The 65,904-nt window shown below is 32.2% G+C and overlaps 2 protein-coding genes and 1 long non-coding RNA gene across 3 annotated transcripts; 2 read left to right on the forward strand and 1 right to left on the reverse strand.

Moving 5' to 3' along the window:
- The first annotated feature begins 15,536 nt into the window (after positions 1-15,536).
- On the forward strand, positions 15,537-26,318 carry LOC143045550 (acidic mammalian chitinase-like). The gene is made up of 11 exons (XM_076218133.1): positions 15,537-15,709; positions 17,859-18,033; positions 18,433-18,685; positions 18,924-19,048; positions 20,338-20,461; positions 21,369-21,551; positions 21,947-22,069; positions 22,870-23,155; positions 24,009-24,500; positions 24,782-25,282; positions 25,843-26,318. Exons 1-11 carry the CDS (start codon positions 15,655-15,657, stop codon positions 26,010-26,012), a joined length of 2,487 nt encoding a protein of 828 aa, XP_076074248.1. The 5' UTR covers positions 15,537-15,654; the 3' UTR covers positions 26,013-26,318.
- Positions 26,319-29,417: 3,099 nt separating this feature from the next.
- Positions 29,418-37,254, forward strand: LOC143045549 (uncharacterized). The gene is made up of 2 exons (XR_012968975.1): positions 29,418-29,496; positions 35,247-37,254. It is a non-coding gene; the product is annotated as an uncharacterized LOC143045549 (long non-coding RNA).
- Positions 37,255-44,119: 6,865 nt separating this feature from the next.
- On the reverse strand, positions 44,120-60,649 carry LOC143045551 (methionine aminopeptidase 1-like). Its single transcript, XM_076218134.1, has 13 exons — positions 60,495-60,649; positions 52,160-52,211; positions 51,876-51,958; positions 50,286-50,346; positions 49,922-50,013; positions 49,073-49,156; positions 48,374-48,441; positions 47,780-47,850; positions 47,105-47,236; positions 46,499-46,604; positions 45,622-45,659; positions 45,259-45,324; positions 44,120-44,781 (listed from the first exon to the last, which is right to left on the reverse strand). The coding sequence occupies exons 1-13, from the start codon at positions 60,612-60,614 to the stop codon at positions 44,615-44,617; spliced, it is 1,140 nt and encodes a 379-aa protein (XP_076074249.1). The 5' UTR covers positions 60,615-60,649; the 3' UTR covers positions 44,120-44,614.
- Between the last annotated feature and the right edge of the window lie 5,255 nt (positions 60,650-65,904).

Raw genomic sequence — 65,904 nt, forward strand, 5'->3', positions numbered from 1 at the left:
AACAACAGTGCAACTTCAGGAAGACCCTGGTCCTTGCAAACACATGCTGCCTGGCATGCTTTTCCCCCCATGATACGAACAAATTAGATCTTGTAGAAAGTCTGACGCCATTGGTCCCTCAAAGACAACTGGCTCTAACTTGTCTTTTTTGTGCAGTTTTCCAACTAAACGCACATGGGGAGCCATTATTATTTTGGGTTGGCTAAATTTGTCAAAATGGAACAAGATGTTCGGTACAATTACTAGACAATTCATGTGTCAAGACAGATCCCTCTCTGCATATCATTCTAAGAATTACCCACAACATATCTGGAGTTTGGCCGATTAGATTTTTGCAAGTGTTTTAAAGTTCAAGTTTGACGTAGCGACGGTTCGCCTGTAAATTTGGTTTTGTAAAGGGTAAGCACTGCATCAGCGGGGATACTCAGTTTCCTTCATAGAGTTATTATTTGTCCTGTTTCCGTTCAAACTGTTATCTGATACTAAATCCGAGTGTTCCATGTAGAACTGAAATTTGGAATATAGAACGCGCCATCGAGTGAATTGTATTTTTATCGTCAATCGTTTTAGTATTAATGTTAATATTGTCCACATCTTCTTGGATTAAGGAACCACAGTTAGCTGTACCGAATGGGACATAACAACCAACTTGTATTTTTGTTATTTCAGCATTTGCTATACTAGTCAAAAACCTCCGAACCTCGTCATACCTGACACAGAAACCATGTGCATTTAAATTTTCAATCAAAGACTTCGATTCGAACTCATGATACAACTGTACTGCAAGATTAAGATTAAATGGAGTAGTTATGTTTTTTAAATTTACACCAGGCACTCTGCGAGAGCAGCTCATTTTCTCCATTGATACTGAAGAAGCCAAGTTACAAAACTTATCAAACAGGGTGGCACCAATGCTTTTGACATTTCAAACGATACTTTGTCATTGGCAGGATAATAACATCCAGATATATAAAAAATTTCCATGTTTTGTCTTAATATTGAGGCTTCGTAAAGTACATGCATATCGGTTTGTTCGTTGGTTTTTGGTGGAGCTTCATGTATTTAAGTTGGCTTTTATCTCAAGCATTTCTAATTCTGCCTAGACTGGTACATTGTCAAAAGTGATAACAATACAAGATATTTTTTGTCACGAATAAGTTATCTGACTTACCTTTCAGAAATGAAATTGTATGTTATGTTTTCACCCTTTTATGAGAGATTTTTTTCCAAATAATACACTTTGATGTATAGTGATCAATATTTTCAGGCACCAAAGAATTAGATGAATCGGAATTTATATCTGGTGTTTTCTTTTCAGCTGAAGAACATGATAGTGATTTTAAATTCTGCTTACTTGTGTAGCTCTTATAAAATGACCTGTTACCTAAATATGGGTAATTCACTTGCTGTTTCATTGCAGAATTCATTCAAATAACTGAATAAATCACTACGTCTCTTTGATGCAGCATTTATCAGACTCTTTCTTCCAGATTCTGTTGATTTTATTAAAATTTCTTCAACAACAGAATCGCAGATAATACATTTGTCAACGCCAACATCCACTCTCCTTTTTTTTCTGCATCTGGCGGGACCAGTTTTAACGAGTCTGTTAAATTGTTCATTTGATTGAATAAAAAAACAAATCAAACACACCTAAAAACTAAACAAACCCTTCAATGATATTCACTTTCCCAGTTAAATTCAACAAAAACGAATAAACAAAAATACCAAAAAAATTAAGTTAATCACAAGGCTTCGGAAATTATAAAATGAACAAGAAATATGCTTGAAAATGACTACAAATGACCTTCGCTGAATGTGGGACTATAATTAGAAACCACAACAATGTCGGTAAATCTGTGATAAATATTCGGACTTGAAATCTTGATAAAAAGCAGATATTTAGCCAAATGTCTATCTTATTAGGAATTAACTTCAAAAAGTAAATCAGGTTGATTGAAGTATTATTAGGCGGCTTTACTGTTGTGCCTTTAAAATACACCTATACTACACGTGCAAGAAATGCTAGGTGAAAAACGATGATTTTTCAGTGTTATTTTCAACTATTTTCAGATGCATTGTGCTTTACGTATAGGACTATTTGGAAATGGTCTTATATTGTGTGAAGTTCGAGAATAACTGTATTTACCAATTTCGTTCACAAATTATTTTTCAGAACGGGTTTGTTATGAAATTTGTCTACTGAATCAGCAATGGGGTATGTGATGCAAATTGGGTAACGTCAGTTTAGGCTATTTTTAACGTCATTTGTACCACATTTGATATTTACGACAAACATTTTTCTATAGCTGAATAATCGATAGACAATTAAAGACCTTAAAATTTCATGAGGTATTCGGGTAATTTAAAATCGTTAACTAAGCGACTTTTTCAACATTCGCCGCTCCACTATAGTACGTGTTCGCTTGAAACGCTTGAAGTACTAAACATAAGATATGAATTATGGTTTCTACATATAACCAAAGTAATGAAGTACTGAAAATCGGATGACTTCTAGTCATTGTGGGTGGTCACAAGCACTTGTATCTCTATACCTAAAAGTGAGGTTAAGGTACAACAATGTACATAGAAATATTTTTTTCTGAGACAAGTTTGATTGTGGACGATGAATTAATGAAAGGGAATTTAATCTCACCGTAGTAAATATTATAATGAAGTATATTCTGGTTTGTTGTTATATATTATATCAATATTTGTATATAACAGTAACGTGTTTATAATTTTCATTCATTTGTATATCATTATGTTATACTATTCTAACGATAGTGCAGTGCAAGTGCATGGTGGCAGCACACTCTTCTGTAATATCGATTTTTCTAATAGATTGGATTTATACGATAAGCGTTTTCTTCTTGTTACAAAAACAAAATTGCTGATTGGGTACGTTGTTAGGATGTAGTTTGCGTCTTGTTGGATATTTTAAAAAAGCTGTGTAGTATAAATGAGACAAGGAACAGGTAAATATAATCGTCGATGATGACGTTCATTTTGGCTAGCGTTGTCGCAAACAATGTTGGTGTAAATAATTAAACTACTGTATATGGATCCCTGTAGGGGTTTGTGCAGGCTGAATTTTGAATACCAACGTTATTAAAACTAGTGATTTCGGAATCCATTCTCGACTTTTTCAAGTGAGCATTCAAAAAAAAAAAGCACAACACTCCTTTACATCGTTATAAAGTATAACATAAACACTGATCAAAGCAGATTTATGATGCATAACGCAGTATTTGAAATGGAACATGCTTAATGTTTGTAATCTATTGATAAGAAATCATGCTGCCCAAATTAAGATTTCATTCACATACGTCAACAGCACTGAAACATATTAATCTCCTGCAAAACCTAGAGATCACCCCAAGTTTTTGGTGGTGTATACCTTGCAACCCTTATGCTGTTAAAATGTAATAGTTGTATTGAATAGACTTTTTACTTGGTTCTGAAATTTAATAGGTGTACAGAACAGTTATTGCATATGCTAGAATATTTTATGCCTCCATGTTGTTTTTTAAAATATTTGCTTTTTTTTACCACTTAACAATAACATTTCCAAATGTAATGTGTAATTCAATGCATTACTTTGCAAAAGTAATTGTAATATAATGCATTAATTTGATAAATGTATGTAATTGTAATTTAATGTATGCTTTTGCAAAAGTAATTGTAATATATTGCATTACATTGCAATGTAATTCGCCCCATGCCTGCTTTATTTATGGGTAAATAAGGGAGAGAGTCAATGTGAAACACATTTTGTGCAAGCCTGACTGTTAAGCCAAGTTGACGGTACTATTAACATGCATTTTGACGGCTTTTCTACATATTCACAATGGTGTAGATTTTGATATATTTCTTTTAATTATTGATTTATATTATTAATGTTTAGGTGATATTTTAAATTTATTTTTGTAAGTGCAAAATGTACAGGTTTACATTCTAATCGCCAATTTAAGCACTACCCACCGAAAAAAGAAATGTGACTTTTCATTCTTTTAGCGTCCTTTCGGCCGATGAAAAGTTTTTGTTTTCTAAAATATAAGATAATCTAGTTTGCAGTTGTGTTTCGTTTATTGCAAGACCTTTTTTTTTTAATTATAAGCAGAGCAAATATTTTGAAGAACAAACTTAATCTTATTTTCTCTTGCTTTATGGGAAACGAAAATGACATTTTATAAGTTACCTTCCCTGTCAACATTGTAGTAAGGTCTTTCTAAAAGAAGGCAGATTGTGAAACATAACAAAAGACATAAAATGACTATTTCATGAAATTTTATTTATAATTCTTAAATGTCATATATCAGGTCAATTTACTAAACTTTAGTGTTAAATTTAGTTTACACCAGAAAATTACGTCTTTCTTAAATAAATAGCCATAGTAAAAAACGCATGGAGGTAGCTCAAAAAGTATTATTTTAGATTTTAAATATTTTAAGCAATTGTTTTAAAAGGAGTAGGTTCAGTAAGACCCCTTTTTGGCCCCAAAATATAGCTATTTTACAAAAGTGTGCAAATGTAACCTTTTACTTATTTACTGGAAAGTAGAATGCTTCTGCTACATAAATATGGGCTGTTTTTTGACAATACAATGCACACATATCGGTTACTAGCATAATTAAGTCATGCTAAATTACTGAATTCTTCACAATTTGAGCCTTTTAGTTAAATTTTAGACGGTTTCCGTCTAAAACGAAAGTGGCCGCATTCGTGTTCATTCATAATATTGAAATGCAAGTTGTATTTGATGATAATACATAACATATATAAAGGTTGAGGATGAACGCGGATGCGTCCACTTTCATTTTTGACAAAGACTATCTTAAAAGTGACGTTTTTTGGCATATTTGATAGATTTTTCATATTTAAGCTTGAATTGGAGCGTTTTTAATGACTAAATCAGTTAAAATCTTTTACTTGAACTTATTGAATCAATTTAACTTGACACTTAAGTGATTAAAAAGTGTCCAAAATCTTTCGTTCGATGAACCTGAAATTTGAAGTCAAAATCGGCCCTTACCGGACCTACTCCTTTATAATAAATGGATAATCTTAATCAAAACCAAATATTGGTAGGAATTTCAGCTATGAATTACATTAGGGAACAAATTACTTCATTTGATTAGAGATTCCTTCGATCGATGTTTAATATATCTTACCATTGATTTTAAAGAGTATACTAATTTATTGGACTTAAATCATTCTTTGTGCATGCACTGTTTCGACGCGCATATGAAATTTTGTAAATATTTGTATTTAAGGATGTACTTTAATGGGTAATATAAGGTAAAATTAAATAAATCAAGAATTCAAAATTGATTCTTTAAGCTGGAAGAGTATTAGTTAAGGATCAAAATAAGCTAAAAATATTGATAGGTCATGGAGCTTCTTTTCGAGATATTAGATTTATAGTATACGGCGGGAAAAGGCTGAATCGGGACTTTTACCTTATATTTGCATTGGTAGTATTTTGGTCTCAAATCAAAAGAAAGAAAATCAAGAATCTGCTTAAATTTTGTCAAATGACCTTTTATGAGCTATTAAGTCTTATGTTAAAAGATAAATAGGTGTTATGGGGCAAAATATTTTACCTTGTATCGTATGGAAAAAGACCAAGGAGTCCGAACATTGACACTTATTCAAAAGTCTCAAATAAGTACATCCTTAAGTTCCCTTTTAAAATTACTTGTCATGACTATTCAATAGGGATTTTTACTTTTAGTTCAATATCTTTGTTCATAGTTAATTTAATATTGCATTTTTTGTGGAAAAACTGTTAATTCTTAAACTTCTAAATATTTCACAGAATATCCATTCAAACGTTGTTCAATGTTTACTTTAAATGATAGTAGCACAGGTCCACCTGTGTATAATTGAGGTATTACGGTTAAATGAATTACTTCTAAACAAAATGTATCAGTCAACCAATAAATACTTTTGACCCAATGCAGATTAATCAGAACTGCAATTTGAGTATTTTTGTCAAAAAGAATCTTTCCAAAGAGAACAGTCTTAACCAAAAGCAGATTTTGTTGAAATTTAAACTAAACATTTCCTTCGCCAGATCCAAATTACTAGTACTCGAACTCAAAAATTAAATAAAAAAAATTATTTGACGGTTTGAATAACTTTTCTTTTATCGAGATTACTATTGAAGAAAAGTTATCTGTAAAAACAAGAAATTTCAGTTTTTGTACCAAAACCTCCAGATGCATTTTAGTAGACGTTGTAGAGTCTGCTGCTTTGTAGATATTTAAATTTATTTCTATTAATTTCTTTATTGATTAAGTTTTTTCAAATTTTTTGTTGTTGTAAATATGCCTTGGCTATCACTTATTTTTGATCATTTAAATTCTGATGTAAATTATTATAGTAATGTGTTTTCTGACTTATACGATTTTGTATTTTACATGTATAACGTAAAATTCTATAGTTATCAAAGGTACCAGGATTATAATCAAGTACGCCAGACGCGCGTTTTGTCTACATAAGACTCATCAGTGACGCTCATATTAAAATAGTTATAAAGCTAAACAAGTACAAAGTTGTAGAGCATTGAGGATTCAAAATTCCAAAAAGTTGTGCCAAATACGGCTAAGGTAATCTATGCTTGGGATAAGAAATTCCTTAGTTTTTCGTATAATTCAAAGTTTTTTAAACAAGAAATTTATAAAAATGACCACATAATTGGCTGGTGAGACCCTCGGGGACGAAACGTCCACCATCAGTGGCATCGACACAGTGGTGTAAATAGTTATCAAAGGTACCAGGATTATAATTTATTACGCCAGACGCGCGTTTTATCTATATAAGACTCATCGGTGGTGTTCATATCAAAATATTTCAAAACATTGACGCGTTTGATATTGCAATTTAAGCGTAAACTTTTTAATATTAACCTAAAACTCCCAGATAAATTCAACAATAATGTGTCCAAAGTACACGGATGCCCCACTCGCACTATCATTTTCCATGTTCAATAGACCGTGAAATTGGGTACAAAATCTAATTTGGCATTAAATTTAGAAAGATCATACCATAGGGAACACGAGTTACTAAGTTTCAAGTTGAGTGGACTTCAATTTCATCGAAAACTACCTTGACCAAAAACTTTAACCTGAAACTCGCACTTTTATTTTATATGTTCAATGGACCATGAAATTTGGGGTTTAAAGTCTAATTTGGCTTTAAAATTAGAAAGATCATATCACAAGCAACATGTGTACTAAGTTTCAAGTTGATTGGACTTCAGCTTCATCAAAAACTACCTTGACCAAAAACTAACCTGAAGCGGGACAGACGGACGAACGCACGAACGGACGAACGGACGGACGGACGGACGGACAAACAGACCCACAGACCAGAAAACATAAAAAGGGGGAAGTTCGTAAAGCCGGACATATTCAAACACTCGACTATATCAACAAACGGAACGACTGCGAAACCACTGTCCTAACCTATGTTTTTAAAAGGTTAATATTGTGTAGAAGACAATCCGTGCAGAGAAAAAAAAATCAGAAAAATTTAACTCGTTTAAGTCAATCAATTGTTTTGGTACAGATTATTTTGAAAGAGGTGGGAAAAGTATGATAGTACGGGAAATCCTATGCATGTTTCCAAGCAACTGCTCTGTATTAGTTATGCTTCTTTTGTATTTTCAGACCATTTTTACCTCCATTATGAAAAAGTACCCACTATTCAAGATGGCCGAACTAACCATGGGGTGACCTATTCTTTTTTTGTTAAATTTGTATGCAATGATACATCAGTTGTTCACTAACCGTGAAGGGGCCTATTGTATTGCGTCACACAAAATGGCGGGGACTAAAATCAGAAGTAGACACATTGGTGAAATAAAAACAAATGTAATTTAGTCAACACATTAGCTTAGCTTGTCATCATTTTCCAGTTGAGATTGTTACTTGTTAAGTGAAATGTTTTTGTACATTGACAATTATGTAAGTTTCTTTAAATTTTTAATCATTTTTTGTAAAAAAATATGTTATACCAAATAAAAGTTAATTGGTTTCTTAGTGTTTGTCTTAATTTTTCATTTTCGTAACAACACTGTGTGGATGAATGAGTGTAGATTCTTCTGACATATTAAATATTTTATAGTACTCCATATAAGTTATAGAATTAGTTCTTTGATGTCATGTGGTATAATGCTTTTGAATTTGTTTAAACGATTGCATATTCATGCAAATAAAACATGTTTCAACTATAAAAACAAAACGTGTAACAATGGCACATGATGAATAAAATGACAATTTTAATGTTTTGGTGCTTTTTAGGGGGGATGGAATTAGGCAAAAAAAACTGACGGTGATAGAAAAGTATATTTAAACAGGCTTCGTCACCTTTTACAGGTCATTTCAAAAGTTTTTGAATTAAGATGGTGAATATTCAAAGAAGTCTCATTCCTATACAAAAGAAAGATAAGAAGACGGGGTTTACGAAGCAGCAATTAAAAATATTGTTGCACTGAATTATGAAACCTCTTTCTGATCAATTTAAGAGAACCCCACTCGATTTGAATACTTTGAAGACACTTTTCAGCTAATTTTAAACCATATAAACTGATGGTAACGAGAAGTTGTCGTTGAAAAATAAAACATTCAATAGTGAACAATTACTTAGATACAGAGTCAGTCGTGCATCCGAAGGATTCCTAGAGACAAATACAGAAAATAACCTGGCAACAAAAATGTATGTGACCACAGGGAAGGAATCAACACGATTCATACTCGTGGTGTAACAATATACGTATCAAAGAGACCACTGGATACTTTGGGGTGGGGTGGGGTGAATAGCCGAATCTATGAGTAGCTTGCAAAGGAGAAGGGGCATTAAGGCCTAGTGTTGGCCCAAGAAAATAAAATGTTTGATAACCATTTCAAATTGGCACATAATGTTAAGAAATGCATCGGGTCAAGAAAAAGAAATGAAAAACAGAGAGATTTGTATCTGATGACGTCACAATTACGTCATAATATGTACTGTTTTCACAAAAACGATGAAAAAATGCAGAATTTATGCAGTTTTCTATCTTTATTTCCGTTGTGGAAACATCCTGCGCAGCCAAGAAACAACAAAATAATTTTAACAGAAGCTTTATTATAGAATGAAATTCAAAACAGTGTTGCTGTGGCCATTGATTGACACATTAAATTCATCCATTGACTGGGACAATTTACGTGAACGTTTGTCTGTAACGACCACTGTTCACGACGTACCTACGATAGACATTTAAACTGTGGGGTCACCAAAGGTTTCTTAACGCCTTTAATTATAAAATAATTCGAAAAATTAATCAGGAATAACCTTTATGTTTTGATTTATATAATTGATATAAATCAAAACATCGCGTTATTTCTGATTAATTTTTCGAATTACTTTATTAAGGTGTTGAGAACCTTTGGTGACCCCATAGTTTAAGTGTCTTTAAAAAGTACATAGTGAGAAGTAATCGTTGCATACAAACGTTCACCTAAATTGTCCCAGTCAATGGATGAATTTAATGTGTCAATCAATGACCACAGCCACACTGTTTTGAATTTCATTTTAACTATTGGCATAATCTCACCAAATATAAAGTTGTTTCTTGGGTGCGCACATACTTTTTCAATCTAAAATATACTTAAGATTTGAAATCACGAAATTTAACATAATATGCAAACTAAGTCATGATTTGTTGCCATAGTAACTTTTTCGATGTCAAATTTGTTTTGTTTTTCTTAGTACCTTATACCTTAGTCAAGTTTTCAGTTATTTAAGAATATGTATGATAACTTTTAAATTTGCAGTAATTTTTGGGCCAAATAATGACTGTAACAACGTACATTTTGGTGGCACTTGCCCATTCCTACAATTGTGGTTTACAGTAACTGCATTTTAAACCGGGTAGGAAACGCTGCTAACATACTTGTTTTATTTTTTAACCCTGTATACCACCATTTCCCATGTGAAATTATATTTTTTTTGAAAGAACATTGAAATTATTTTATATTTTTCCTATGTGACCTTTACATTTTATGACGTCAAGCAATGCATGTGGTTTTTTGACTATTTTACCTAGTATGTCTGTTTTGTTCACGTATCGTTGTAAATATAATAGAACTTGATGCGACTGTCATATAAGTGAGAGGTTAAGCGCTATTTTGTTATTGAGATTGTGAAACAGTGATGACTGCTGTACCCATATTTTGACTATTTTACCTAGTATGTCTGTTTTGTTCACGCATCGTTGAAAATATAATAGAACTTGATGCGACCGCCATACAAGTGAGAGGTTTGACGCTTTAAAACTATGTTCAATCCGCCATTTTCTACATTTTAAAATGCCTGTACCAAGTTAGGAATATGACAGTTTTTGTCCATTTATTTGATGTGTTTTATCATTTGATTTTTTCATTTGATTAGGGACTTTCCGTTTTGAATTTTCCTCGGAGTTCAGTATTTTTGTGATTTTAGTTTTTACTACAACCAAGTCGATGTCAAGTTTCTTTATAGACTTTACTACTGGTGGATAATTCCCCGAGGGCATTATTAACTTGGTAGCTTTATGCATGATAAATACAAATAATACAACGAGCAAACCGGCTGGGACGTCGCCCGGGTTACCAAGGTCCTCTTTTGCTGCACGGAACACTGTATCATTTGTTTTGTGTGTTCCACTGAATATCCTGCGGGATACCTCTGATTTTACGTATGTTCAGCCAGAAGGTGATTACTATTTTAAAAATTTGGATACTTTTTTTAAATTAAAGCCATGTTGCGTCAATATTTTCGACTGTTTAAAGACACCTGCTACAAGTTAATCATCACCTATCATTTCTTCTTGTAAACATAAAAAAGGAAAAAGGAGCATGTGTAAGACATGTGCTTGTTAATCACGACTCCTACCTGTAATTTAGGGAGCTACTATTTGATTTTTATGGGGGGGCTAGGATGAAAAATGTTGTCCTGCATTTTTTTTTAGTTGTAATCTCTGTCCTGCCTTTTTATTTTTCACTCTGTTCGGTCCTGCCTTTTTTTTTTTTTTTTTTAGTTTATCCTGACTTTTTTACCTAAATTGTCGTCCTGACTTTTTTTTTGCAAGTGTCTCATCCTGCCTTTTTTTTTTACTCAAAACTCCTGTCCTGCCTATTTTTTCAATTTTCATCCTAGCCCCCTCCCCACCCCCCCCCCCCCCCACCCCTAAAATCAAATGGTAGCTCTCTTAACATCTAAAACATATTATACTAAATTTTTCGAGCCTCTGGACTGTTCCACGGACAATGTCGTATACGGAATCGAATGTACTTTGTGTGGACTACTTTATGTTGGTGAAACTCGACAAACTTTACGTAAAAGAATGAATCAACAACTGTCTGATAATAAAGATCCTCAATTTATCCTCTGTGACGTTTTTTATAACGTCAAACACGTGAAGCAATGCATGTGGTTTTTAAATTTGATAGATGGTTTTTGTGCTTTTTTGTTAAATATCTGTTTGTTTTGAGATTGTGACACGGTGATGACTGCTGTACACATATTTTGACTATACTGTTCCACGGAAAATGTCGTATACGGAATCGAATGTACTTTGTGTGGAAAAAGTAAAATCACAAATATACTGAACACCGAGGAAAATTCAATCGGAAAGTCTCTAATCACATGGCAAAATCAAATGACAAAACACATCAAAAACGAATGGACAACAACTGTCATATATCTGACTTGCTACAGGTTTTTTCAGATGTACACAGGCAAATTTCACTCACATCAATTTCACGTGAATTTAAATTCATGTGAATCTCACGTGAAATTCACATCAATTTCACCTCAAACGAGCTTAAACGTGAAACTCACGTGAAAACAATTTTTGTGAGTTTCACGTGATTCTCATGTGAAACTCATGTGAATTTCACATGAAAATCACGTAAAATTTTTCATGTGAAATTCACATGAATTTTTAAAATAGAGTAATTCAAATAACATATAAATTTTCAAATTTAATTAAAATCATGAAAAATATCAATTTTTTTTTTGGAAATTTCACGTGAAATTCATGTGAAAAATTTCACATCAGAATCATGTGAATCTCAATTCACGTGAAATTCACATGAAAATTTTCACGTGAGTTTCATGTATAAGCTCGATTGAGGTGAATCTCACGTGAAATTTTTCATGTGAATTTCACGTGAGATTGATGTGAAATTCATGTGAGCTAATTTTGCCTGTGTAGAAAATGGTGGATTAAACCTGGTTTTATGTTGGTAAAACTCGACAAACTTTGCGAAAAAGAATGAATCAATACCGGTCTGATAATAAAGATCCGTAATTAAGGATTCTTTATAACCATTTTAATCAACCGGACCATGATCCTTCTTTATCTATGAAAGTACGCATCATCAAGAAAATTTATCTAAGTACTCTTTTGCGTAAAGATAGAAAACATTTCTGGATAAGGAATTAGGGACTGCAATGCCATATAAAACTATTAATTTTCAAAATTAGTCTGTTCCTATAGTATCCTACAGTTACACCAAAACCATTGCACCCAAAGTATTTAACTGTAAACTAACATTGCAAGACCTTGACTTAGAACAATACCTAAATAAAAAAAAACTCTGACACGTGACTGTTCCAACTCGCCTGATAATTACAGCCCCTCTGGCCATGTTGTTACTGGGGATCTTAACATAATTCAACATGAAAATCTCCGAAAGTTTAGAGAACCCCAACACATCAATTGGAACCATAACTTCAAAATAATTATGGATTCCATTGAGGACTACGCGAGAGCATGTGCTAAACAAAAAGAAGTTGAACTGGTCACTTTGTCAGAATGGGTCAAAACTAGCAGGTCTCTGATAAAACGTCACATTCATAAGTTGAAAAACTGTGTGAATGATTGACTTAAGTCCGTTTCAAGAGACAAAGAGGCCGTGAAATGTTTATCATCTCTTCATGATAAGTATGTGGTTGTTCCTGTGAAATAATATTGTCTTTGTATGTAAATCGTATTACTACGAATGTCTTGTAAAAGATTTAGGAATAAATGAGCATTCAGGTAATCCCACATACAAAGACATATCATTTTACAAGGATGAGATGTTGGCAAACTATAAGTCCTTCATGGCTGCAATGAACATTACTTTGAACAACAAATCAGAGGACTTACCTTGTTTGTATTAGATACCTAAGCTTCACAATATTCCGTACAAACAACGGTACATTGCCGGCTCATCTGCATGTCCCTCCAAAGAATTGTACATTAGATTGACTAAAATTCTGTCCGCAGTGAAGGAGGGTCTTCAGAAATACTGCGAAGCTGTTTACTCTTGTAGTGGTATTAACCATATATGTGGATTCTTAAACATTTCTAATGAAGTCTTTTTCTGAAATTAGTTCTATCAGAACTTTTTTATTTTTCAACCCTATACACCACCATTCCCCAGGTGAAATTGAAATATCGCCTGAAAGAAATAATCCACAATGCCTTTCAACATAAAAATGGAAACATACGCTATAAATTTATTACTTTGGGATATCATAAGGCATATTTTGTTAAAAGTGAACGAAAGGGTAAAACATGCTACACTGAGGAACAAGTGATCAGTATGCTGGAGTTTCTTATCGACAACATATTTGTTGATTTTTTTATGTAGACTTATTCAACAAATTGTCGGCATTCCTATGGGAACAAACAGCACGCCTCTCCTTGTCGACCTTTTCTTATTTTCATATGAATCGGAGTTCCTTCAGACACTTGTCAAAAACAAGAAGATCAAAGAAGCCAGATTTTTTTATTTCACATTCAGATATATTGATGATGATCTGAACTTTTCTGATTGGGTTCCATTAATATATCCCCCAAAACTAGAAATTAAAGAAACAACAGACACGGCTTCCCCCGCCTCATTTTTAGACTTTAATATACCTCAAATTTGACATACACAGTCACCTCAATACCAGAATCTATGATCATTTCAATTTCCCTCACCTTAACAATTATCAACTTCACCTGCTTATGGGATATACATTTCCCAACTTATTCGATATTCAAGAGCTTGCAGCTCCTACTCAGACTTTGTAAAACATCACCAGTGTCTGAACAGAAAGTTAATGAACCAGGGGTATGTCAAAGAAATTCTCGTTCTTTTAGTAAAAAAAAAGCTCATCGGAAGGTACCAAGACCTTGTTGATAAAAATACCGTATTAACGTCACAAATAATACATTATGGTCTTGATGTATAGTTATACGAACTGATGTTGTTTATCATCTTAACAACGTGTTATATTCTACTTTCATTTGCCTTTCTTCCATTATTAATATTACTTTTACTGTTAGGTCTTTTTTCTGTACATTTCAAAATGTCTGTACCAAGTCTGGAATATGACAGTTGTTGTCCATTCGTTTGATGTGTTTTATCATTTGATTTTGCCATTTGATTAGGGACTTTCCGTTTTAAATTTTCCTAGGAGTTCAGTATTTTTGTGATTTTACTGTCGTCTGTTTATATCAGAAAGTGACCATGACTATATAAAATGACTTTGGAAGAAATTTAAGAACTTTTCGATTCTATAGAAAAAGTCAAAAATTTAAAAACAAAAAACATGACAAAATTGTTTTTTATACTAAATATAAGAATTTAATATGCTTAAAAAGACATAAGACTTGAATGGTAACTTTAGAATAAAGTATCAAAAAGGTCATAATATGGATCATAAATAGTTGTATATTATAGACATTACGCTATGTAAAAAAATCTCTCCGTAAGAGTATAGTGTAGGCTCCGAAGGCAAATTTGTCAAATTTTTTAAATTGTTTAAGCTGATTAAAACTCTTTAATATCTTAAGACCCATTCAAACATTACTCCTTTCTTTCTTTCTCTCAAAGAAATGAAATTATGTTATTTCCAAAGAAAAGGTATGTTTCGGTTAATTTTGATAGTTTGAAAGATGATAGAAATTTGCACAGTCAACAAATGGGTGAACGGACCACAGATGAAAAGCAAGGTCATTAGCTTATAAAGGCCTTTGGACACAGGAACTAAAAACGTACTAACATAACTTCTAATTCTGTTTTTTCGTCTGTTTTCATTGTGTATAATATTTATCGTTCTTTACAAATGTGTCCTTTAAAAAGTACAGAACTAACGTATTTTCATTCATAAATGTAAGTTCACTTCAACAAAGGAGATAAGGTCGTATTGACGTATTTTAAACACTAGAAATAAATAAATCAGTCATGCCCATACTATTATATTTCATTTAAAGTCTTTCAACTGTTAAAAATCCTGCAAAGTATTACGTCTTAGTACTTAAAATGGAAGCACAAAGACACTGCATATCATAATGACCAGTGCACTATGTAAACAAGTTGATGACGCATTGTTTGACCAGTCATGTTTACTAACAATAAACTACGACTTTAAATATTTCAAATACCGGAAAAATAAATAATAATTGAAACACGGTCGTAGTGATATAAAAAATAAAACGAACAATTAAAATGATAAATATATAGATGTAGTCATGGGTGAGCTTTAGGGAATGTGTAACAGTCCAACCGGAAACTTGATACAAATTGGGGATATAAAAACTGCCGAAGCTCAGTTATCCACAGTAAGATTAACAAAATACTGACAATGAGCATTCCGAGGCTAGTATTCGTTCTGGTATCTTTATCATATTACATAGCAGGTATGTATTAAAGCACTTGTATTATATTTTTCTCGATTTAATATCACAATCTTACTTTCCTGAGGTTCATTTTATCTTTAATTCATTTATTTATTCATACGCACAATTATACCCCAATGGATTTGATGGAATACATAAAATTATCAAGAATAAAATAATTCATTAAACATCACAGGAATAGTAACAGACTCGGTAGCAGATATAATATTATATGCATATCATGCAGTTGTTGAATCCACTCTCCTCATTGACCATTGATTTAAAAAGGAAATTTATATAAATAGAAAAAACATTGTTCAACATACATTTTGTACTAGTATATCATAAACATTAGTCTTTGATCGGATATGTTAAGAAATTGTTTGAAAACGTGGATATGAAGAAGACGATTTTTTCTACTGTCTACTTTATCTCATAATGCAAACTAAGAAATAAGAGGAGATATGTAGTTATTTGTGATAACATCGACCCTCGGGGATTGTGTTAATATATACAGAGACAGGTCGTCTTTACACCTTACAGGTCATATATATAATTTGTCTTTTAACATTAAATGCAGCGTTGACAGTAAAAATATCAATATCTTAACCAAACCAGGAAGGCTAATACATTGTTAAGAGAATAAAAGGTTTTAATATTACATAATCAAAGTATATAATATAACTTTTAACATTTTGTGAACCGTTAGATGTGTATTATGGTTACCATACTAAAATATAACATGTACATGTATAAAGAGAACGTCTGAATATTTCAAAAGTATTGAGGTTCATATTGGAGGATGGTAATAGGCTTGATTTTGGAATAAAAGTGGGTCACTGGATTGTAAATATTGTACCAAAGAATATATGTATCCAATAACATTGAATTCAGATACATTTTAGCTTTATTCTACTTAATAAATACCCCAAAAGACAATGAACGAATTGTAAAAGATCATGTTTTAAATGTCCAAAATTCTAACCCTTTTTCATATAAGAAAAGTTAATAAATACATCACATTTCGTGCTGTTCTGGATTTACCTTTATTAGGGACGCCCGGACCTGAATATTTTAAAACAAGGTATGTTTAAATACGCCGCAGTAATACATCCATATATAGATGTAGGAAGATGAAGTATGAGTGCCAATAAGACAACTCTCCATCAAAGTCACAATTTTTAAAAAGTAAACCATTATAGGTCAAAGTACGACCTTCAACACTGCGCTTTGGCACACACTGAACAGCAAGCTATAAAGGGCCCCAAAATGACAAGTGTAAAATGTTTTAATCTGAAATAAAATTCAGTGCATCCATATGTATATACTCTCGATTAGAACGGCAATTATTTATTTTGAAACAATTTGAATTTATACTACATGTATTTACAATTATATAACAGTATAATTTATATTTGGGTTGATAACAAAATAGACCCACAAGCATCCGTTAAGTTAATTTGAAGAAAATAAACAGTGAACTGATACTTTGATCTAACCAGGATGTTCTAAGACCTAAAAAGCTATATAACATACACGTGACAGTTTAATGACTTGAATATGCATGAGCGTGAACATATTATACGTCCGGTGACACATTTGATAAAAAAAAAATTATAAAAACTTGCGATAAAAGATATCTTAATTCATGTACATTTTAAAATTACCTTCATGTGAATTCGAGATTTGCGATACATTTTTTGATGCATACTAAAGATAAGTCAAATTACATATTTGCAGTTTTTGTCATCTCTATGTATTATTTGAAAAATAAACGTTCATGTGAAGAAAAAAAATAGTGATGTTAGAACCTCAAGTACAAACATAAAGCTGTGGTATTGTGACTATTGGTAAACACTTAAAAAGAAAATGTTGGTGAAGCGAACATGTCTCAAAATATGCATGCATTTAAAAACATTGTTCTAAATTTGAGTTTAAGGCACATATAAGATATTGGCCGTACAACTTTAATGAAAGTCCTCTCCATTTTAATTTGATTTTCTAATCTTATTGTTTTCGCTCTTGTAGCCTCCTTGAATTATAAAAAAGTAATTATTGAAACTATAAATCTGCAATATCGTCTTTTTATCATTCCTTTACCTTCCTTTTTTTTTATCTCAAAAAAGATGTTTATCCTCTGTATGAACAATATATTTATTTCCTTTTTTAGAATCCACAGAATACAAGAGAGTATGTTACTACACTAATTGGTCGCAGTACAGACTTGGCAATGGGAAGTTCCTCCCCAGCGATATAGATCCTTTCTTGTGTACACATATTATCTATGCATTTGGCAAACTCAATGGCAACTTGATACAGAAACTAGAGTACAATGATTATGAACTGTAAGATTTAGTTAACATCATTTAACTAATGAGTTTGATTGATCTTTTTTCAAGGGAAAAAGTATAGACTGGTATTAATTTGTTGGTGAATATCAAATACAGATTGAATATGTCGCTGAAACATACAAGACGGTGTTAAAAGTACAGGAATTGTCATCGAAATCATCCATACTTTAAAACTCAAATATTCGGATTTATAGATAAATTCAAAATTGAAACAATCCGTTTAATTTGGTAAACTACTGTGTTTATAAATTTATTTTGTTCAATATAAGATTCAAATGTGTTTTTCAAAGAAATGAATAAAGTTCCCTTAAGTAACCTCGAAATAGGATATTAAGATTATGAAATAAAGCGGAAGAAATCATTTGTATTTTAAAATTTCTATATCTATGACAGGTATTCTCAGCTAAATGATTTGAAACGACAAAATCCATCATTAAAAACATTACTAGCCCTAGGTGGATGGACCGCTGGCAGTGTAGTGTATTCTCAGATGGTCAGCACCCAAGATTCAAGGGCAGAATTTATAAGTTCAGCCATACAGTACCTGAGAAAATATAATTTCGATGGATTAGATATAGACTGGGAGTATCCGGCAAACAGAGGTGGTCAACCGCAAGACAAAGTCAACTTTGGATTACTAGTTAAGGTATATCTATTTTCATGTACGTAGTGGATTGTATAAAGTTTCAATACAAAAATGAAAATTAAATGCACAGAATATACTTCTTGATACACGTTGAGCCACCTTATTTGTGTACTTGTGCACTAACCGTTATTTTTGTAATATTGAGTCTCATTAACGCTTCCTCACTTTCTGAGTCGTGTTCATATTTGTTCGTAATTATTATTTTAGATTATATATGTTATTAATCATTACTTGACAGGAAATTAAAGAAGCTTTCGATGCAGAGTCACAGACCTCTGGATTAGTGTGTCTCCTTCTGACTGCTGCAGTGGCTGCGGGAAAATACACTGTCGATACCGCCTATGATATCCCCACAATGGCACAGTAAGCTTTATATACATACATGTATATCATTTTAGTATCACGATTACCAAGATTAAGTATAAACACTAGACCACAGATATTGTGTGTTGAGATCCCAATACGTTTCGCTTGATTTTGTGTGGACTTCTTTCTGTTATTTTGTTTTCTTTATATGCGTTTTGCCAAATTGTTTCCTTGCATTCAGTACAATGTATTCATTAAAAAAGGAGGAAAGATACCAGAGGGACATTCAAACTCATAGATCGAAAATAAACTGACAACGCCATGGATAAAAAAGCAAAAGAAAAGACACAACATAGAAAGCTAAAGACTAAGCAACACGAACTCCACTAATAACGTGGTGTGATCAGGTGCTCAGTAAGGGTATGCGGATCAAATTGTGTTCAGAACATTAGTTTTCTATGTTGTGGTATATCTTATTATGTTGAGGACTAATTCAATTCTACATTCTATTCAATACTATCAGATTATTACATGGCATTTTTCATATCGCATGTATTATCAGCCCTAGATTCAATATCAGCCCATGAGCCGCATGTCTCGAGGGCTGATATTGACCGAGGGCTGATAATACAAGCGATATGAAAATTGACATGTCATGATCTTTTTATCATATGCTTCAACAATGGAGAAAAATTCAGAATAACAGATTCATATATTGATCCTTTTACGTGGTTCCCAAAAAGAAGTTCAAAGAGGGAAAGTTCACGCACGTTGGACCACTTTAGTACATTCGATATGAAATCTTTCTATCCTATATATAATGAATCAACAGAGAAGAAAACATTTTAATATGGAAGTATCGACAAAAATTCAACAATGAAGATAATGAACAGTTTGGAAAAGTAAACTTTTTTTAAAGTAATTTTCTAAATTGTTTGAAGCTTTACAAAAAATGCATATATATGATAATTTGTTTGGGTTTTTTTTCCCCTGTTTTTTTTTATTATTATTATTTTACAGAATATACTTTCCAGTATCCAAATAATTGTTTTGTACACTACTTTGTAATGTTTTTCATTGAAAACGTAACATTTAGGTGTATTTTCCGGAATTTGCCGAGTATCACCGGAATGCCATGCGATAACGTTACGGAAAGGCATGTGATAACAACAGAAGAATGAGATAAACTTTTCATATCAGCCCGCTAAGCACCAATTCGAAAAATATGGGATTTACGTTAATTTAATGCTATTATCATACAGTAAAAATCATATGTTATTTAGTCTAAGTATATGATAATTATCAATATCATGTTGCATGTTTACTATGTTTATTTATTTTTATAGGTACATGGATTTTATCAACATTATGTCTTATGACCTTCATGGATCCTGGCAATCTACTACGGGACATAACAGCCCTTTATTTCCTAAGTCTGATGAGTACGGCGATCAGAGATATTTAAACATTGTAAGCTAAATTATATCCGGAAAGATTGGATTCATTAAGATGTCAATATATTCAATACATTTTTTTATTTTATTTTTACAGATCTTCTTATATTTTACATCAAGTTTAACTTCACGATAACCATTTATATCCTGATTTGTACATGTGTCACTTTTCTGCATGCTAATTTTCAACTACTGCATAAAGTCTTGAAATGACACATGATCTGGAAGCCAGCTTATAAATACCAAAAAAATAGCAATCTGGTTTTGAGAAAATATTTTATAAGCGTACTACCAAAACAAAATATACGTAGCACATCTACCCTAAACCTGTAATGCAAACTCGTGCATAAGTAAATTTGGGCTCAATATTGTTAACCATATTTCTCATTCAGAAAAGTTTACAAGCTACTACATAAATTAAATTAGATACCCATGCAGCAGCAGTAAGAAGAACATATGTTTCAGAAAAGTAAACATTTGCCGTTTAAACAGCCGGTTCTAATTCCGAATAAATGAGGAGAGAAGTAATTTTTCTTCTAATTGGCGCAAACGTATGTTTTATTTTTGGCGCAAATGATACCATGTAATTTTAAAACATGTGGCACAAACGTAGCATTGGAGAAAAAAAGTTGTGGCGCAAAAGGACGCATTTTTGGCGCAAACGGATCTCTCCCAAATTGGTCGGGTAACACTAAACAGTTGGATTATAAATAAGAGTTACAGATTATGTAAAACTTTGTCACCACGTATTGTAACAACTCGAATGGTTTTCCATGGTATAAACTAGTGATTTTTGTCAAAGACTTGAATATGATCCAACACATTCCAGATCAAAAACTTGGTTGAGTAAGAATCTGCTTATCTGGTACAGAGAGGACTATAACAATTGAACAAATAATTCAGTTTAATTTTTATGGTTTCAGGATTACGTGGCAAAGTACTGGAATTCATCAGGAGTACCGAAAGAAAAATTAATTATTGGTTTAGCTACGTATGGACGAACATTTACATTATCTGGTAGTCAGACAGGTATCGGAGCGGCGGCTAGCGGGCCTGGTAGAAAAGGGCAATATACCAGAGAAGCTGGTGTCATGTCGTATTATGAGGTATTTCATTTTATACTTTTTTCATTATCTTTATTTCTTGCAAAAACATTCGTAAATTTTGTTAGAACAGGTTTAATTGTTCCAATTAGAACGTGAAGTTTGTTTTTTTTTCTTCTGAAAAGAGCACGCACCATTGTGTTAACCACTAACAAAAACATCAATAAATCAATAAGTCCAGAAACAAATCTGATTTTCAGCACCGCCATATTTTAAGCACATGTTACAAAGACAAATCTACACCAAAATTCTCCTTGCAGCTTTTGCCAGTCTTTATTCTATTTTATTTTAATTTAGAGAATTCTTTCGTCTAGAGTTAAAAATCTTCCAATTCCAATCAACAATAATAACAAAAATTACAATGTAACTATAACTCATAGAACTTATTATTGTAACAGATATGTGCTCTTCAAGAAAGTGGTAAAGGCCAGACAGTGTACGACAGTGAACAGATGGTTCCATATTATACTGACGGTTCATTGTGGGTTGGTTTCGACGACGAAGTTAGTCTTGCAATTAAAGTAAGCATTCAGTTTGACTAATTATTCTTTTATGAAAACTTTATGAAAGTATGAAATCAGTAGTAGCAAAATATTTAAAAACAAACGCAGGGTAACGCCTATATTGTCATTTCCTTGTCAAATTCAGCTGTTAAAACATTTTTTTATTCAACTGAATGTATGGTGCACAACTTTTTAAACAGCAAATAGACGACGTGATATTGCTTGGCTAGAATATGTTCATTTTTCAGTGTAGAGAAATTGGTTGTAGACATTTCATTATACACAAAAAAAATTATCATAAAATGGAACGTGTTTTGTTAAGTCCGCAATAAAGTCAACTACGACATGAAAGTTAAATATACATGTACCAATACCAATATACATAATAGAGAGAAAAAAAAATAGCATGCCTTTTGTTAGAAGCCTCTAATAAGAACGTGCTATGCATCTGCCAAGCTCTATGATAGATTCTAGACAAGTTTGGAGAACATTTATCAAAAGGCTTTAGCTGACATTCATATTCTAATGAAATGCAAAACAAAAAGAAACTTTGATTTAAAATTTAGTACAGTGAATAATCAAGTCTGATATGTTTGCCGTTTATTTGTAAATTTATAGTTCATACAGTTTGAATCTTGATATAATAAATCTATGGAGAGACGAACATACTGAATAACAGATATCGACCAATGCTACTAGTTCCTGTTATGGTAAATAAGCATAGAAATTAATTGTAGCAAGCGCACTGTTTTGTGTTTTATTTCATGGTGAACATCAAATCTGCAGATTTATTCAAAATATTTCTATTGTTTATACAGATTGAATGGTTGGTGTCAGAGGGATATGGTGGTGCCATGGTGTGGGCTCTACCTCTTGATGATTTCAGGCAAACATGTTCTAAAAGTAATCGTAAATTCCCTCTTCTAAATACAATTAAGGATGGACTTATTATTGCGGAGAATGGTGGGACGCTTACAACTCCTGCACTCCCAACTGGAATGTTTACTGCAGTGCCGACAACATCAGGTCCAACGAAACAGGGAGGGTCTAGTTCAACAACGCAGGGAGGATCTGGTTCAACGACACAGGGAGGAACAAGTTCAGGTACGTCGTACAACAAAATGAACAAAAAAGGATAACAATTAATAGTTGTACAGAGCGCAAAATAATGACAATTGTTAAAATGAATCTTTTGACACCATCATTCTGAAATGATCTAAAAATGCTTATCAATATCCTATACATATTTCATAAAAAGACTTCTACACAATTATTATATTGAGAATCCTACTTAATAATAAAAAATGACTCTTTTTCATTCATTCTTTCATTATTTTTTTTAAATAGAATGAGCAACATTAAATCGAAAAAAATAAAGCACTCGAAATTTTTTCCAACATTTCTTAGTAAAGAAATTTAGTTGAAATATGGCAAAAAATTGACTTATATTTGTATCTTTTTATATTGCCATCTTAAAATACGAACATTCTAAGAGATGGATATAATTATTATAAAAGAATCATGGATACCCCATGTCTCCGACACACTCATAAAAATTTCAAAGAATCCAGATATATAACTTCAATCCACTTAATACAACCTCCTATTTATGGTAGAAATATTTTACATTCGTGGCAATTGGCTGCTGTCTGCTCTTTCTTCGGGTTAATGTCTCAGGCTTTGACAAATTTTCTGTTCCTAGTCTTTTTTCTACATGCGACATATGCATAGAAGTTACAAATGTTAGCATCTTCAAGCGACTCTTGTTACAGTATGATAAATATTATCAGGTTAACTATTTAAAGGTACGAGCTTGTAAGTTGTCAGGCAAATGGTTTTTTATCATATTGAACCAGATCGAACTTTTAATTGACACAAGCCTATTAACTCTTTCAAATCATTTCTGCTACAGCCTTATGGAAAAATAGACTTATCTTAATTTTAAAACATTTTACAGGCTTCCAATGTTCAGACAAAATCAGTGGACTCTATGCTGATCCAGAAGATTGTTCCAAATTTTATAATTGTGAAGGAGGAGTAGCTTTCCACATGAACTGTCCAACAAATTTACTGTATAACTCAAATAGAAAATACTGTGATTATCCCAGTAACGTAGTCTGTATCATACAAACCGATACATCAACTGAGGCAATATCGACATTTCCTCCAACTTCATCGTCTGTTTCACCAATAGTTACGTCCAGCTTTTATACATCGACGATTTCGTCTGATTCAACAACTTCGTCGTCATTTCCATCGACGTCTAGTATTCAAAAATCGCCTTCGACTAGTTCGACTAGTTCATTAGCTCCATCTCCATCCATTTCATCAACCCAAAGTTCAACCGTCACTTCCACATCCATATCTCAAACCTCAAGTCAAGATACAATGTCTTCATCAAGGACGCCTGGTACTTCAACAACCCCAACAGTCGATCTATCTCCTACAGGTAATTCAGATAATAACTTTTTTGTATTTTTACACCAGTTCCTCTATAAGGTAAAACAAAAAATATGCTTAACGTTTCTCTAATATCAACAAATGTTAAGTACATCATATCAGATTTTTAATCGATAGCCAATTTTATACTCTAGAAACCCTCGTACGATGTTAAAGGTTTCAACTTTAAATAAGGCTACGTTTCATTCCATGATAAAATAATGACTTTTACTTTTGTTAGGAAATATAGATGTTTATATTCAATTTGTGATCTCTAATTTCTTCTTGCAGCATTCTGTGCGTCTAAATCTATCGGTTATTATCCAGTTCCTGCTGATTGTAGCAAGTATTATCGCTGTTACCCCGGAGGCGCAGTACAAGGATCATGCCAACAAGGACTTTATTGGAATACTAACATCAACATATGTGATTGGCCAAGAAATGTTGATTGTGGTAGACAGACAACTTCTGCAAAAAGTACAATGTCAACAACACAGGAGCCTTTACCCACAAGTACCCTCAAGTTTTCAACAATAACAACAACAACCAAACCTCCAACAAGTATCATCATGTCTTCAATAACATCATCAGATTTAACTTCTACTACACAATATATATCAGTATCACGTACAAGTGTGAGTACGCCTGTCACAAAATCCAGTATCAGTACTATAACAACTCCGAAATCAACTACTGAATCTCCATCAATATTTCCAACGCAGACGACAATACATTCTTCGACAACGTCACAACCATTAGTTACAACGACGTCACATCAAACAGTACCTTTAGGTATGTACAACCAAGTCTTAAGATTGTGAAAAGTTAAATTATTAATACACTTTGAATACAACGTTAAAAGAATATTATACAAAAAAAATCAAACAAAATTTTGCGTGGATTATTTTTTTCTTCAATACAAAAAGATAGATGATATGGTCTGATATCCAATGAGACAATTGCTCACCAGAGACCACATGACGTAGGTATAAGAAAACATAGGTCACCGTATGACCTTCAAGAATGAGCAAAACCAAAACCACAATAAATGTAAATTAATTTTAAAATTACAAATGTATATCTATTGAAGAATATTTTGTACGAGCTTATATATTATGCAATCTTTACACTAAAAAATATACTAATATGTTTTTTTTATACAAAAAAATGATTTTAACAAAACAAAACAGACACCACTATAACATAAAAAAATAAATTGACAGAAACAACATGTATATCATTTTATTATAATTTGCATTTTGTATCAGTCAGTATCATATCAGATTGTATTTATGAATATTGTTGATAATGACATAAAGCACTTGTAGTTTTTATTTTTTTATTATTTTTAGATTTCTGTGTTGGGAAGGCTCTTGGGAATTATCCACATCCACAAGATTGTTTAAAATATATAACATGTGTAGGGATTACAAAATATATACGTAGCTGTCCTCCGCCATTGTGGTGGAATACTGAAACAGGGAATTGTGATTGGAAAAAAAATGTTGATTGTGACGAATAGTGCTGTTTTAATTGTGCGAACCAATATTGATTTGTGGTAGAAACTCAAGTCCTCAATTGGTAAACATGGGCCTAGTCAAACTGAAATCCTTATTATGGTGTTACTGCCATTCAATTTGATGAACACACTACATTATAAGATATAGATCATTTGTTTGCTGGTGTTTGAAAATTAATTTTAAGGATTTTACTTCATTTTTACATATTGCTTTGTAACTTATTAATGTTGCTGTATTGTTATTTATTTATATAAATGTTGGTTGATCTCTTGTTTAATAGTGCAATAAAAATTTACGGGTATTTTAAATCTAGTCTTATTTTTTTATCTGATAATAACAAATTCAAAGAGTAGGCGGCCAGTTTGAGGTTTTTACGCTATAAGTATTTAATGTTGTTGGTTTTTTCCTGAATGAACTGGTATCGAGCATCCATGATGGATCTTTCCCCAGAGTCATATGGCGTTTGCTCTTCAAATGGTGTGTCTTTAATTTTTACGGGTGACACATGTGGTGCAGGATCTGCTTATCCTTCCGAAGCACCTGCGATCACCCCCAGTTTTTGGTGGGGTTCGTGTTGCTTAGTCTTCAGTTTCCTATGTTGTGTCTTGTTTACTATAATTTTTAAGCTATGGCGTTGTCAGTTTATTTTCAATCTATGAGTTTGACTGTCCCTCTGGTATCTTTCGCCCCTCTTTTATATAGATATCCATTTATTTATCATTTTATTAGTAGTACATCGTTAATGCTATTATTAGTCACAGCTATATTAATCATTTTCATAGTAAAATATTAGTTTTCTTGTAAGTAGTCAATTTTTTTAAAAAATCCAAATATTGATATAAATCAGCTTTGACGTTTGTTTGTCTTGTCATTTTAAATCTTGATTGACAGTCGATCTGTCAAATTAAGAAACTGATTTATTATTTGATCAATTGCACATATATTTTTCTTTGCAAACGTGTATTCTTAGAATAAGGTCTGATTTCTAATTAGAAATCATTAAGCATGTATCTAAAAAAATAATTAATCGCTCATATCTGATTTGATTGATTTGATTTATCAAAATGACAAGAATAAATGCATATCATAATAAACTTCCCAGTATACCGTGGCAATATTTTAAATTCCATTTCTAGAGAATTTGTGTAATCTTTTCGCGTCATTGTAGGCAAGTTCCAACGCTCCTTAACATCTCTTTTGGTCTTTCTTCTCCGTCTTTTCGATGAATGATAACATTCGAAACGTTATCCTGATTAAAAATCCAGTGCTAACATTACGTTTTAACGTCCCTTTGGTATCTTTCGCCTCTCTTATATTATCGGATGATCCTAAGTCTTCATTCGTTATAAATGTTGTGGACTTCTTTTCAAAAATAATCAGTGGAATATTTCACTTAAGTCCCTCATCGTTAAAAAACGGTCAGTGAAAATTAGTACAATATGTCAAAATTTGTTTAACAATAAACTGATCAACGAAATATAAAATATCTATAAAGTTAATACTGAAAACTGAAGAAACCTTTTGATCCTCACAAAATTTAATCCTGGTATCTATGATGAGTTTATTTACAATAACTAGGTCGATGCAACTGCTGGTGGAGTTTTAATTCCCCGAGGGTATCACCAGCCCAGTAGTTAGCACTTCTGTGCTGACATGAATTGTCATTGATATGGTCATATTTATAAATTAACTGTTTACAAAACTTTTGAATTTTTGAAATAATAAGGCTTTTCTATCTCAGGAATAGATTACATAAGCTGTATTTGGCAAAACTTTTAGGAGTTTTGGTCCTAGATGCTCTTCAAATTCGTACTTTGTGTGGACTTTTTAACTTTTTAAGAATTCGAGCGTCAGTGATGAGTCTTATGAAGACGAAACTCGCGCCTGGCTTAAATACAAAATTTAATCCTGGTATCTATGATGAGTTTATTAACAATCGACATCCGACAATTAGAAGAAGAAAAAACACAGGACAGTAACCAAAAAAAAAAAACTATGTCACTCATTTTTCACTTAATCATACATATAGTTTTTGTGTATTTATGTATTATCACCTGTTTACCACACAAAAAAAGTTATAAAAATAAAAAGTACATTAACAAATGGCAAAATCACAAGCTCAAGCCGATCAAACTTTGGCTTTATAACTGTTTTCATCTGAACTCACTGATAAACCTTAATATGTAGACGAAACGCGAGTCTAGCGTATTAAATTATAAGCCTGGTAATTATGATAACTATTTTAGAACTGAAAAATGTTCAAATTAGGAAATCGGAGATCGCTTAAACAAGTTACTCATCTTCCGAGACTGAGTTTTTACCATTGCATTCCTATTGGATTAGAAATGCATAAAAAAGAATGTGTTCGTGACATTTTTAATCCAGACAGTCTATCAGGGCAAATGTAAAATCTGTTTAAATTAAAACACACACACGATAAAACCTAAACATATGCAAACGAGTCGGTTTAGGATATAAAAGATGAAGAAAATATCAAAACCGCAACAAAAGTTGAAACAATTCAAAAACCCAACTGGTGAAAAGATAGACTCCGATGATCCAGAATTGTAAACAAATCGTGTTTTATTAGTGCACCTATCATAATGATTATTGTGAGTAACATTCTAGTGATAATTCTTACTTGGTGATGTAAAAACAAAGAAAGGTGAGGAAAATCCGCGAGTTGAACTTCGGTGCAGCCGAATTTGTAAGCAGTTCCTGTTTTGATAGTCGGACCCGTCATAAGGTTCATTGTTAGGAACATTCCAGTGATAAATCTCACTTGCTGATGTTAATACAAAGAAAGGATAGGAAAACGGGGGATGAATTTCGTTGATTCAAAAGTGTAAACAGTTCCTGTTTCATTGGTCAGGCCCGTCGTAAGGTTCGTTGCAATTAACATTCTAGTAATAAATCTCACTTGATTATGTAAATCGACAAAAAGGAGAGCGGTGTTATTTCTCCGAAAACGGAAGTATAGGAAATTATAAAAAAAATAAAATGTTATCGTAGTTTATTTGGTGGTCGTTGAGCCATACATATCTCGTCAAAGTTTACATGTATTACTATGATGTTATAGACTGACATATACACACCGAGATACACACATAACATGCAGACGGTGTGGTTAATTTGTACGCAAAAAATATTAATCAGTTGCATAATTACGTCAAAAGACAATGTCGGGATAACCATTCATAAAAATTAATTTTATTTAAAAAAAAAATAAAGAAGTTTGTCCTTCGTCATACATTATTCATCTAGTTCTTCTTCGAAAACAAGTATTTTTGTTACCACATTATAAATTCATATGGCTAAACACTGTTCGATATATCTGTCAGGTAGTACATAGAGGTTAATGACATAACTTTGTTCATATATAAACTTGGTAAGTAATCATATCTTTCATTTATGGTGATAACAATAAAAGAATTCAAAATTAAAACCGTAGAATACCATTCAAAATTAGAGGAAACTTAAGACAAGGTAAGATGGAAATTAATATTAAAACTACAGGTAGAGTTAAATAAACAGAAAGTAATACATGTACAAGATTACCAAACGGTTATTATGGTTATGGTCTGAATTATTTTGATTTTTAGGAATGAAGCGCTGGAATAAGTCACTTTTTTCAAAAGTTAGAGCCAGAAATTAAAATGAGATATACATGTATATGAAAATGCTTGAATCACAAGTACCTGAAATGAAAGATTTTTTTCCTATATAACGGAACTATGCAAAGTACTGGCCTACAAGTTTGAAGTTTGTCTAGCTATAAAACCAGGTTAAACCAAAAATGTCTTCGGAAAATGGAAGTTGTTTTTCACATGTTCTGTTGATTGGTAGCGTTTGGTTTTATTAGTTTTATATGGACTTCCCCTTTTTGAATTAGCCTTAGAGTTCAGTAACTTTCAATGCTCTAATACAGATTCACTTAGATAAAATCACCTTGGAGAAATATGTATTCTGTATAAACAAACTGTGCAAATTTGAGAACAGTGGTGTTTCTATGGTAACATACAAGATTCATGATTTAAGGCTAAACTTACTGTCGGGCTTATAGTGTTAAGTTAGTTTTTATGACATTGCTTTCCTTTATAGTAAAGAAGTGCATTTTTAGTATTGAGTATTATGGATTAGTATTTACTAGGAAATGAAAAAAAGCACTCATTATTTTTTTGCTCATGAAGCTCTTTAATGTCGTACGAGTTGAGAAATGTATTGATACACCACACGAGAGTGAAGTTGGTATGTTGCTGTCAAGGTGATGAAAATTCATAATTCAAAAATTGAAATAGTTTGGTTCATCATATACTCTGGTCCTGAGATAACCAGCGGAGTCAGATTTGAGGTATATGTCTAGAAATGCGGTAGACGATGTTGTGCCTGTGGCTTCAATATATAATCTTTAGAATAGTTTCACATTTTGAATTGTTGTGGTCTTTTATAGCTTATATAAAGAATGGGTGTCCGCTCATTGCTGAAGATTGCACGATAAATAAAGGCAACAGTAGTATACCGCTGACCTGTTCAAAATTCATAAATCGATAGAGAAAAAAACAAATCCGGGTTACAAACTAAAACTGAGGGAAACGTATCAAATATAAGAGAACTACGACACAACACCGAAATGTAACACACACAGAAAAGAACTATAATGTAACATTCATAACTTGGTACTGGGCATTTTACAAAACAAACTTGCATACAACCACGTTGTTTTGACAGTTTTTCCACCGACAATTATTCCTCATCACCTTATTTGTATAGGGTATGTTTGTCATGTATAGATCCATTATCAACTTATAGTCTTTTAACACTGAACAATTCCTTTGAAGTTATTTCTATAATCTGATAGGTTCCCTATTAATGTCAATTGAATTAAGTAATGAAGTTGTAAATAAAATTATGTGCCTTCCTTGTAACACCAAAAAAAAAACATAAATATAGTCCATTACAAATACGATGATAAAAAATAAGAAATGTTATTGACATTATAAAAATATCTATCTTTACTAACACCCACCAAAATAAGGTAGTAAAATTGTCACTGACCTTGCTTATTATGCATTGAATCATAATACAATAATATCATCTAAATATGTTTCCAATAAAATCCACTATTTTTGACATCCGATGGGAAAAATAAATGATGTATTGAAGGTATATTTGCATTTTTATTATTATATAAGTATGATGCACGATCACAGCAATATATACGGATATATTATTTGAAACAACTGGTCAGGTAAGACTCAAGGTTTTTGTAATCAGGAAATATCTTTTATAAATATGTAATTATTTAAGCAATCATTAGAGACAATTGATTAATGCTGTACATATCTCTCTGGTATTCTCTGGAATTTTTGTATTTTAGAGTATTCCTCCATAATCATTTCAAACGAATTGTTAGCTGTAGCTTTTCCAAGTGATCTAGACTATGAATAATTAATTATTTTAAACTTAAATAAGTCTTTAATTGACAAGTTATATAAAGATATATATATATAAAGATAAAAAGATGAGAAAAATTATTCACAAAAGATCAAATGACGTAGCTTTAACCATTAGCAAAACATATACCGTACGGTAAGCTATTAAAGGCTCAAAATGAGAAAATGTAGAAAAAAATAAATAGGAAAACCAACTTCCCTCTGTAGACTGTTTCAATAAATTGTCAGCATTCCTAAAGAAGGGACTACTTGCCGACCTCTTCTTCTTTCTAAACTTTTATGATTGGTTTCCTTTAGTATATTTTCTAACACCACTAGAATTAAAAAGAACAACAGACACGGCTTCCCTGCATCATTTTTAGACATGTACTTCGATTTTACTATAAGCGGTCATCTCGGTACCAAAATATATGACAAAAGAGACCATCCTAATTTTGAAATTATAAATTTACCAATCTGAGAAGCATTATACAAACTTCACCTGCATCTGGGATATACACTTCACAACACGTTCGGTATTCAAAAGCTTGCAGCTGCTACTCAGAACCTTTAAAACGACACCCGGCAGTGTCTGAGCAAAGTTTATGAACCAGGGTTATGACAAAGAACGTCTCGTCCTTTTTCTAAAAAAAATCATCGGATGATACCAAACCCAAGTTGATAAATATTTTGTATCAACTTCTGAAATCATACAACATGGTCTTGAAGTGTCGATTCTATGTCCTGACAGTCTAAATCATCTCAATAATTAGGAAATATAGTGTTCTTTTAATTTGTCTTTGTATATTTTTTAATTAACTGTTTAGCCTATTTTTTGTTTTATACTTTTTGGCTCGGTATTTATTCATCTCGTCATTATTCATTATACTATGGACTTTTTGTACTCTGTTCTTTCATTCTAGTATATGTACTTTCAGTTTGACTATATAGTGTCTAAATGTCATTTTGTTTTTCTTTGTTGAAATAGTTATTTGTTTTAAAGTGATTCAGATTATAACACAATTTTGGCTGCATTATCCCTATTCTTGACATGTCTACCTAGTATGTCTGTTTGTTTTGTTCACACGTTTTTGTCAACATAATGCAATTCAATGAGACTGACATACAAGTGAGAGGTTTAGCTAGCTATAATCAAGGTTTAATCCAAAAGTTTCTAAATAAGGAAATGTAGCAAGACAGGAATATGACACTTGTTTTTCCTTCGTTTTATGTGATTGAGCTTTAGATTTTGTCATTTGATAAAGGACTTCCCTTTTGAATTTTCCTTGAACCGGTAAATTTGATATTTTATTATTTCCCATGTAGTCAGCATCGTTGTTCTAGATTTGTGTACGAATCAATATACGAAAATTCATTTTGTCATGTTTTTTAACTGCAAGTCATCTTAGATCGGATTTGTTTCGTATTTATCTTATCCTTGGATGTTTTCTATGCTTTGTGGCAATCAGTTGGAGTCATTTTGAACTGATGTGTTCCTTTTATTCTGAAGTCTGCTGTTACACCATAGTCCCAGGATGAGCGCGAACCCAGCAAATACTATATGTGTCTATCTCAAGTCAACATTCGATAATTCAGGGCTTATTGTTGGTTGCATGTTTATTTTTATGTAATTGGTTCTTTTTTATGTATAAGAAGAAAAAAGTAAAATCACAAAAATACTGAACTCCGAGGAAAATTCCAAGCGGAAAGTCCCTAATCAAATGGCAAAATCAAAAGCTCAAACACATTAAACGAATGGATAACAACTGTCATATTCTTGACTGGTAACGGATTTGGGTATGTAGAAAATGGTGGATTGAACCTGGTTTTATAGCCAGCTAAACCTCTCATTGTATGACAGTAGCTTCAAATTCAGACGGTTTTTTTTTTGTTTTCGTTTGAACTGTTTCTCGTCATTTTGGGCTCTTTTGAACAATCTCATCGCAATCATATTAAATCTCCTAATTTCATATAAGTTCTATTTATTACACATTAATTTTAACTAACATGAACATATTTTGTGTTTTCTATAAATGTTTTTGAACTGCAAGTAGTCTTAAATCGGCATCGTTTGTATTTTATCGTACTGCAAAAAGTTAAATCACAAAAATACTTAACTCCGAGGAAAAGTCAAAACGGAAAGTCCCTAATAGAAATGGCAAAATCAAAAGCTCAAACACATCAAACGAATGGACAACAACTGTCATACTCCTGACACGGTACATGCGTTTGTTTGAAACTTATTTGAAAAGTTTTAAATCGCCATGACGAAAGAGAATGTTATATACAGGTCTTCGGTTAACGAATTATTTCTTCTACAATTATACTTGACCACCAAAACTCGGAAAAGATAAGCCTCAAAGTTTTTAACATCAAGGATAATATATACATATGCTGGTTTTAGTTGGTCAGATATTTGGGGGAAAAACAAAATTGCAGAACGATACAACATTACATCTTTCTGAAATTCAGATTGGAAATGTCATAATACTGCTATGACTGTTAAAGTTTATCTAAAGGAAGATAGTGTTATAAAAAATTTGAACGACAGAGCCATCAGTTTACTTTGATTTTGAATTCTTAAAAGTGCGAGGGAAACTCTGTCTTATTGGCATGCATACCAAAGATATTGAGTTATTTGTATCCTTGATCGATTCATTGTTATTCAATAACTAAACTGTTCTGTCAATTTTCGGGCGGGACATTGCAATTACTACATTAAGTGATTTATTTATTATTTATGATCATTTAATGGCAGTTGACTCATATATATCAACAGTTTTTATTTTGCAAAATTGTAAAAAATTCCAACACAAACACACACACACACACATACATATGAGCTGCGTCGGATAGAAATCGACCTTATGCAAGTGCAGGTACACAGATACATGTATAAGACTTTGATTGATTTTGGAATAACTAAGATATAAAAGCTGCATTTTGGTCCGTTTAAAAGGGTTATCTTCTTATGAAAACCTACTTTTGGAACAATAACAGACTTTCCGAAGAAATTATTTTAACCCAAAATAGGTTAACAGAGGTATTGATTTTCGTTTGCATAAGGTCGATTTCTATCCGACGCAGCTCATATATTGATATTCAAAACCCGATTGTATTTTAATCATCGCAAGTTATCGTATCCGTAGTTAATGTACAACATCTTGTTTGTATATGTATTTTATTATGTCCATACCTTACTCATATTTTAAAAATGACTGAAGTTGATTAACCGATCTTATTTCTGCAATCAATGTAACCGTTACATATAAAACTGTACTACTATTTAAGGTGAAAATAGGTTGGCAGTTTTTCCTATAGAATACCAATGAAACAAATATATATATATATATATATATATATATATATATCAAAAGTTTGAAAATTTAAGACACTTATTGTGGAGTTTAGTAAGACGATTGTGTAATCCGTCATTAAATTATATTGCCTTCGTTCACTCGAAGATTTCTATTAATGACAGGGAGATAGATTGCGTTATAAGGAATAAGGAGATGTGATGTGATTGCCAATGAAACAACTATCCAACAGAATCAAACCAGCATCGATTTACTTAAATATAGGTCCTCGTACGTATACGGTCTTCATCAATGAGCAAAACTCATTCTATATAGTACTAGTAGTCAGCTATAAAATGTCCTTGCATGACAAATTGTGAAACAACTTAAATGAAAATACCAACAGCCTGGATATTGAAAAAATCAGTTATCAGTTATCAATCAGTGCACAAGATGTTCATACTTTTGCTACTAAAGTAAATATATATGTTTTTTTCTTTTTTTTCAGGAAAAAAAGAATTATTCGCTTCAACATGCGAGATCTATTGGTTTTGTTACTTTTCATATCTTCATGTCATGCCAGATTGCTTGAACTAGAATTGGAAGACTTCCAAGGTGTTGGTCGATCTATCGTGACAAGACAAAATGCTTCAGATGGTAAAGTCGTCCATCTTTTATACGATAATATAATCCGGTATGAAATGTGCGTTCATTCTCCTCTTGAAATGAATATATCTAATATTTTTTTTTCCAACGATGTCGATAATAAAGGTGACGAAATAAGCGTTTACATGGATGAAAGACTTGTTGGTTCGTTTAGAACAAACCAACTACAGTATTTAAGTCTTTCGAAATGGAATAATTTCTACCCTAGCGGAGCAATTGGCGAATCTTTTCGTTTAGACTATGGTCGTCATATGCTAACAATCCGAGTCACGCAAGCAGATGACTTTGGTGTTGAGTTGGACAATATCAAGTTCGAAATTGGAGATGCTATCATTACAAATAAAAATCTGGCATGTGATGTATACTGTTTTGATGATATCAAGTTTGAAACTCCCGGTGCTGCTGCCGATATTGACGGGTTTAAAATAAAGAAATTTAATAAAGCAAGTGTATGTGCAGAGGAAGAGAATGTAAAAGTAGCTTTCTACCATGACACAGCATCCAATTTCCAAATAAAGGCAACAAGACCAAAATATGCAACGTGTTCAAATAGCAGAGAGGCCGATTTTAGGGACTGTAAACTTGCAAGTCCTGCATGGAAATTTAATGACGTGCAACTTAATTCCGGTACGCCAGTAGTACATAAAACACATCGTGCGTCCCTGGCTGTTGATAAATCTGAAACAAGTGCAACAGTTGCAGTAACATTTGACATGTCTGGATTTTCCATAACCCGCGGACAGGGGGAAAGACAAACTGCCGGAAAGTTGTTTGTTATGCTTGGGAAATTGGACACTACAGAGGCAGCATTTGCCAAAGTTTCATACATGGGGAAAACAGGACGATTAGAACACGGCCCTGAATTCACGTTTGACCAAGAATTTCCTTCAAACGTTTGGGAAATTGAAGACAACTTCTGGGGCGATAATAATGGTAATAAAATAATCATAGAAATTACTACTGTTGATAATACTTTCAACGGAGTATATGTTAAGGAAATAAGATTAGAAAAACGAGACATGCAAGTTCGTCCATTCATGCTCTATAATGACGGAATATTTTTGTTCGAAGGTTTACACAGAGATCCATGGTGGTTAAAGCAAACGGCAATGAAAGTCAATATGGTAGAAGGAGGAGTTACCGGTAAAGTTTTCGATGACGTAGCTAATCTCCGATTGTACATGAAAAAACCTTATGATGATGGTTATTCCCAAATTTTCGTCCTTCATGATGATGGTCATAGTCGTGTACAGCCAGTAACCCCACACGGCATGGATTGGACACCGTTTGGTTCTTCACTTGTAATTGGCCCAACTAGTCCAAACGTACAGCGTCCATTTGTATCCATAAAATCTATTGATTTAGTACCAAGCAAATTAAAGATGACGATTAGATACCATGACGAATCGTCACTGGTACTAAAAGTGGTAGCATCGCCAAAAGAAACAATCGTTAAAATCCACAAGTATAAAACAACAAAAGATCGTAAACAAAATGCCCTCCTCACATTTTTGTCGACTTGGGTCGAAAACGGATACTCTTATGTTGATCACATGTCTGTAGACGGTGCCGTTGGAAATGGTATAATGAAAGATTTTGTTGGTGGAGACACAAAGCATGGAACTAGAGCCAATTTCTACAGAAAATGTCTGTCACGGTTGAATACACAGAGTCCTGATATTGAAATCACTGTCCAAGGCGTCTCTGGTGATGAAGATTAACTTTCTGTACTTCAATTTACATACTTAGCTGTGTAGGAACATGACAATTTAGGTTTCTACTATAAACCTTTTTATTTTTATAGGAATAATTTATACGTATAGTAATCATATTAAAATATTAGAAGTCCAGAGGTTGTTGTTAGTTTGTGTCCGTCATTATTGTTTTCGTAAATTGCTTTGTTATAAATTAGTTCGTTGATTTTCTCTTTTGAATGGAGTCACATTTTTCATGTCAGTGCCTTCTATATACGGCATGGGTTTTACTCGTTGTTGAAGGTCGTGTGGTTTTCTGTAATCGCTTACATCCACTTCATTTGGAAATCTATTGTTACATTGGCACTTATATCTCATGTCCTTTTTTATGCGGAAGAAGCTGTTCAGAATATAACTACTAAAATTGGTGTTGGTCAGGCAAGATCCTTAAATCAAAAGTATGATGGCTTTACATTGATACAGATAAAACATCAGTTAAAAGAAAGACTGACAACACATCGGTCAAAAGAAACACAGCAAACTCATTGGGCCAATGAAAGACAAACAAAACATAGGTCAAAAGAAAGACAACAATTTGATCAAAAAGAAAGACAGACAACACATTGTTAAAAAAAAGGACAGATAACCGGGACATTGGTTAAAAGAAAAACAGACACACAGTGGTAAAAACAAAGACAGAATACACAACACCTTGTTAAAAGAATCAGACAATACATTGGTTAAAAGAAAAAAGTCAGAAAGACAACATATCAAAAGACACACAACGCATTGGTAAAAAGAAAGACAGAAAACACATTGGTAACATTGGTCAAAAGAAAGACAACACATTGGTCAAAAGAAAGACAACACATTGGTAAAAAGAACGACAGAAAACACATTAGTAATATTGGTCAAAAGAATGACAACTCATTGGTCAAAAGAAAGACAACACATTGGTCAAAAGAAATACAACACAATGGTCAAAAGAAAGACAACACATTGGTCAAAAGAGAGACAACACATTGGTCAAAAGAAAGTCAACACATTGGCCAAAAGAAAGACAACACATTGGTCAAAAGAAAGACAATACATTGGCCAAAAAAAAAGACAACACATTGGTCAAAAGAAAGACAACACATTGGCCAAAAGAAAGACAACACATTAGTAAAAAGAAAGACAACACATTGGTCAAAAGAAAGACAACACATTGGTCAAAAGAAAGACAACACATTAGCCAAAAGGAAGACAACACTTTGTCAAAAGAAAGACAACACATTGGTCAAAAGAAAGACAACACATTGGCCAAAAGAAAGACAACACATTGGCCAAAAGAAAGACAACACATTGGTCAAAAGAAAGACAACACATTGGCCAAAAGAAAGACAACACATTGGTCAAAAGAAAGACAACACATTGGCCTAAAGGAAGACAACACTTTGGTCAAAAGAAAGACAACACATTGATCAAAAGAAAGACAACACATTGGTCAAAATAAAGACAACACATTGGCCAAAAGGAAGACAACACATTGGTCAAAAGAAAGACAACACATTGGTCAAAAGAAAGACAACACATTGGCCAAAAGAAAGACAACACATTGGTCAAAAGAAAGACAACACATTCAAAAGGAAACAAGACAAGCAGCAAAAGTCATGAAAAAATTCATGGAATTAATTTGACTTAAAGTCAATAAGAAGATTTGTGAACAGCCAAAACTATTTTCAGTTACTAAAAGTGATGGTTTTACAGAAACAACGTATGAAAAATAGAGAAAAAACCTAGTACAAACTAGTTACATTGCATGTGATTTGTTTTTGTTTTAAACGAACAATGATTTAATTCAACGAGAAACCTAGTTTTCTATTATAGTTTCTGCAAAATTTGAGTTAAATGAATCTTTCAATTGACAATGTGTCTTTGTTCACATATTTGTAGATATTTTGTTGAACATTTTTCCTGTCAAAATATTTTCTCTTTCAACTTTTCAGGGGAAATAACAACAAAATGGGTCATACGACTTTTTTTAAATTTGGAAAGAGACCTACCACTACTTAATATTATTAAAGCGCGATTTGCTGTAGTAACTTTATTTTTTGAGATATAATCCCAAAACTTTGAAATTTGCATTCAAGGGGTAATAACTCAATAATAGAAAATTCTAGATAAGATAGACTTTGCCTTATGATAATTATAAACTTTTCAGATTTGCTCTATCTACTTTTTTTTTATAAACAAGTCAAAACACTTGTTGTTTTAAGCAACAGTAGTCATGTTTGTTGTTGGAACGAATTCCTGGATACAACTTTATCCAAACGAAATAGTCTAAACAACATTAAGATTAAGTTTGTGACATTTGACCCTGTAGTTTCATTGAAAATACAAAAAAATATTACGACAATAGTCAGACGATGATGAAAGCTGAGTGATATGTTTTTGTTGGGCCAAGTAAGCTAAAATATTCAGTTATAGCTGATACTACAATTAGAGAATGAAAAAGAAAGCATGCGATGAAATGCTTTGATTGCTGTACATATCATGATTAAATTTATATCTTTTATGAAGGTTTTACCACATTAAGTATCATATAAACTTTGCATAATTAAATTTACTCGAAATGAGATCAAGGTCAAATGAAATCTGACAGACGGAAATGTACACCTTACAATGATACCCTATACCAAATATAGTTACTGCATTGCTAATAGTATCAGAGAAAAACAATTACCAAAATTGAACCATTCAACTGGGGTCCAGGTCAAATATACCATTCCAGACAACATATACACCAAGTAATCAATCCATACTTATTATTGACGAATGCCCCATGAAAATAATGATTACATGTGTTGTATGTGTTATGTGAAATGTGAATTCAATCTACCATATTGTTTATTGGTAAAGATAGCTGGTAAAAAAGTATAACCTACAAATAAAGCACAACTTTATGTAACAAAGAAATTTCAGTCCCTGGAGAATACTTCTTAATTGATCTTTAAAATGAACTAGAGGCTCTAAAGAGCCGATGTGGCTCAACTTGGTTTATGTGCATATTAAACAAAGGACACAGATGGATTCATGACAAAATGGTGTTTTGGTGTTGGTGATGTGTTTGTAGATCTTACTTTACTGAACAATCTTGCTGCTTACAATTATCTCTATCTATAAAGAAAGTGGCCCAGAATGTGACAGAGGAAAATATTATGTAAAAATTTACAAAAATTACAAAATTTATGAAAATTGTAAAAAAAAATTAATATAAAGGGCAATAACTCCTTATGGGGTCAATTGACTACTTTGGTCACACTGACTTATTTGTAGCTCTTACTGTGATGTACATTATTGCTAATTACAGTTTATCTCTATCTATAATAATATTCAAGATAATAACCAAACGCTTCAAAATTTTCTTAAAATTACCATTTTTGGGGCAGCAACCCAACAACAAGTTGCCCAATTGGTCTGAAATGTCAGGGCAGATAGATCTTAACCTAATGAACAATTTTATCCACAGCAGCTTTAAATGCTTTGGTTTCAGAGATATGAGCCAAACACTGCATTTTACCCTATGTACTATCTTTAGCCATGTCGGCCATCTTGGTTGGCGGGCAGGGTCATGGGACACATTTTTTAAACTACATACCCTAATGATGATTGTGGAAAAGTTTGGATAAGATGGTCGTAGCAGTTTCAGGAGAAGAATTTTTTAGAAGATATCAAAAATTTACAAAAAATTATTAATAATTGACTATAAAGGTAATTACTCCTTAAGGGGTCAACTGACCATTTTGGTCATGCTGACTTATTTGTAGATCTAACTTTGCTGATTATTATAGCTGTTTAAAGTTTATCTCTATCTATAATAATATTCAAGATAATAAACAAAAACGGCAAAATTTCCTTAAATTTACCAATTTAGGGGCAGCAACCCAACAACTGGTTCTCCAATTCATCTGAAAATTTCAGGGCAGATAGATCTTGACCTGATAAACAATCTTACTCCCATGTCAAATTTGCTCTAAATGCTTTTGCTTCCGAGATATAAGCCAAAATCTAGATTTCACCCCTATGTTCTATTTTTAGCCATGGCAGCCATCTTGGTTGGTTGGCCGGGTCACCGGACACATTTTTAAAACTAGATACCCCAATGATGATTGTGGCCAAGTTTGGTTTAATTTGGCCCAGTAGTTTCAGAGGAGAAGATTTTTGTAAAAGTTAACGACGACGGACAGCGGACAATGACGGCCTCCAAGTGATGAGAAAAGCTCACTTGACCCTTTGGGCCAGATGAGCTGAAAATGAAAAACAAATCATGCTAAAATTATAATCTAGAAATGATTTTTTTTATATATTTCACCCTGATTCATTGTTTTAGGACATCAAAAGATTTCAGATCACATCTCGGATCACATATTTACAGATTAAGGCTTCACCTATTTTAAATATCTTTACATTAAAGATGTAATTAAAAACTCAGAATTAAATTTGTCTATAAAGATTGATAAACAACACATGAGATTTTAAATTTTATTTCATTAAAAATCACAAATAATAAATGTAAATAGCCAAGTAACAATGACTGTCAGCAAACAATAATCAGAAATGTAGATTACAATGTAGATGATAAGTATTCCAGGTTACTCACATTGCTATTACCTTGAGGCTCATTTAGGGTTCTTTTACAACGTGTACTTGAGAGTAAGTCCGACTACATTATCTCTTAAATGCAGTTAAAAATATTTTGTGGTTCTGTCACAAGATCTTTTGTAATGAGGTCAATTATTTCTGCTTTAGGTTTACAGTTTTTAATATTATTGAATTTCTTTTGCCTCCTTACATACCTTATTGTGACCCACACAGTGAACACATACAAACCCACAATGATATCTACATACATTTTTGTATATTCAATAACAGAATGAATTGATCAGTCACTATTTGGCTGAGTAGTAAGAAAGCTAGTTTCAATTATATAGAATTGGGACGATTTAAAGCAGGGCATATTGTATAGACACTTGCCTACTGCTGCATACTATATTTTGTCCTCTCGACAAGATATTTTTGGTTATTTTAGTTGTCACTTTGCTGTATGATTGACCTTTAACCATATTTTTTATACATCTTTGTACATCAATAATTCACTTTCATTTGAGGTGGATAAACATTTATATACTATGGATTTTCTTAAATCTTCCTCAAGGGAGAAAAATTCAATTTGATTCTTAAAGGTCACACTGCTTATTCTCATGAAATATGGGTTCAATTTTTCTCCATTTCATAGATTGTATACATTGCAGGCATGATAGCTTAAATCATTCTTTTATAAAATAACACAAAAACTGATGAACAAAAACCCAAAAAATATGGAGAGGATATTTTTTTATATCAATTGTTTTCATTAAATATAAGCTTCTCTTTTGCTTTATAAAAATAATATCAATCTAATTGATTTGTAATCGTAATCAGTTGAATTATCTCCCATGATATAAACACATTTGAGCTGCAGTTATCTCCCCTCAAAGATGCAACTTTAAAAACAAGATAAAATGATTATTACAAGTGCATATCCTAGCTTTAAACAAATTTGCAGTATCGTGTAAGTTTATCTATTTACAAAACAATCAGCAATCTCCATAAATGATCATTCTAACAGTCAGTCTTCTTTTAAGTACATATGTTTTAATGCTGTCAAAATAGTGAAAATACTATATTCAATAATAATTTAATTCAGCAAAAATACTTTATTTGTCTTTGGACAATTTATTTGTAACATTTATTCCATTATACATACCAAATGTTATATGACTTATGCATTTCACATGAATATTTAATTTAAAAGCAACTACTGTAGAAACATTACTCTTCTTGGGGTTAAAACTTAGTGCCTTTGAGTCTATGTAAGATTTCATGGGTATTTAATTTCGTGGTTTTCAGTAAATGGTAGTGATAATATATGTAGATTAAATTTTTCGTGGGGGTTTCCATTTCGTGGATATAATGTTTCCACGAAATAAATGAAATTAAATCCTCCAAGAAAATTTCTGCTTTTACAGTAGTCTTAATTTTAAGCCTCATGCCTTTCTGTTACAATATTAACAGAAAAAAACCCAGACTTTTTGGTATTTATCATATTTGGCTCTTATGTAAACCAGGTAGATTGACTCTTAACTTTTTTTCATGTTTAGTAGTAAATATTAAAACATATTTTATACTGCAAGACAAAAACAACATCGTAAACAAATTCATCCCACAATAAGTACTGTTTAAAATCTTAAACAAAAAAAATAACATACTACAAGACAATTTCAAACATTGTAATGTATAAGTTTTTCACAGTTTTGATTCAGTTAACATGGTAAAAAATACATTGGCGGCAATTAAATGACATGCATTTATTTGACAATGCTATCTTCATAATCCCCTCATAAGAAGCAGTTCACACTACAAATTTTGATTTCTGTCTCCTCTTTCAAAAATAAGATTTCTGCTAAAGCACTTAATTTTATAAAATAAATATGCCTAACTGTGTACTGAAGAAATATAGCCTATAATTATTCTTTCTTATTTTATTTGTTCTTATGGTATCATTAATCTTGCTGTTTCACTGGTAACAGAGGAGAACTAGTATAATCCTGTTTAGTCAACAATGAAACATATTTATTTTATCATGTATGTATGTGATGTCCTAAATGAAAAAGGTGCATTTTCATTGTTTGACCATGTTATGATAATTTGATGCTTAAAAAAAGTATGTCATTGGCAGAACATTTTTCTTTTTATACTCTCATTATTACTAAAAGTAGTGATATACCTCAAGATTCAAATCCTTCCTACTATTAAAGCTATTTATATCTTTACATGAATATCCTTTTAATGTTGAGAGCAACCTTATCCTCTAGGAACAAACTGAAATATCATCAAACTCAAAATCCATTTTAAATTTCTAACTTATTATTAGAAAGCACTTTTACTATATATATCAAACATTTTGGTTATTGGGAACAAAATAAAAAGCTTACACAACTATTTTTAATGGCTATTATAATAAACAAAGACATTTTAAGATTGTTTTCAATATTAAACAGCTCCTGTGAGATTTCTTGGGTATGTAAGTGCTTGAGTACTTTCCCATTTTAAAGAATAATATTTTTCTTTATAAAATGATCTTAAATTGAGTCTGATTTGCATGTTATAACCAGCTTCATTTAATAACGAACATTTATTGACCATTTATATTCATTTCAAAATCATGTAACAATGATACAAATGAATAAAACACAAAAATGTCATAATTGTTTTTAAATGTTCTTATTTTACACATGTATATTGGTTACATGTTATATCTCACAAATATTAGGTCTTCTGTTTAGCTGTTAAAATAGTTAGACAAAATCAGGCTATCTGCCATTCAAAGTGATCTGCCCTTACTAAGGAAACGAAATCATATTAAATATCATCTGAATGCCCATGTCTTGCACAGAATGGAAGCTTTTGAGTTAAATCTAAGCTATTAAACCATTCATATTTTATCCATGAAATGAGGCTGACCATTATTTTCTCGTCTTTGTGTTAACACATCTACACCTGTATCGGTCACTAACAATGTATGTTCAAACTGTGCTGAGAGACGTCCATCTTGTGTCACAGCAGTCCAGTTATCTGGCCACATTTCATCTCTCCAGGTTCCTGGTAAAAAATACAAGCATGTATAAGCAAGGTGAATACATGTACTATAATTACCGCCATTAAAACTGTTTTACTGCATTTCATCTTATTACTTTGTGATTTACTGAACTAACTGAATAGTATATACATTGTTTTTGATCATTTCTATTCTATTCGTGTCTTGGACCAATAAAAGAGAATTTTATGCTGTACATCCACTTGTCTATTGTTGAAGATTGTATGTAAAAGTTTAGATGTCTTATGTCCTAATTGTCTTTGCTCTTACTTGGAGAAAAGATAAATACCAATTTTAAAGTATTTAGAATACCCATCCTAAGGTTGAACCCATATTTTTTGCACTTTTGGCAAGCACCTTAACAAAAAGCATTGAGGACAATCAATAGACAAGAACATGAGGTGAAAAAAATATGATACAAACTAATAAGTATCCAATATATTTGAGATTAAACCTGACTCAAACAATATACAACTTCTTACCTTCAGATATCATAGGTTCTATTGTGAATGAATGGCCAGGTTTCATAACACCTATAGCTTTGTTCTCTGCAACAAAAATCATATCAAATAGTTATCAATGTTATAAATTTAATTAGTGGACAGAATTCCATTATGAAACAAACAAAAAGCTCTAAAATCACCTGTAGTACCTCATCATAAATCATATCATCTTAAGTAGTTTTTAAACAAAACAACATCTTAATGACAATTGTGACTAATTTGAAGAGAATACTGATGAAAAAGTTTACATGGAGAAACAAATTCTAAAAGATGTGAAAAACTCAAACTAATCATTATCATGAATGCTAATTTGTTGATAAATACATTATATGTCCTACTTACTTGAGTAATGAGGTACACTTGGTGCTGTGTGAAACAACCTAGTCAAAATATAAACAAATTAGTAAAATAAAACTTATTTATAGTATCTTAACAAAATAAAGTAAACTATTTTCAGTCATATGTCTTGCCTGTTTCGAATTTCATAAAATCTTTAAAATGGCAGTACTGTTACATGTAAACTTTTTATAACATCCATAACTAAAGGTTCAGGGCCAAATAATCTCTGTGGAAATGAGATATGCCAATGCCTATGCATACCAAAGATCATTGACTTATTCCCTTATCATATACATTTTCCTTAAACTGACATAATTATAAACCTTAATCTCCTAATTAGGCAAAATATCCAAAATATGTTGGTCATAATTATAGATTATCATTGATCATCTCAACGAGATTGATTTTCTCGCTTGAGCCCGTACAGCGAAAGCGAGAAAGGCAATCGAGTTGAGATGACCAATGATAATCTGTTTATCGCTATTTTACCTATGACGACGTTGTCAATTTCATGTCAATTTCGTTAGCAACATGCTTGATTATTTCTAGCGATAATTTTCCATCTCCAGCGAGTAGCATGATATGAAAATTATCACAAAAAAGATCAAAGGAAAATTGCAGAAAAATAGCGATAAACAAGCTTCTGTCCTAATTTCCTACAATTTATGAAGGTTTGACGAAGTTATTGTTGTCTAAAACAAGTTTAACAACAGGCCAAACATAAATGTTGAAGCCGCCAACATCTATGATCACCATGTTTCGTTTATGCAATGTATATGTTCCAGGCTCAAACAAAATGGAGAAACTTGACATGAATTAGATAAAAATTTCATATTGTGAAGTGTCCTTCTAAACTATACTGGAGAAAACCCTGACTTACTGGTGAATTCCGTGTCCACAGTAACTTCTTACTACAGAGAAACCATTAGCTTGTGCATGTTTCTGTATAATATTTCCTATATCTCTGTATCTAACTCCTGGTTTTACTGTAAACACAACATGAAAAGAAATGATTTGTTGGATATAACTCATATTTCAAATGATCAAATATGCAGATGTTAAATTAGTTATAATAAAAATTAACTAAAACCCAATTCTATATATTACACATTAATACTCTTAATTACACTGTTATATATAATCAGCATCATAACACATTTGGATCATCTGACTTTTAGATTTCAGTTTAATCCTTTTTCTTTAATTATAAAGCTAACTAAAAAACGTTCATTAGCGCAAACAAATATATCAATTGTGAATTTAACAAATAATTATTTTAGGTTACTTTTGGCTGTTTAAATAATAATGAATTTGCCTGTTTTTTTTGTACTATTAGATGAAAAGGAGTGCCTAATGACTTATCTCTGTTTTTAAATAGCTTAATTGCATTCACTATGATAAATTGTAACGTACTTTCTAGACATACCTAGCATGCTGTTAGATAAACATATTGCTATTGTTTGTTTTAAGCTAAATATTGATATACCTTCAGAAATAGCTTGTGAAAGACATTCATGTGTTGTTTTGACTAGTTTTTTAGCACTATCTGAAACTTCACCGACAAAAAAGGTTTCATTAAGATCTCCATGGAAACCTCCGTGAAATGTTGTAATATCCACTGAAATAAAAAATCAAAAATCATGACAAAATAGGCAGCAAGTTAAATTTAAATGAAAATAACACACAAGAATTATTAAAGAAAAACTTATTCCTAATATATGAGTAAAGTTATATATGTATTAAAAATAAAGAATGTAAAATATGATAACGAAACATTAAAATAATGAAATGAACTTAAAATATCAAACTAGTCAATATTTACTATGATCTAAACCTTTACTTTAAAGTAAACATTTTTTGATTGTCTTGAATTAAATTAACTATTCCACACCTACACTTAACCAAAACATGCAATAGTTTCTTCCATTATGTAGTTTTCTAAGTTTTCCTTTTTATCATTAGATACTTCTAATGACTCATACATTTAATGTACGAGTCAAACACGAGATATTTTTTTTATTTTGAAATAGAACGAAATCTCAGAGTTCTGGATTTTTTTTTTACCCAAATAAAATATGTTTACCTTAGATAACATATTCTATGCTGTTCTATATACATATTCTATGCTATTTTATATATTTTAAGACATTCTCTTCCTTACCATTTACAATGTCACCATTTTCTAAAGGTCTAGCATCTGGAATTCCATGGCAAATTACTTCATTAACAGACCTATAAATTGCAATTACACAATGCAAAATATAAATGCTATACATTTAGTTTTGTAGTGGATTCAATATGACTCAAGTGTCATCAATTTTTGTGATTTTGTTTGGTTAATCAGCTAACAAGTGTTTTTAAATGAAACACAATTTTACCAAAGGCTGAAGATTTTGTCAAAGTGATAAATTCAGGTATCAACGCAAGTACAAATTCTGCTCAATTTGTAATAAATTAAGAAACATAAATAAATCCAATACATCGTACATTTGTATCTGTCAATAAAAGTGCAAGAAACTAATGTAAACATTGGTGGAAAAAAATAAATAGAATTCAAATTCCACTATAAATTGTAAGCTATACTTTAATGAAAAAATAATTGACTGGAATTATTTAGATGAAACTTCAGCCTGCGCATCAAACATTAAGCTTTAAAACAGCTGTAGACCATTTACATAAATCCAGCTGTATAACATTGATCAGATTTTAACCTAACCATAGATAACAACAACTACAAAAGATTTGATTTACTTACGTGCAACAAGATTTAGGAAAACAGTAATAATTTAATGGTGATGGGTAACATTCTCTATCTATACAGGCCTACAAATAGAACATAACACCATATATATATATATATATATATATATAAACCTATTAAATATAACACAATTGTTATATCTTCCATTACATGTTTTAGGAAACTAGTAATTATAAATTTGTCATCAATTTTTATAGTGTGCTTTGAAGATTTTACCATGGTAATTCATAATATGCAGTGTACAGAGGTGGGGATCAGAACGGTTTTTGATATCTTTAATAATTAACAATACAATAAGTTGGGCATAACCTGCCTTCTGTATTGCACCTTTATGTGACTTTTATGTATGTTCTAATGTCCGTAAATTAACTTAATCAGAGTGAGTGGAGCAAGAAAGGTTGGTATAAAAGTGTGAATGATCATGTTAAATTTTGAAATACCCAAAAGGGCCTGTTAAAAATTTGAATTTGAATTTTGCATATTAACCCCAATCTAGATTATCTATGAAGTACTGTGTGGTCCTGTCATGAAAAAAAAAAAGAAATGTACATGGTCTAGTGGTAGTGATATGCTTGCACTTAAAAACTATCAAAGGACATTTTATTTAAGAATAAAAACAATTATGCCTTTTAAATTTTATGAAAATGAAGAATGTTTCCCTATATTCTGATATAGTTTTATTCCAGTACTTACTTCATGTACTATTCGATCAATCTCCTCTGTAGTTACTCCTATATGTATAGTATCAGCTGCTATATCTATTACCTCTCTTCCAAGCTGTACATGAAATGACAAATATATATATGCAAGCTATTTTGATATCAATCTTCTTGATAATTGTCTTCAGACATAGTTTTTAGTTTTGTTCTGGAGGTTAGAATATATGTGACTTACATGTATGGTAAATCATATAATTTACAAGGTTATTTGACAAACATAAAGAAGTGACAAACTAATCCAGAAAGCAATCAGAAATAGATACAGCTTATCACTATCAAGCTGCTACAGGTTTCAAAGTCATTCGATTTAGTAGAGCCTGTGAAAAGTGTTAAAATATCTGTTAGCCTTTTTGATAGACAGATTGACAAAGTGAATGACATATACATGATATATGCCCCAATTTTAGAGATAAAAAATTGCATCAGGTACAGGGGTTAAATTTTCTCTTTAGCATTTCCTCTTATTGTTTGCTTGTCTTTTCTTTATATTTAACACTACTTACGGTCTTGTAAATATTATGGCAATCCTTGCCAATTATGATCATAAATAAATAGACCTCACTCACAACTTAGAGTTTGAAGACTAGAGTTTACTGTTTACGACATGCTCAGGCCAATAGGTCAGCAAAGACCTTTCTTGTAAGTAAAATGTGTGCTATGAAATTAATGAATTATTGATCACTTCCTCCTATTTTGCTCTACAAAGTTGATTGATTATGACTAAAATCACTTACTCATTTTGGAATATTTTATATCTGAAGATCATTGCTAAAGTCTTTATAAATACAATCATGTCCCTTTCCACTTTGTTTTTAGTTATTACCTTACAAGCCACTCTGAGTCCTTCCTGTTCCTCGTCAGATAGAATTTTGATATTTGTTGACCCTCTCATCTGCCTTTCTGTTAATGGTACACCTACAATATATCAAACATAGTTAGAGGAAATGAATTCTTTAAGCTTCTTTGGATTTGTATTTTCCGCATATGTTTGCCAACAAGTGAAAAATTGTGAGATTCTTTTATATTTTGCAAATTAATCTTATACAACATAAATTTTGTAACAATACAATGTACCTTAATTCTTGCTTTAGAAAGTTTCAAATTTAATAAATCAATATTTTTTTTGAGCCATCCAGTTCTTCATAAAACCCAAGGTTTTGTTTTGCATATTAAATAATAATAATTACCTTCAGGATGTTCAGCATAATCTGGTCTGGGTATATGGTCAGGGACAGATCTCTTTGAACTCTGTAATGTAATAATTTATTTATATATCACAGAACACAGAATGGTAAAACAACTGATGGTGAAACCTAAGGAGCAGGTCCTACTTATTTTCAAAACATATGTAACAAATAAGGAAAGTAAACAAGAATAAAATAGATATATATTTGCACTTGTTTTTCATAGTCTAACAGCCATGTAAAATTTAAACCATAAAGATGATCGTTATTTTACTTTCAAGTTATTCTTATGTCAACATGTATATCTCACTTTTGTTACTTTTGTCAAAGATGAGACAAAAATACTGGTGATTCTAATAATATACTTAAGTTATAATATACAGTAATTAAAGAACCTTAGTGAGCACGCTCACATACCCCACATCCCCACATTGTCATTGGAGAAATTAAATAAGTATAAGAAAAAAAAATTGTATAAGAAAAAATACTGAATAATAATTTCCTGTCAATATACACATCTACATAGTATGTCCTTATTATCACCAAAATTTCATGAAATTCTGTTGTGTGTTTTCAGAGGAGTTGAGATGACAAACTGTTGCAGAAGTACATTGAAGCAAATAAGTTCAAAGGGGCATAACTCCTAGAAAAAAATTGAATCGTAATTTCCTGTTGATATGCACATCTACGTAGTATGTCCTTATTATCTACAAAGTTTCATGAAATTCTGTTGTGTGGTTTCAGAGGAGTTGAGATGACAAACTGTTGAAGTAGTACCTTAAAGCAAATAAGTTCAAAGAGGTGTAACTCCTAGAAAAAAAATTGAATCGTGATTTCCTGTCGATATGCACATCTACATAGTATGTCCTTATTATCTGAAAAGGTTTCATGAAATTCTGTTATGTAGTTGCAGAGGAGTTGCGATGACAAACTGTTGCAGTAGTACATTGAAGCAAATAAGTTCAAAGGGGCGTTACTCCTAGAAATAAAATTGAATCATAATTTCCTGTCGATATGCACAACTACATAATATGTCCTTTTCATATAAAAAGATTTCGTGAAATTCTGTTGTGTGGTTTGAGAGGAGTTGCGATGACAAACTGTTGCAGTAGTACATTAAAGTAAATAAGTTCAAAGGGGCGTAACTCCTAGAAAAAAAATTGAATCGCAATTTCCCGTCGATATGCACAACTACATAGTATGTCCTTATTATCTGAAAAGGTTTCGTGAAATTCTGTTGTGTGGTTTGAGAGGAGTTGCGATGACAAACTGTTGCAGTAGTACATTAAAGTAAATAAGTTCAAAGGGGCGTAATTCCTAGAAAAAAAATTGAATCGTAATTTCCCGTCGATATGCACAACTACATAGTATGTCCTTATTATCTGAAAAGGTTTCGTGAAATTCTGTTGTGTGGTTTGAGAGGAGTTGCGATGACAAGAAACAGGACTGACGGACGGACGGACTGACAGACGGACGGACGGACGGATGGACGGACGGGTCAAAAACATTATACCCTGCGCAACTTCGTTGCGTGGGGTATAACAAGTAAGTAAAAACACATCTTACATAGGTTAAAATAATCTATCTACTTACTACAGGGTAACCTCTTAATTGTCCAGTATACTTAAATCCAGGCCATGGATTATAGGAATCATTATTTATATCTGTACCTTGCTCTGAAATAAATCAATAATTTAGTTATTTGGCATTGTAAGGTTCTGACTGAAATAATTCATAATTTGGATATGTTTATACTGTAAATCGGACAGTCATAGTTAAATGCACAATGTGTTTTCTCTTTGAACAAGATTAAGTACTTATTCAGTTTAGAGTAATTTAATTGAATGGAGAACAAATTTTTAAAATTCTATACTTACTGGCTTTTTTGTGCACCTTCTTGTGTTCTGTCCAAAATCCTTTAAAACATTCCTGAAATACAAAGCTGTATGTTTTATTTTGAACACTCAAATAATTTAAACATGCAAATTAGCTGATCTATAACATTAATGCATAAACAGTAGGAATTATTTCCAAAAGAATTTTTCAGAACTATGTTTGGTCATCTTATTTTATATTTAATAAACTAACAGTAACCTGGTTCCTATCAAAAAATAAAAGAGATGTTGCAAATTGCACAAGACATCGTATTCAGTTGTACATGTACAAAAATAAATACAACAAATGTCATTATGAGCTAAGATCCAATAGCCGTGTTGAGAATTAAATGATGTCTTAATAACATAAATATTATTGATCAGGATTTAGGTAAATTATCAGACTTTATACAGAAGGAAAAAAAAGTTAATATGAGAAAAAAAGAATTCAGACATAAAGTTCAAATTGTAATCATGGTAATATCAGGTTTAAAAATACTACTGTAAATTCAGAAATTATTGCGATGTTTTTATCATTGCGAAAAATGCGACAAGGTTATAATTGCAATAATTTTAACTTGCAATTTGAATATTTTTATATGAACTGAACAGGATTTTTCTCAGAATTGCAAATACTATAATCACATTTTAGTCTAAAATGACAAAATCGCAATAAGAAATCAATGCAGTAGTTTCTAAATTTACAGTATGTAATTGTCAAGTACATAATTAACCATTATTCATTACAAGTAGCTGTACAAAACCTTTGAATAGACTTATTAAGAAGGGATATAATTACGATACTGTTGTCAAGTCATTAAAGATTGCATATTTTGGCGTTAATATTGAGTCACTGATAAGGTCTTTGCATCGGAACTAAACACATTTATTCTAAAAACAGTTGTTGGCATGACACGGGTTATGTTCTTCTCATATATGTTATGATGGTATGATACTAAACCCCTAACGGGAAGGATTGTGCCTGATGTTCATATGATGAAATCATAATCTTTCAGTCAGTTTAATTGAAGTCTGGAGCTGGCATGTCAGTTAACTGCTAGTAGTCTGTTGTTATTTATGTATTATTGTCATTTTGTTTATTTTCTTTGGTTACATCTTCTGACATCAGACTCGGATTTCTCTTGAACTGAATTTTAATGTGCGTATTGTTATGCGTTTACTTTACTACATTGGTTAGAGGTATAGGGGGAGGGTTGAGATCTCACAAACATGTTTAACCCCGCCGCATTTTTGCGCCTGTCCCAAGTCAGGAGCCTCTGGCCTTTGTTAGTCTTGTATTATTTTAATTTTAGTTTCTTGTGTACAATTTGGAAATTAGTATGGCGTTCAATATCACTGGACTAGTATATATTTGTTTAGGGGCCAGCTGAAGGACGCCTCCGGGTGTGGGAATTTCTCGCTACATTGAAGACCTGTTGGTGACCCTCTGCTGTTGTTTTTTATTTGGTCGGGTTGTTGTCTCTTTGACACATTCCCCATTTCCATTCTCAATTTTAGTTTGATTAAAATACAGAAACCGTGTCCATGTTTTTCTCACAAAGGATCTAACAACGACCATGACACGATGAAACGGTTCAAAACAAAATTCAATCATAGCCACATATGACAATAACTTTTTCTAGTGGTAAAAATGTTTTAAAAAAATCTCCCTATGCAATGCCCTACAAATTTTTTTTTAAAAAAAAATAGCTTTTGGAAAATTAGGGTGAAAACCACTAGTCACAAAACCTTAAATCTTACTGCTGTTGCTTTTAAATGTCTTTATAAAATTTTATTTGAACTATAAAAATTAACAAATAAATGTTAAAATAAAAACAATTTGACATTTGGTAGAAAATATGAAGAATGTTGTAAAATGTTTTTTTGTTTTACATTTATATATATTTTTTTGTGAATTTTTTGCTGTTGGAAAAAATCCACCGTTTCCTCCAATTTCTCTGCTCTATGGTCGAGTTGTTGTCTCTTTGACACATTCACCATTTCCATTCTCAATTTTATCTAATGCAAGAGCATTTTCTTTAAGAAAAGTAAGTTTAAGGTTGATGATTACATATATATATAGACAAAAATATCCCCCTTTAGCAGATTAAGGCTGCTTTTCTGTCCATACAACAACCAAGCAACTTTAAGAATTATCAAATTTTATCATTAACTGGTCCTTTGGACTCTAAGGTAGTCATGTTAGGGTCAGAGATTTTGTGCAAAAAGTTAAAAAAAACAACCAATCACAGCTAAACTTTTCAAAAAGTAGTAGGCTGTTTGCCAATTTCACAATTGACTGTAATCACGGTAATTAGAGTTCCATTATTGTTTCCCTTAGGACAGACATACAGTTTCATTGTCAATGACGAGGAAGCAGGATTAGCAAGTTTATACAAATCTTTATTACATGTTATCTTTTTATAGGTTAAAATTTCATGGTTAAATCCACTATTATAAATATATCACTTTCAACTTATCATATTTTGTCAAGGCAGCTTCTCAGTTTGTCTACATACCAATCTACATATTGGCTAAGGGAAACAACTTTTGTTTAAGTGTTAAATAACAAAATCAAATGAGTAACTGGAAATTTTTCTTAGGATTAACCATCATACATCTAGGATTAATTAATTAAGTTTTAATTAATAACCCTTTCAAGGCGAACAATGCGTTGAGGCATCCCCGTAGCCAGGCCGAACAATGTGTTGAGGCATCCCCGTAGCCAGGCCGAACAATGCTTTTAGGCATTGACAATCATGTGATAATAATATTTTTTGTCTTTTAACTCATTTTCCCCCCGTAAAGCTACGTTTAACCAATAAATATATAGGTTTTCAGGAAGCTTGTATATCACAGTTAAAGAATACCTATTCTGACTGAATTTGATACCTTATATATACTTCAATACAATGAAAGATCGGTAGCGTCAACAAACAAAATAAGCCGCCGCCATTTTGTACAAAACATGTGATGCGAACATGTGACCTTTTTGGTCGAGAAAAGGTTATTTGGAAGGAAAGTTAAATTTAATTTCATGGATATTTTGATTAATATTATGATAAAAATTACGAAAAACGATTTTTACAATCGAACGGAGGATAAAATCAAGTAATAATCCGACTTCCGTCGGCGCGGTAATTGGATTTTTCCCACGAGTGCAAAAGGTCGCACTCCTTTTATGGAAGTTCTAAATAAAACAATCCAATCACTTTCCTCTCTCACTTGCCGATGTCAAGGACGCAAAATTATAGTAAATATTTATAGTAAAATGTCGTTTCATGGTCTGTATCGTGTCTGTAACATTCTGAGACACAAAAATGTCCGATAGTTCAGAGGACGAGTTTGAGGGATTTTCGGTGGGAGAAGTAGAACTTCTCGGTCAACGGTATGAAATGCATTGACCTCAAAAATGATTTCATGATCACTCCTGAAGTGATGTTGAAAGAGAAGGGGTCAGCGAACTTTCAGACGAAAATAATGACAGCTGGCAGATATAAATAATGCCCCTGATGCCCCCCAACAATGACTGATGGCACCAAGAATTTTATATATTGAAATTTGAAAGAGGTCTTCCCCATTTATCCCAACCAAGAAGTGTTATACTGGTCCACAAAACTTATGAGGACCAAAGAACGATATTTTTTCTAAATGTTTCTATCTGATAACCAAATAATTAATAGTTATAATTAGATAAGATAAGACATTTTTATTCCAAAGATAGGATATTTTGATTCCAGAGATAAGATATTTTTATTCTAATTAAAGGGCCCATGAAGAGCAAAGTGATATTGCAATGATTTGATAATTGACATAAAACCGGTAATGTTTTTATAAATCATATATAAATGTGAATATAATCTCAATTCTAAGATGTTAAACCGCAGCCAGATCAGAGCCACACACATATATTAAAGTAAAAAAGCCTTAACAATTATATGTTTATATTAACAGGCAATTATTCTCATATTCAATATATATGTACATTGACGGAAAAAATAAAATATATTTGTATGAGCTTTAGAAACAGGACAAAAATTTTATATTTTCTGACAATGTACATATATTGTTTTTATCCTGAAATTTAATCCCAACACTTGAAGGTTTTATCATGTTTATAGTTATTAAAAATATAAGTCATGGTCTCTAATTTTTCAAAGAAATGGACGAATTATGCAGATAATAAGGTATCTACACTTCACTGATACGCACCAGCGAGGTGAGCAAAGATGGGAGGCTAATTATGATGTATCTTACAAACTCAGATAAATTAAAGACCCCCTTAACAGACAAAAATGAGAGACCAACATGTCCCAAAACGATAGGTGACGATTCATGGTACCTTACAAAGGGAGGGATGCATTCAAGCAATTCATGCCTCCTAAAACAAAGAAATGGGCCATCAAACTTTGGGTATTGGCAGCGTCTGACACGGTGTATGTCATATTGTGAAATCTACCAAGTCAAGACAGATCAAACACATGTAGGTTAACTCTGTTTGCCAGCAGACTTTGGGAAACAAGATAAGGTGTCACATATGCTGGGCTAGGGAAGCTATTAAAGGTACACAGGAAAAAAGGTTTCAAAATATGGTTGTGTTGAATGTAGAAAACCCCTTTGCCTACCCCATTGCTTCACTGTCTCCCACTCAGTCAAAAATTACACTTCTTAAATTAACAGTTACTTTGTTAAAATTTTTAAGTTGAAAGGATATTATATACATAATTTGTTGAAAAGGTTTTCACAGATAAGTTGTTGAAAGGATATTCATAATTTATATTTATATATGTTGTTACAGTTGACATTTTCATTTATTAATTTTTGTCATTTTTTTTTTAATAAGGAACATTTAATTATCTTCATCATTGAACAATACAAAACCAAAGACAGCGGAAATTCTAGCATCCCATGGACACTTATAAAGATAATTTTTTAAATAAATCATAGACTTTTTCAAAGTAATTAAGTTCATGATTGTCTTTCAAGATTTAATTATGTCTCTCTTAATTTATCAAGACATTATTAAAGTGTTAAATGTACATGGATTAGTGTGTCATGTCATCTTACATTTAATTAATATTTCCATGCAGTCAGTGGTTTGATACAAAAAAAAAAACAGAAAAAAATATATTTGCACATTAAATAAACTAGAGGCTCTAAAGAGCCTGTGTCGCTCACCTTGGTCTATGTGAATATTAAACAAAGGAAGCAGATGGATTCATGACAAAATTGTGTTTTGGTGATGGTGATGTGTTTGTACATCTTACTTTACTGAACATTCTTGCTGCTTACAATTATCTCTATTTATAGTGAACTTGGCCCAGTAGTTTCAGTGGAAAATGTTAGTAAAAATCTACAAATTTTATGAAAATTGTTAAAAATTGACTATAAAGGACAATAACTCCTTAGGGGGTCAATTGACCATTTCGGTCATGTTGACTTATTTGTAAATCTTACTTTGCTGAACATTATTGCTGTTGACAGTTTATCTCTATCTATAATAATATTCAAGATAATAACCAAAAACAGCAAAATTTCCTTAAAATTACCAATTCAGGTGCAGCAACCCAACAACAGGTTGTCTGATTTATCTGAAAATTTCAGGGCAGATAGATCTTGACCTGATAAACAATTTTAACCCATGTCAGATTTGCTCTTAATGCTTTGGTTTTTGAGTTATAAGCCAAAAACTGCATTTTACCCCTATGTTATATTTTTAGTCGTGGCGGCCATCTTGGTTGGATGGCAGGGTCACGCCACACATTTTTTAAACAAGATACCCCAAAGATGATTGTGGCCAAGTCTGGATTAATTTGGCCCAGTAGTTTCAGAGGAGAAGATTTTTGTAAAAGATAACTAAGATTTACGAAAAATGGTTAAAAATTGACTATAAAGGGCAATAACTCCTAAAGGGGTCAACTGACCATTTCGGTCATGTTGACTTATTTGTAAATCTTACTTTGCTGAACATTATTGCTGTTTACAGTTTATCTCTATCTATAATAATATTCAAGATAATAACCCAAAACAGCAAAATTTCCTTAAAATTACCAATTCAGGTGCAGCAACCCAACAACAAGTTGTCCGATTCATCTGAAAATTTCAGGGCTGATAGATCTTGACCTGATAAACAATTTTACTCCAGTCAGATTTGCTCTAAATGCTTTGCTTTTTGAGTTATAAGCCAAAAACTGCATTTTACCCCTATGTTCTATTTTTAGTCGTGGCGGCCATCTTGGTTGGATGGCAGGGTCACACCACACATTTTTTAAACAAGATACCCCAAAGATGATTGTGGCCAAGTCTGGATTAATTTGGCCCAGTAGTTTCAGAGGAGAAGATTTTTGTAAAAGATAACTAAGATTTACGAAAAATGGTTAAAAATTGACTATAAAGGGCAATAACTCCTAAAGGGGTCAACTGACCATTTTGGTCATGTTGACTTATTTGTAAATCTTACTTTGCTGAACATTATTGCTATTTACAGTTTATCTCTATCTATAATAATATTCAAGATAATAACCAAAAACAGCAAAATTTCCTTAAAAATACCAATTCAGGGGCAGCAACCCAACAACAGTTTGTCTGATTCATCTGAAAATTTCAGGACAGATAGATCTTGACCTGATAAACACTTTTAACCATGTCAGATTTGCTCTAAATGCTTTGGTTTTTGTGTTATAAGCCAAAAACTGCATTTTACCCCTATGTTCTATTTTTAGCAATGGCGGCCATCTTGGTTGGTTGGCCGGGTCACGCCACACATTTTTTAAACTACATACCCCAAAGATGATTGTGGCCAAGTTTGGATTAATTTGGCCAAGTAGTTTCACAGGAGAAGATTTTTGTAAAAGATTTCTAAGATTTACGAAAAATGGTTAAAAATTGACTATAAAGGTCAAAACTCCTAAAGGGGTCAACTGACCATTTTGGTCCTGTTGACTTATTTGTAAATCTAACTTTGCTGAACATTATTGCTGTTTACAGTTTATCTCTATCTATAATAATATTCAAGATAATAACCAAAAACAGCAAAAAATCCCTAAAATTACCAATTCAGGGGCGGCAACCCAACAACAGGTTGTGGGATTCATCTGAAAATTTGAGGGCAGAAAGATCTTGACCTGATAAACAATTTTACCCCATGTCAGATTTGCTCTAAATGCTTTGGTTTTTGAGTTATAAGCCAAAAACTGCATTTTACCCCTATGTTCTATTTTTAGCCATGGCGGCCATCTTGGTTGGTTGGCCGGGTCACGCCACACATTTTTTAAACTACATACCCCAATGATGATTGTGGCCAAGTTTGGTTTAATTTGGCCCAGTAGTTTCAGAGGAGAAGATTTTTGTAAAAGTTAACGACGACGGACGACGGACGACGGACGCCAAGTGATGGGAAAAGCTCACTTGGCCCTTCGGGCCAGGTGAGCTAAAAAGCACATATTAATCTCAAAAGTATTGATTTTACCAGAAAAAAATATCATTAGATATCTCCATTAAAATATTAAAAAATCCACAAAAGATCCCAATAGTCAATTTATATCTATATCAATGCAAAAATACAAAGAAAACATTGGACTAAGAAAGACAACTCCAACTTATCCAGGGACACAACTTCCTATCTGGTGATTGCATTGTACAGGTAAAAAAAATGGCCGCCGCGGAATTTGACATACCATTTTCATTCGTGTTTATTCAGACTAATAAGCTAGAACTTTGACTCTGGAGTTATTTTTTCCATAAAACTTTGACAAAGGAACACTCGAAATTGTTAATTACCATTTGTATTGTTAATTTAGAAGATGGGAGGCAAAAATATAAACCGGTCACAAAAAAAAAATGTTCTATGAAAGTCTCTGAAATAAAGCCTGTAAACTAAAAAAGTTGATTGAGTCGTCACAAATTCCATATTTTCTAAATCATAGTTTCCGTGAATAGTAATTCTCATTAGTATGATTTTTTCATTCAGTAACTTTTGTCTTTTTGATATGATTATACTTTACAATTTTTGCTATGCACAGTGCCACATACAGTCCAATAAACATTATTCAAGTCCTTTTCGCTTTTGTATGAATTAAGTTACAACAGAATGCCTGAATGGGTCAAACTAACCTTTCAATTACCAAGGCTAAATCAGTAAATGTCTTTTTTGTAGGCTTATAAATAGATGTAATACAAACAAAGGGGGCAACATAGAATTACAAGTTGATTGCCATACAGGTATTTGGAAATAGCCCTACAGATACAAATAAATCTCATTAAAATATGAATGTTATTTTTGCACTGGGTGGTGAGTTTTTTTTATGTGAATGTATCTTTTTCTTGTGTCAATTCAGACCTGTGAACAGAAAAATGATCCTTGTATCATTAACTTAATACAAGTAGGACATTGGAGCTTGGCTGCTTTGTCACAACCAGGGGTTTCACAGACTCGTGCTGCAATCGCTGTTTCAGCCATTTTGACAGATACATGCAGTTATCTCCCCTAAATATTCTTATTCTGCTTAAATCACTCCAACGAATGGATAACCTCTGTCAACCGTATATTTGTTCCACCTAACAGAAGTTCCAATGGAAACTCTGTTATAAACATTGTCATAATATCTTTTCCTGTTCGAACAAATATTCTATACCATTTATTCCGTTAGGAACATTTACTGTAATATTTATTCCTGTGGAAATAATATTCCAGAACATTTTTTTTCCTTCTGGAACTTATATCATGAAGGAAATTCTATTCCGTGACACCTCCACAATGTAGATTTTGTGTAAAATTTGTTGTCTTGTAGCCAAACATGAACATATTCACTGTGCTTAAACGGCTGTGGGTAACTTAAGTTACCCACAGCCCAAGATGGCGGACTCTAAACTCGTTGATATTTAATTCATACAAAATGTACCTTTTGCGACGTTTTTCATGCAGAATGTAAATATTTATAGGATTATTGAATAAATAAATGACTAACAATTACCATAAATTTGTTAATATAGAGTTCACTAAAGCGCAAGGTCAACTTTAAAAAATGCATAAGATGTCCGTAACTTTTTTATCGAAACTAAGCAGGCTGTCCGTAACTTTATTTTTAGATGTGGGTAACTTTTGATTTAAAATTTTAAGAATTATAATTTCAACAATTAGAAGACAATTAACATCATATTTGTAACCTTCGCGGCCGTTTATACTACTCATTCCCCACCAAATGTGATTTTATTAACGCATCATACTTACACCACAGAAGTTTTATGTGGGGTTTGTGGTACTCCATCCTGGTTATGGTTTGAACTTTTATTTACTGATGTGCGTCTTATCGACGTTTTTCGCTTGTCAGACCAAGGCTTTTCCATACCGTGGCTCTTTAATGTTTTGAGTTTAATTATATGTTTGCGGTTTACCTTCACCTCTGTTTCTTTCTATGTGTATTTTGATGAATACTCTTTGACGCGGCTCGGTATTTATACACCCCACCAGTTAGTTATAGTGTTATTTTGATGAATACTCTTTGGCGCGGCTCGGTATTTATACATCCCACCAGTTAGTTATAGTGTTATGATTTTTTGAATATGTTTCCTAGTATGTTTTTTTTTCTCTCTTTGTATGTTATCAGGGGTTGTTAGACTATTAAATTATCCTGTTGTTCTACGTAGTTATTTATATTTTTATAAACTATGTCGAATTGTTACACTATGTTGACTGCTCTTTTCCTTTTATTGTCACTGACTTTTACCTATTGTATCTTTTAGTTTTATTCAGTTTAATGAGATTTAATGCAACTTGCATACAAATGAAATATGCAGCTAGCTTTAAAACTAGGTTTATTCATTTATACAAAATGTCCTTTTTTAAAGTTTTCCCGTTTACTGTAAATCTTGGCCAGGGTGCCGCAATATCACAGTGCTCAACGTCCCAGTGTGTCCAGATTGACACCCCTTTTATTTTACTGTCAATGCTGATGGGATTTGTTTTTGTGGGGATGAGAGAAAAGTGTTTTTGGCTTTTTCAAAAAGACGGAAAAAGTTTGTGCACTTAAGTCTCGTATAGTCTATCCACTGCATGCCTGGGCAATTTGGGTTCCCCTCCAAAATCCCGGATTCACGCTACCCTTGTCGTTGCTGGCAGAAAATCAGTAAGTGTATACATGCTACATGTATGTGTAAAAAATACTTGTGTAGTCTACTTGTTCAAAAATAAAAACGAACAATGATGTTTCAACAGTTTATCTGCTATGATCGGAAACAACCCTCCGAACTAGGCGATTTGGGTACCCCGACGTTTTACAAAATGAAACCCGAGTTTTGCGGATTTATCGTGATTTTTTTCATATTTTTCCCAATTTTGTCTTCCATCGATACAATGAATTATATCATACTAGACATCTACTTCGTTTTGTGAATATGTATTCGATGCAATCTCTATCATCGGTTTAAACATTACATCCGCGTATGTCGATTCTTTGAAAGTTACGGACATCTCTATTGGTATGATGAAAAAAGTTACGGACAAGTTGTTTTGAAGTTACGGACAGCCTAAGTGTTTTTTAAAATCGTGCTGTGATCGTTTATTTTGTAGAATTTAATCACCTTTCCAGTTTAGGGGTTTCCCTAAACGATTAATACAACTTTTAAATTCAGTTGTTTAATTGATGCATTCGTGGTATTGTTATTCTATAGGAGAAAAGTATCTAACCGACGCAAGGCGGCTCCATCTTGGGCTGTGGGTAACTTAAGTTACCCACAGCCGTTTAAGCACAGTGATATTAATTAAAGAGTAGTGGGACTTTGTCACTTAACTTGCACCTGCTACTGCTATGCTAGAGTGTTGACTATGTATATATATGCATTCAGTGTAAATCACATACGATTTTGGATGCCAAAACCTTTTAGTATCATCCCTTGGTGAATTCTGCATTATTATAAAAGCGAACAATTTTTTTTTCAACTTTTGTGCAGTAGTCACGAGGAGGTTAAGACGGTGTCATGGCTAAAATTCCACTTACTAACTTCATGTCCAATTGCATTTGCCCTTGGTCTCTTTTCCATTTTAGTGACTTTAACTTATTTTTCTTTTTTTAAGAGACAAGCTAGGTGGACCTCTGTTAGCAAACTATTTCCAATCTCAATTTAATATGGTGAATTAATAAATTATTAAACTATTTTTGATGGCACTCTGGCATGGCAGAAAAATCAAAGATGTGAAACTTTGAACGAACTATTAAAAATAACTTATAAATAATAACAATAACAATCATTGTTTTATCATAGTGTTCACTGTTGTGATATTTTATATGATTATATATATTCTATGATATTATCTCATCCTCTTCATGTGAATTGAAATTTTAATTTTGTCTTCATTGTTTATTTATGTGTTAAGAATCAGAACGTATTGTGTATTGTTGTCATTATGTCCCGTCAGGGGCCCTTAATTGGAAAATAAAGAACTTTGAACTTTTAACTTTGTAGTGTATCTCTATAATAATATAATAAATACTTTTTTATCAGTTAGTATAATACTAAGCTCCCCTGATGCCCTCTGAATTTTTCAAAATTAAAAGTATAACATGTCCTGTCTCATCTTTTTATAGCCCCTCCACCTAAACAAATCAAATGGAAGCTTCGAAATTCCTAAGTGCGGATGAAATTTTAAAAAAGGCAGCACCAGAGTTTTCAGTAAAAAAATCGTTAAGGGTTCCGCGGAACCCAGTGTCTCGCCTACTTTTGCTGTTAATCACAGGCTCGACAAAATGAGGGGGAAATAAAAAATATTCCTCTTGATATTATCTGTTGATTGTTATAAGCTTCTGTACATTTTTGGTAAAAATCCAGGATAGTTTATGAATCTAATAAATGTTTTTAAAACTTTAACTGCAGACTGTATATGTAATGTAAACTGGAAGAAAAACTAAGTTTATTTATAAGTAAAATAAGGAAAAAAAGAAACATTTTTTTTCAAATTTCCTTCAATAGATACTACTTTTTTTTATCATAAACAAGCTGCTATCAAAGTTTGGTACAAATCCAGTATAGTTTGAGAAATTTATTAAAATTTTAAAACTTTAACCACAGAGTTAAAGAGTGAATGTGATGTTTCCTGGCAGAAAAACTAAGTCCATTTATCAGTAAAATACGGCTTTTTTTTTTTTACAAAATTTACTTCTGAATACTATCTTATGATCATAAACAAGTTTTTGGTACAAATCCAGGATAATTTAAGAAAGTTATTAACCTTTCAAAAACTTTAACCACATAGTGAATATTTGAGGACGACGCCGAGAATATGCAGGATCGCTAAGTCTCGCTTTTTCGACAAAAGTCGAAGGCTCGACAAAAAAGACAGGATAAGCAACTTGGCACAAAACAATAGTAGGATGACAATTTATGTAACAAAAAGTCAGGATGAACTGATAAATAAACTGCTTTGCTGAGCGCAGCTGGATACGACCCCAACCTCAAAAGGGGTGTGTGACAGAACTCTCATAATCATACTACTGTTCCTCTCTTAATAAGCTTTTAAATGAGGTATAAGGTATATCTGTAATTAGGGGCTAAGGGGTCACAACAGTCCATTCCTTTACTCAAAATACCTATTGCATTATTAAAAATTGGCTATTTCTTAATTTTCACGCGTATTTTGGCATTTAGGTCCTCCGTAACCCCTCTGATTGCGGCACATATCGTTTATACTCAGTTTATTCCTCTATCAATAAGCTTTAATTTGGTGTATAAATTTTGCCTTGATTAGGGACTGAAGGGTTGCAACAGTCCATTCCATTATTCAAAATAAGCTATTTCTTCATGCTCAAGCGTATTTCGAGATTTCGGTCCTTCGTTTCTCTTCTAATATGCGTCGCGGAACATGTTGACTATATACCTTTTGTTCCTCTCGTAATAAGCTTTCGAATGAGGTATAAGGTTTATCTATAAGTAGGGGCTAAAGGGTCGCAGCATTTTATTCCATTATTCAAAATATCTATTTCATTATTCAAAATTGGCTATTTCTTAATTTTCACGCGTATTTTGGGATTTAGGTCCTCCGTAACCCCTTTAACGGTCATTGCGGCACAATCGACTTGTTTTATCTATAATTTATCAAAGGATGAAGAATAGAAAAGGTCCAGTGAAAATTTAAAAAAAAAGACCACGTAGAGTAGCGTTTCTAATGGGGCGGGGTTAAACATGTTTTGTGAGATCTCAACCCTCCCCCTATACCTCTAGCAAATGTAGAATAAAGAAACACATAGCAATACGCACAGTAAAACTAAGTTTAAAAGAAGTCCGAGTCCGATATCAGAATAGGCAACAAAAGAAACCAAGCAAAATGACAACATGTGATACATAAATTAACTAAGGACTGACATGCCAGCTGCAGACCTCAATTAAACTGATTGAAAGATTATGTCTTCATCATGTATATGAAATTAATCAAGAAAAATCCCTCCCGTTAGCGGTTTAGTATCATACCATCATAAAATAAATGAGAAGACCATAACCCGTATCATGCTAACAACTGTTTATAGAATAAATGTGTTATTTCCGACGCAAAGACATATGAGTGAATCAATATTTATTTAATACCAAAATATGCAATCCTTAATGACCTGTCAACAGTATCGTAACTATATCCTTTCAGAATAAGTCTATTTAAAGGTTTGAAATCAAGTGTGAGGAAATTTGCCACATCTGAGCAAGGTCCGGAGTGACTGTCTTTCCAACTCGTCCAGAAAGCGATCGTTTCATTGATGAACAAAACT

This window comes from Mytilus galloprovincialis, chromosome 9 (assembly GCF_965363235.1).
Source record: "Mytilus galloprovincialis chromosome 9, xbMytGall1.hap1.1, whole genome shotgun sequence".
NCBI lineage: Eukaryota > Metazoa > Mollusca > Bivalvia > Mytilida > Mytilidae > Mytilus > Mytilus galloprovincialis.

Coding starts and splice junctions, on each gene's coding strand:
- LOC143045550 (XM_076218133.1), top strand. CDS start 15,655: ATGAGCATTCCGAGGCTAGTATTCGTTCTGGTATCTTTATCATATTAC. Junction 15,710..17,858: donor TTTATCATATTACATAGCAG/GTATGTATTAAA, acceptor TTCCTTTTTTAG/AATCCACAGAATACAAGAGA. Junction 23,156..24,008: donor ACAGGGAGGAACAAGTTCAG/GTACGTCGTACA, acceptor AACATTTTACAG/GCTTCCAATGTTCAGACAAA.
- LOC143045551 (XM_076218134.1), bottom strand. CDS start 60,614: ATGGCTGAAACAGCGATTGCAGCACGAGTCTGTGAAACCCCTGGTTGT. Junction 50,347..51,875: donor AATTAAGAGGTTACCCTGTA/GTAAGTAGATAG, acceptor ATTACATTACAG/AGTTCAAAGAGATCTGTCCC. Junction 47,237..47,779: donor AAATGGTGACATTGTAAATG/GTAAGGAAGAGA, acceptor TTTTTATTTCAG/TGGATATTACAACATTTCAC.